Raw genomic sequence first — 72,089 nt, forward strand, 5'->3', positions numbered from 1 at the left:
CTTTCTGTCTCTTGGGCCCGTAATTACCTTGTGTCCTTGGTGTTCTTCATTCTCCTTTGCTCCAGGTGGGTTGAGACCAGTTGATGCATCTTAGATGGCCACTAGCTAGAGTTTAAGACCCCAGGCGCTGCTCTCCAAAGTGGAATGCAGAATGTTTTCTTAATAGATTTTATTATGCCAATTGACTTAGATGTCCCCTGAAACCATGGTCTCCAAACCCCCACCCCTGCTACGCTGGCCTTCGAAGCATTCTTTGCTTTTGGTTTAGTCCAGTTGTGCTGATCTCGCCTGTATTGTGTATTGTCTTTCCTGTCACCTAAAGTAGTTCTCATCTACTATCTAATTAGTGCATACCCCTCCCCCTTCCTCCCTCCCTCCCCCTTCTCATAACCATCAAAGAATATTTTCTTCTCTGTTTAAACTATTTCTTGAGTTCTTATAATAGTGGTCTTATATAGTATTTGTCCTTTTGCAGCTGATTAGTTTCACTCAGCATAATGCCTTCCAGATTCCTCCATGTTATGAAATGTTTCGCAGATTCATCACTAAAACCAAATTCTTAATACGCTTGCTGTACCATAAGGCTTGGTCCAATCTTTTCATCAGGAATCTTCTCACGTACGGAAGGAATATTTTGACTTCCTACCTAGTGATGGAGACCCTGGTGGCGTAGTGGTTGTGTTATGGCTGCTAACCGAAAGCTTGGCAGTTCGAATCCACCAGGCGCTCCATGGAAACTCTATGGGTAGTTCTACCCTGTCCTGTAGGGTCACTATGAGTCAGAATCTACTCGACAGCAACGGGTTTTATGGGTCCATAGTGGTGGTTTGTACACTGTGATTCTCTGAGTTTGGGCTTCTCCAGAGGCGCCTTGGGGGTCTCACTCTAGCCAAAATAGTCCTGCTTTGACCTGTTTTATATACTAGGACTCCATATCAGATTTCAGCTTAAAAGTTAGTTCAGCTTTTAAAGATGGAAGTATGCAGCATCTTATCTAGACTATAGCCTCATGGAGATAAAGTGCTGTACATTGTACATTGCATATGGAACATGGTATTGAGTTCAAGACTTTTTTACATTGTTGTTGTTAGGTGCTGTCAAGTCAGTTCCAACTCATAGCAACCCAATGAACAACAGAATGAAATGCTGCCCAGTCCTCCGCCATCCTCATGATTGCTGTTGTGCTTAAGCCCATTGTTGCAGCCACAGTGTCGATCCATCTTGTTGAGGGTCTTCCTCTTTTTTGCTGACCCTCTACTTTATGAAGCATGATGCCCTTCTCCAGGGACTGGTCCCTCCTGATAACATGTCCAAAGTATATGGGATGAACTCTTACCATCTTTGCTTCTGAGGAACATTCTGACTGTATTTCTTCTAAGACAGATTTGTTCATTCTTCTGGTAGTCCATGGTATAGTCAATATTCTTCACCAACGCCATAACTCAAAGGCATCAATTCTTCTTTGAACTTCCTTATTTATTGTCCAGCTTTCACATGCTTATGAGGTGACTGAAAACACCATGGAGGTGTTTACACAGTAGACTCTTAAACATGGGCGAATTCTTTGATTCATTTGGGGAAAATGAAGACAATCTGAGTGTGAATGCCATGTATTTATAGTTTGTCAATAAGCTAAACAGACCTTAAGTACAGACTTTGTTTCTATAAAGGAAGAGTGTGGTTTAAAGATGGTTGCAAACCTTTTGCTACTCTTTACATTGAAAAGTGGAGTCTAATTCCCTTCCTTTGGAATCCAGGTTGGCCTTAGTGACTTGCTTAATCTATAGATAATGGCAGCAGTGATGTTCTGGCCCTTCCAAGGCTAGATCCTGAGAAACCTTGTAGTTTGCACTTGGGCCTTTTTTAATGCTTACCCCGGAGGAAGCCAGAACTCATGTAAGAAGTCTAAGTTCTCTGAGACCACTATGCTGTGAGGAAGCCTGAGCTAGCCACATAGAGAGGCCAGAAGAAGAGAGGTCTGGTCAACTCCTAACTCTCCCAGTCATTCCGACCCAGTAACCAGTCCTGTGAGTGAAGAAGCCTTCAGATGGCTCTAGACCTAATCACCATCTGACCTCAACGACTTAAGAGATGCTGAGCGAGAACTGTCCAAGCAATCCATAGAGCTGTGACGGATAATATATGGTTGCTTGCAGACACTCAGTTTTGGAGGTGGTTTGTTATACAATGATATATAAATCAGAACTTGGAGGTAGTGCCTTTATTACATCTAGAAGAAGACCATCTCTAAAAGTAAGGACATCTCTCTCCTTCAAACCAGTTTGAGAACTAAAGAGCTTAGAATAGGCTAGGAGCTAGGTTATCACATAACACACAAGAAATTGGAGGGCAGGAGATAGTTATCCATTTGGAAACACCTCCTTTGGGAGAAGCCAAGAAGCGACTCACCTTGGGGAACCATCCTCAGGGGCTCCCCAGAGTGTTCCTCTGGCCCCAATGCAGTGTTCAGTGGTGAGTTTTTGACCTGTGCTGGGTCCTCCCACCTCTGATGAGCCTGTAGGTTTGGCAATGAACTTGCGCCGCATTCCTACTAATACCACATAAAAGACTACTTGCCAATAATGTCACCCTGTAATTACATTTGCTGAACTAGCTCTGCCAGTGTGTATGCTCTTTTTTCATTATGTAGCTTCAACCTTTATAATGTTACCAATTGACACCATAATTAGTATAGTTTACTGCAGCACTGATTATGAGGGCCTCCTTGTCAATCAGCCTCTGTTTGTTTCTGTTTGAGGAGTCATTATTCCTTTACCTCTAAACCTTGGCTAATTTGCAGGGCACACGGGCACAGGGCTATGTGTATGTATGAGAAATGGTGCCACCAGTCCATACCGGTGCTTGACCGCCCAGCTTTTAAGTGGTCACTTGGCTTCCAGCCCTTCTACGTAACCCTCTGGCCATAGCTTTCCAAGCAGGGAAAGCCTCATAAACATGTATAAGGGGTCAGGCCACTGGGTGCCACTTCCAGCTTCTTCCCTGCAAGCCACATGGCCTTTGGCAAGTCGCCCAACCTCCCTGTGGCTAGGTTCCCCCACCCAGCTCCCCTTCCTGCCCTACCTGCCTCCAGGGGCTTCAAAGAGCTACCAGATGTGGAAGAGCTTTTGAAATAAGCGTGCCATATAAATTCAAGGTGTTTGGGAATGGTTTTCTCATAAACCTGCCAACACTATCTTTTTGGAAAAGACAGAAGTCACAAATTCACTCTCGTTTTAATTTACCTTGGTATTTCCTCAGCAGATGGCTAAAGAACTGCTTGTCGGGCATCCACTGTACTAGCACCTATGGGCCGGCACCTCCTCTGTAAGCCCCAGGGACCATGGCCACACTGGGGAACTGTGATTCCCCTAGAGGTCTTGTTAGGGTGTGGGAAGCACCTTTTCCTTTCCTCGAGTTTCTGGTGCTCAGTGTAGGGAAAATAGTGTCTGCCCTTTCCCCACTTGCCCTGCTTGCTCCCTCGCATTGAGCACAGAGGGACTACTCTGCAACCTGAGTTCTTTCTACCCCATGACCACGTGGCGAGCATGCCCCAGCACGGCCCAGCCTGCTTGGGAGCCCATCCCTGGCATTCTTGGGTCTGTGCTCAAGGCAAGCCCTCACTCCCTCCCCACTGGCTAGGTACATATTTGCCCTGAGCTGGGTACCCGGTTTCCCCACACACATTGGGCTTGGAGCTGGGGAAAAAGTTAGGAAGTCCAATTTTAGTTGGAGGTCAAGTGTTATGCTTCTGTCTAGCTTAAAAAAAAAAAAAATTTTTTTTTTTTTTTTTTTTTTAAGCAGCCATAAATACTCAGCATGCTTCTACCCCTCTCCATGGTCCAGTTCTCACCTTGTTCAGATCTCAGAGTGAGCTGAGCACACCGGAGAGCCCAAGATGGCTAAGCTGAAAATAACTTAGACCCTTGTTTTTGCCTACCTCCTATGTTGGAATTACACTTGTCACTTTCTTGGGGATGATTTTCCTGCCTCTTGGCAACCAGCTCTGGAGACAGGAAGCTCAGTCCTCCACAGGCAGCCTGTTCACTGCAGAGCCTCTTGCTTCTTAGAAAATGGCCTCATTTGAAGTGCAAACCAGTATTGCCCCATATATGTCTTCAGGCCCCAGTTTTGCCCTTGGACGCTGTGCAGAGCAGAGCTGTTCTTCCGTTGATTCAGAATCCTCTCTTTTTTCTCTTTAGCCCACCTATCCTGCCCCCAGGATACCTAGGGTACAAATTCCAAGGGTCAGCTTTCACACATTCATAGCATTGACTAATAATTCACCTAGAATTTCAGCCTGCCTCCCAGAAACACAAGACAGCGGCAACGCTTATTTTCCAGGTTCCAGTCCCACCTCGCTGTTCCTGTCATGGCCTAACACACACATTCTGAGGTGTTTCTTGGGTGTTCTACAAATGCCTACTGTGCGTCAGCTCCACTACAGAATGCAAAGATGTTTACAAGAGAACCCTGACTCTGCGGGGACTAGCTGAAAGAGACAGAACTTGTACCTAGAAAAGTAACGGGGTCAAGTTAGAGATTTCACAGGGAGTGTTGGAGTCCCTGCATGCTCAAGTGGTTAACGTACTCAGCTGCTAACCAAAAGGTTGGAAGTTCAAGTCCACTCAGAGGTGCCTCGAAAGAAAGGACTGGCAATCTACTTACAAAAAATCTGCCGTTGAAAACTCCGTGGAATGTGGTTCTAATCTGACACACATGAGGTCTCCATGAGTTAGGATATAAGCCTGGACTGGCTCTAGGAGCTGAGAGTGGGGTGTCAGGAGGACCAGTGGGGCGATAGCATGAAGAAAGTATCATGGTTCTCCTTGCCTGTGCGGAGGTGGGCACCCTGGGCTTGCCAACCGCACTTCTGTTCCCTTCCTTCCTAGTCACCTCATGTTTCCTTCCCAGTGTCTCCTGTTCCTATCCCTTGTGCTTGTAATAGTGGCTTCTCCATCTGAAGAGGCCAGACTCCTCCTTTCAACATCTCAGGCCTCATCGCCACTGCCTTTGACCTTGCTCTGTTTCTAAGGCACCTCAATGCTCAGTCTGAGAGCTTGGCATCTTCAAGATGCTGGGGTCTTAACAGGAAAGTCCACCTTCTTATAGAAATGGAAGAAGGCATTTTGTGAACATCGGAGCAGATTCAAATCCCAGTGGATACACGTGTAATGTGGCTTATGCTATATTACTGTTGCTTAAGTTCAAGTCTGTGATTTAGCATTCCTGTTTAGCTGCAGAATTCCATGGAGGATATTGCTGGATCCCAAATCTTTTGTCAGTGTAATTGAGCATAACATCTTTTCAGGTCTGTGCTTCCAAAGATGCATTATCTCCTCTCATCCATTTGTTCTGTTTGAGCTATTCAAAACTTTCAGCTGGCCCCATCCCTCCAAAGGAATTTGAGTTTTAGCCTGATAATTTATGTTTATGCTGAGAACGCAATTTCTTTCCTGTGCACAGAATGATTAATAGACTTCTCTCTGTAAATTAGTATGGGAGAGGATATAGGTAAATCGCTAACCAAACATGAGAATTTCACTTTGTTCAAAAGATTTCTCATGGCTCTTTCTTATTCATGTTCCTTAGACACACGGTTTCAACTGGGCCATGTGTCCTTTCACAGCATAAGAGAGTTGGGGGGGGGCGGTCTCATGCTTGACCCCTCAACTCCTGACAGGCATCCTTATGGAGCTAGGATAGCCACAGCACAGCCATGAGCCACGTCTGGCCTGCGTCCTATTGTGTATGGTCTATGAGCTAAGACAGAGGCCCTGTGTGGTGCAAATGGTTAAGCAGCCTATTAATCAAAAGGTTGGCGGTTTGAACCCACCCAGAGGTGCCTTAGAAGCAAGGCCTTGTGGTCTGCTTCTGTCTGAAACATCACAGCCTTGAAAACCCTGTGGAGCACAGCTCTACTCGGCAACATGTAGGGTCTCCATGAATTGGAATTGACTCGACAGCAACAGATCTGGCTTGCTTTTTTTTTTTTTTTTATATGAGCTAAAAATGGGTTTTTGATTTTTAAATGCTTGAAAAAATCAAAGAATAATACTTTGTGACATGTGAAAATTGCATGAAATTCAAATTTCAGTGTCCCTAAATAAAGTTTTGTTGGAACACAGCCACATTCATTCATTTACGTATTGTCTGTGGCTGCTTTGCACTATGGCAGCAGAGTTGAGTAGTTTCGACAGGGACCGTATGGCCTGCAAAGCCTAAAATATTTACTATCTGACTCTGTGCAGAAAGTTTGCCAACCCCTGCTTTAGAGAAAGAATGGAGTTGCTAGTGCCTTGAGTAGAAGGGGGTATCAAGCCTAGGTGGAAGTCGAAGCACACATGCTGAAGTTTTTAGATCGGAGCCCTGGTGGTGTAGTAGCTAAGAACTAGCACTGCTAACCAAAAGGTCAGCAGTTCAAATCCATCAGCTGCTCCTTGTAAATCCTATGAGGCAGTTCTACTCTGTTCTATAGGGTCACTATGAGTCAGAATTGACTGGATGGCAATGAGTTTTGGTTTGCTTTGGCCTTTCCTTTGGTAACCACATCTCAGTTTCGTCTGGGGAACTCCTCCTCCTCCACTCTCAGTCATTGTGGTTTGAAAGGATTTTATCCTTCCACCAGCCCGTCCCCACAAGAGATACTCACTATAGGCTGGAGCATCTCAGCACATTCCTCCAGTCAGAAGGATTGCTTCAGGATGGACTCTTGACTCAACTGGACCAAGGGGACTCTGTCAGCGCTTCTGATACAGAAGCAGGTTCCCCTCCTGTGAGGTATAAGCCAGAGTCTGTAGAGGTTGAAGTAATACAGACATCTGTTGACAATGAGAGACTGGCCAAGGGAGCCAGAAATGATAACTTTATATTAGCCCTGAATCAAGTCAGACATCATGTCCCTCCCTTTGTGTGTTTGGGTGAGCCCTTGGGTTTTTGCTTAAATCTGTGTCTCCTCATTATTACCCTGCCTGTATTTGTGTCCTATGTGTCCCTTACACTAAAGAGTTTGACCCATACAAGCCTCCTGACCCATGAAGACTGTCTGGGAATGTCTGCTCATGGCCCCAGGGCTGGCCTTGGGCATCCACTAGCACTGGACTGGTCACCACTTCCATTATATTGAAGACATGAGTTGATCTCAAAATCTCAGATGGACTGCTAGTGCCTTCCCAGAAGTGACAGGACAGAGGTCTGGCCACATTGGTCTGCTGCAGAGACAGTGGGGTGACTGGGCAGATGGGGCAGATAGGCCATAATCAGCACTACTTGGGCACCTACTTTCATCACTGCGGCTGTGTGAGGATGCACGGAGGAGACAGAATGGTGGAGTAGAAAGACCAGGGTTTCCTGGGTTTGCCGTTGATACTGCCGCTCACAGGCTACAGGGTCTACATCACATTGTTGAGCCTCCATGAAAACTTGAGTCCTCTTCAATGAAAGTAATAGTAACACCTGTTTTCCCTTGGGTGTTGTAAAGAATAATTAAGATAATCCAGGTGAAAACAGCGTGTAAACACTAAAGCCACCACACATCTGTCAGTTTGTCCTAATGTGGTGGCTTGCAAGTAGCTGTGATGCTGGAAGCTATGCCACTGGTACTTCAAACATCAGCAGGGTCACCCATGGCAGACAGGTTTCAGCAGAGCTTCCAGGCTAAGACAGACCAAGAAGAAGGACCTGGAAGCCTACTTCTGAAAAAATTGGCCAGTGAAAACCTTATTAATAGCAGTGGAACATTGTCTGGTATAGTGACTGAAGAAGAGCCCCTCAGGTTGGAAGGCACTCAGAATATGACTGTGGAAGAGCTGCCTCCTCAAAGTAGAGTTGACCTTAATGACGTGGATGGAGAAAAATTTTCAGGACCTTCGTTTGCTGATGTGGCAGTCCTCAAAATGAGAAGAAACAGCTGCAAACATTCATTAACAATTGGAACATGGAATGTACAAAGTATGAATCTGGGAAAATCGGAAGTTGTCAAAAATGAAATAGAACACAGAGAGATCAATATCCTAGGCATTAGTGAGCTGAAATGGACTGGTATGGGCTATTTTGAATTGGACAATCATACAGCCTGCTATGCTGGGAATGAGAAATAGAAGGGGAATGGTGTTGCACTCATCATCCAAAAGAACATTTCAAGATCTTTTCAGACGTACAACACTGTCAATGATTGAGTAATAGCCATACACCCACAAGGAAGATCAGTTAACAGGATTTTTATTCAAATTTACGCACCAACCACTAATGCCAAAAAAAAGATGAGGAAATTGAAGATTTTTTACCAACTTCTGCAGTCTGAAGTTAATCAAACACGCAATCAAGATGCATTGATAATTAATGGTGATTGGAAAGGGAAAGTTGGAAACAAAGAAAGATCTGTAGTTGGAAAATATGGCCTTGGTGACAGAAATTAGACAGAGGCTGCATGATAGAATATTGCAAGATCAACAACTTCTGTATTGCAAATACCTTATTTCAAAAACGTAAATGGTGAATATACACGTGGACCTTAGTGGAAGGAAAACACAGGAATTAAATTGGCTACATCTGTGGAAAGAGATAACAGAGAAGTTCTATATCGTCAGTCAGAACAAGACCAAGGGCTGACTGCAGAACAGACCATCAATTGCTCCTTTGCAAGTTCAAGCTGAAGCAAATTAAAACAATTCCATGAGAACCAAAATACAACCTTGAGCATATGCCACCTGTTTTTTGAGACCATTTCAAGAGTAGATTTGACACAGTGAACACAAATGACTGAAGATCAGATAAGTTGCAGGATGACATCAAGGACATCATACGTGAAGAGAGTAAAAGGTCATTAAAAAGACAGGAAAGAAAGAAAAAAACAAAATGATGTCAGAGGACACTCTGAAACTTGCTATCGAACACAGAGTAGTTAAAGCAAAAGGAAGAAATGATGAAGTGAAAGAGTGGACCAGAAGATTTCAAAGGGCAGCTCAAGAAGACAAAGTAAAGTATTATAATGACATGTGCAACAGACTTAGAGTTAAAAAACCGAAAGGGAAGGACAAGCTCCATATTTATGAAGCTGAAAGAACTGAAGAAAATTCAATCATTGAGTTGCAATTTTGAAGGATTCTGTGGGCAAGATATTGAATGACACAGGAAGCATCAAAAGAAGTTGGAAAGAATACACAGTCACTGTACCCAAAAAAACTGGTCAACTTTCAACCATTTCAGGAGGTAGCATATGATCAAGAGCCGATGGTATTGAAGGAAGAAGTCCAAGCTGCACTGAAAAAAAAAATTTTTTTTTTTCCACTGGTTAAAAACAAGGTGCCAGGAACTGACGGAATACCAGTTCAGTTGAGATGTTTCAACAAATGGATGCAGCACTGGAGGTGCTCACTCATCTATGCCAAGAAATTAGGAAGACAGTTACCTGGCCAATTGACTGGAAGAGATCCATATTTGTGCCCATTCCAAAGAAAGATGATCAAAGAGAATGTGGAAATTATTGAACAATATCATTAATATTACAGGCAGGTAAAATTTTGCTGAAGATCATTTAAAAGCATTTGCAACAGTACCTACTCAGGGAGCTGCCAGAAATTCAAGCCAGATTCAGAAGAGGACATGGAATGAGTGATATCACTGCTAATGTCAAATGGGTCTTTGCTGAAAGCAGAGAATACCAGAAAGATGTTTATCTGTGTTTTATTGACTATGCAAAGTCATTTGACTGTGTGGATCATAACAAATTATGGATAACATTGTGGAGAATGGGAATTCCAGAACACTCAATTGTGCTCATGTGGAACATGTACATAGATCAAAAGGCAGAACGAGGGGATACTATGTGGTTTAAAGTCAGGAAAGTTAGGTGTCAGGGTTGTATCTTTTTACCGTACTTATTCAATCTGTATGCTGAGCAAATAATCTGCAAAGCTGGACTATATGAAGAAGCGCGTGGCATCAGGATTGGTGGGAAATTTATTAACAACCTGTGATATGCAGATGACACAGTGTTGCTTTCTGAAAGCAAAGAGGACTTCAAGCGCTTACTGATGAAGATCAAAGACTATACAGCCTTCAGTATGGATTACACCTCAACATAAAGAAAACAAAAATCCTCACAACTGGACCAAGAAGCAACATCATGATAAACAGAGAAAATATTGAAGTTGTCAAGGGATTAATTTCACTTGAATCTAAATCAACACTCATGTAAGCAGCAGTCAAGAAATCAAATGACTTATTATTACATTGGGCAAATCTGAAAAAGGCCTCTTCAAAGTGTTGAAAAGCAAAGATGTCACTTTGTGGGCTAAGGTGAGCCTGACCCAAGCCATGGAATTTTCAATTGCCTAATATGCATGCTAAAGGAGATTGAAGAAGAATTGATGCCTTTGAATTATGGTGTTGGTGAAGAATATTGAATATACCATGGACTGCCAGATGACCGAAGAAGTCTGTCTTGGAAGAAGTAAAGCCAGAATGTTCCTTGGAAACATGGATGGGAAGACTTCATCTCATGTACTTTGGACATGTTAACAGGAGGAACCAGTCCCTGGAGAAGGACGTCATGCTTGGTAAGGTAGTAGCTTAGAAAAAAGAGAAAGATCCTTGACAAGATGGATTAACACAGTGGCTTCAACAATAGGCTCAAGCATAGCAGTGTTTTGTTTACTTGTACATAGGGTTGCCATGAGCTGGAACTGATTCGGGGGCACCCAACAACCACAACAATAAGCTTTTAAGTATAGGATGAATGTTGGTAATTGTTGCTATATTAAACAACTAGTCTACCTTGCTGGCCAGCAGATCTTAGGGAGGAAGGGAGCAGGGAGCCACCAGGCTTCCACCCTCACTGGCTTTCTCTTATTCCTTCCTTGCATTTTTACTCTGTGCTTTATATTCACAAATCCATTTCGTAATCCTTATCATTAGCCTTCCGTGAGGAAGGAAGTAGTTGAGATTTGGGACGCTGGTGGCTTGGCTAAGATCTCACAGCTGGGGCTGACATCAGGTCTTTGGACTTTCAATCCAGGCATTTATAGCAACACTGCCTTCAGAAAAAGTCTGGAAGAAGTATGAGCAGCCTGTGGTGGCCCTTCCTGTTCTGGACCAGTTGCCAGCAGGACACACATGTGGACAGGCAATGCTAACAGCATGTTCTGGCCACCCATGGTGCCAAGGGAGGTGGCTGTCTTGGGCAGGGTGTGGTCTGCCGCAGGGTTGGTGACGGAGTTCTTCTGGGTGCCTTCCACATTACAGACAACTCTGAGGTTTCACGGGCAATTAAACAGGCCCAGAAAACAACATGTGGATGCTTGGGGTTTAAAGGAATCAGTGCATATGGACCTAATTTCCTCTAGCACAAGTGTGTTAAAGTATAAAGGCAGAAGTGCTTGGGATGGACGCATTTAAAGCATCTGCAATCCCTAGCCCCAGGCTACCTCTCTCTGATGCCCCATTGCTTTTATAAGTGGTCCATTATGGGTTTTTCGTGGCCTCAGAGAAGGTCGTCCTGCATTATGTCATGACCTGACTCCTTTTCAGCAAGATGCCTCTCAAAAGCCTGGTTGTGAAAGTGACAGGCCATGATTCTCAGTATTATGTAATCATCCTTCATTTTTTGATCTGATGTAATTACCCTCTATTTTGTGATATAATCACTTCCATGATGTGATCTGATGTGACCAGCCCATCAGTTGTAAAGGGAGTTTTCCCAGGGGTGTGGCCTGCACCCATTATATGTGGACATTCTGGCAAAGCTCACTTGTGTGCTCCGGATCCTGTTCCTGGCTCATCATCATCTGACTTCTGGTTCTTGGGGCTTGAGCCAGCAGCTTGTCTGTCTGACCTGCTGACTTTGGGGTTCACCAGTTCTGCATCCCTGTGAGCCAGCAGTCTGCTATCTGACCTGCCTATTCTGCTATTCTGGGTTTGTCAACCCCTGCAACTAGGTAAGCTAGGAGAAGCCTCCAGTCGATGCCTGACCCACAGACTTTGGGACTAGCCAGCTTTCACAACCATTTGAGCCATTTCCTTGAGATAAATCTCTCTCTCTCTATGTATATACGTATATGTGTGTGTATGTATATATATATACATACACACACATACATACAATACATACATTACACACACACGTATATATATATATATATATGCTTCACTAGTTTTAGTTCTCTAGAGAACCCAGACTAAGACACGGGGTGAGCCACTCTTGCACCTCCCCTTTAATTCTTCAAAATGGGTTAATTTTGGATAACTCAAGGTGGTAGCCCCTACCCATATGGAAGACATTGAGACACAAGCTGTGAGTCTGAGATGCGCAGAGGTAGACATTTCAGCCAAGGCTAGGGAAGGGTTTCAAGGTGCCCGGATGGAGAGATGTAGATGTGGCAGCCTAGTAAGGTGTGAGTCTGGCTCAAGGCCCATCTAGAGAAAGCCCTACATATCAGCTCATGGGAGGTTAGACAAGGCAGAAAACTGAGAGGTGAGAAGTTGTGGCCAACTAGGAAGGACAACTCTGGCTGAGTCCCTGGAGGTAGGCAACTCCTTTCCTCAAGTATAACTTAGTCTCCACCCCTCTGCCAAGCACCAGAACATTTTGTGGAAGAATGAATTGGAAGGAAGAGGGGTCTTCATAAAGACCATCAATAGAGAGTATTCTTAGTCCTAAACAAGGAGCAGATTAATATCAGGGACCAGGCAAGAGGGTCACTAGGTCATGGAGAAAGACTTAAGACCCTGCTGCTGGAGTTAAGATGAGTAGCCTGAAGATGGGAAGACCCGAGAACTGGCATTTTCAGTCCTAAAATCAGGTGAATTCCGGTAGAGAGCTCTGAGTAAAGGAGTTGGGGGGCTGTGCAGCCTCAGAGCATCTCGAGGGTGGGCAGCTTCCCTGGTGGGCTCTACCTCTCATCCAGTTTTCTGGGAAGAGTAAGGAATCATAGCTAATGATCCATCAGGAGGAAAGGGGGAGTGGGGTGGCCCTTGTTTTCTGTTGATGACAGAAAGAAGGCACTGGACTTTGCCTCCATGTGACAACAGAGATTTTACTTGGGAGCTCGTTTTCCAGAGTCCCAGGCAGAAAAATTAAACCATCTATTTACTACAAAGGAACTGATATCTCCTACCCAAGGTGTACTCCCTCACTTAATTCTTGCTTTTTCTACTCTTAGGGAAAGGGCAGTAAGATGATATTTCTTTTTCTAGGCTTTCAAACTTGGAGGCAAGTTGTGGTAAAAGATGAGGCGAGGAAACCTCTTGAAGAAAGTTCCAGATTCCTGGAGCAATGCTGGGGCTGGGCGGGGGGGGGGGGGGGGCTGCTCTGGGGGTCAGTCCTAGAGTGGTAAACACAGTTCAGGGCTCAGAAATGGGAGTTTTATTGCTAGTTAGAATGGATGGCAATGGTAGTCTGTTCAAGATTGTTCTATTTCCTTTTTCCACAGTCACTCCAAGAGCATTATCTTCCCCAGAAATAATTCAGTAAGGCTGCCTTCTCCCTGGTACATGATCATCGTCTGCTTGGGACCTGGTGCTGTGATGGGTGCCTTAAAGCCTCAGGAGAAGAGAAGGCCAGGGCATTGCCCTCATGGATTGGCTTCTCAGGTAGAGGGCCTGGGCCAGGTAAGTGTACAAGAAATAAAGAAAAATATAAAGGCCCATGTTTTCTGAACAGTCCAGGAGGGGCTGCAGGGCAGAGCTTGAACAGGGAAGGTCCTTGGAGGAGGTGAGCCTCATGCAAGCTGAAGAATTTGGAGGCAAGAGAGGATGAGGAGGAATGCCCATCTGGAGGAGTAAGCCTTTCTCTCCAGCAGAGGCAGGGCAAGAGAAAGGACTCAGAAAGGGCCAAGAAAATGAAGACGCCAGCTGAGTGCTTCCATCTGTGGCTCTGATTGAATTATGGGGGAAAGAGGAGGTTTAGGAAAGCTGTTGTCAGATCCCAACCACATTGTGGCAAATGAGGCCTTTTGGCCTTTTGGAAAGCCCATGCTTTATATTTAAAGTAAATTAAAAGCGATTGAGTCTTTCTGTTTCCTTCCCTCCCCTCTGTCCTTGAGGCAGGCACACCGCTGCTCACCATTGTTTTACCTTCAGATAGCTTGCACTGGGGAAGGGTAAACCTGTAATTACCCTGCCTGCAGAAAATGATGGCTGTCACTTAAGAGAAAACCTGACTGCTTCCCTTTCACGAGGTCTCTAAATCATGCCAGAGCATCTGTCTGTAATCTCTGCAACTAGAGGTTTGTCTGAGCCAGCCCAGTGGCAGGGAAATGACAGGGTTGCTGGTGGCCAGATGAGGCAGTGGGTGGAGGCACAAGTTGGTTCCCAGGATAGTGGGTGCACCAACTCCAGACTCCCTGCCCACCCAAAGGAGGAATTTTCTGATGTGAAGCATAGACCCTGCCACCAGGGAGAGCTCACATACTAGATCTATCTATGTGCTTTTCTCAGAAGGACAGCAGAGGCTACTTTTGATAACTGGAGTAAATGTCCAGGAAAACATGTAATGACTTAGCATGGGGAGCCATAGAATCAGAGACATGCTCATCAGATACATGTGAGCTGCAAATGAGAAAATGTCATTGCAAGTGAGAGAAACCCTGGCTTGAACAATGAAGGGACTTTACTGGTTCACTTTTATTGGCTAACAAACGTCCAGAGATGGGGCTAAACTCAACAAAGCTTTGAACCTGAGGGTCAACCACAACACTAAGGTCTTCTACAGATTTGTCTTTACCCTAAGTTGGGTTCCCCTCATGTCCCAAGAAGACTTGACTGCCAACAGTTGCCAGGGAAGCTTTCCTTTTTAACTCCCTTATCGGACAAGCTAAGGTTGGTTCCAATCATTAAAAAGATCACACTGGTTAGGGCAGTGGGATGTTCTGGTTGTCTCAGCTGGAGTCATATATTCTATCCCTAGAGCTGGGCGTAAATGGAGAGAAGATTGAAGTTGTCAAGGATTTCATTTTACTTGGACCCACAATCAAGCAGCAGTCAAGAAATCAAAAGATGCATTGCATTGGGCAAATCTGCTGCAAAGTGTTGAAGAGCAAAGACGTCACCCTGAGGACTAAGGTGCGCCTGACTCAAGCCATGGTATTTTCAATCACATCATATGCATGTGAAAGCTGGACAATGAATAAGGAAGACTGAAGAAGTGTTGATGCCTTTGAATTGTGGTGTTGGCAAAGAATATTGAATATACCACGGACTGCCAAAAGAACGAACAAATCTGTCTTGGAAGAAGTGCGGCCAGAATGCTCCTTAGAGGCAAGGATGGCGAGAGCGCGTCTTACATACTTTGGACATGTTGTCAGGAGGGATGAGTCCCTGGAGAAGGACATCATGCTTGGCAGAGTACAGGGACAGTGGAAAAGAGGAAGACCCTCAACAAGGTGGATTGACACAGTGGCTGCAACAACGAGCTCAAGCATAACGATTGTAAGGATGGCACAGGATCAGGCAGTGTTTCATTCTGTTTGCATAGGGTTGCTATGAGTCTGAACCAACTCGACGGCACCTAACAACAACAACAGAGCTGGGCGTAGAGCCAGCTTTGCCATAACCACAAGGATCCCATTGGCAATTATGGGCTATTGGGTAAGAACATAGGGGATATTGATGCTAAGGAGGCTACCAATGAATGGCCACTACATACTCTGTAAGGTTCCATCATAACCCTCTCTTTTGGTTATTGATAGAGAAATGGGTGTTTTCTTACCCTGCTATCTTGGCCACCTGGGGCACAGTCATTCAAGAATAGTTGCGTCAGAAAGTGTGGGTCAGAATAACTGGGTCATAGAACATTCTGTCCTCTTTTATAGCCAATGTGGAACTCTCCAGCAAAGGACAATTTTCAGGTGTCACCAGACTTCTAGGGAATGGGAAGGCATTGCCCTCTGAAATGTCTTAATACACAGTTGAGCTGTTCCAAATTAAGGGTTTTTTTCTTACAAGTAAGAGAAATACCTTCTTGTAACTCCCACTCATAGGTTGATTCAGACTAATCCATGCCCTTCTGTCTCAACTTTGGGCATTCTTTTATGTGCATGGACCTTCATTCTATTTCCAAGAACTTGGTTTCTTTATATTTCATGTTGATATATATTCCTCCACCAAGACACTCTGTTCTACCTCAGAGTACAGTGTCCTATGCTCCAGAGAGTTTCTTCTACCTCTTCCCCTTCAAAACTTACTAGTCCTACGTACTATGAATGCAGAACTTTGCTGATCCAAGCTAAGATGTTGGAGGATAACCGTGACTCACTGTGTCATGACAGCTAGCACGAGCATGATGACAGAAGTCTTTGGAGCTGTAAATCAGTGCTTTAGATAAAATGGTCAGGCCTGGATTTGACCTGTGGAGGAAAGAGAATTGGAGGTAAGAAAGTGTGTCAGAAATTCTCCCTGCCGTATAGGCAATTGTCTACTTGGCCTTTGCAAGTTTCAGAGGAAAGATGATACTGCTACAAGAGACAATTTTCTGATTCAGTTTCTGTCTTTGATCCCATGGCCTTTGCAAAGAATTCTGCTTGCTGGATGTGCCCCTAACCTTCCAAGAGAAAAGAAGGATATCCTTGAGTTTAAAGGTGAGCATACTGTCTGTCTTTCTGCCTGTTTTACTGTCAGACAGACGAAACGTTGGCCAAGAAGTAATTACAGCAGAAATAGCTTCAAATACCCAGGGAAGAAAAAAAGCCAACATCCTGACATTGCAACAAGAAGGAACAAGCTTAGATATAAGGAAGAACTCTTCTTTAAGAGAGCTTTAACAGTTAAGGGTAACTCAAAGAAACAAGGGAAATCCCTTTTTCCAGAATTATTTAAACACAAACTAGATGCCTGAATTAGAATCAGCTTATTCCTGTCGGAGGCTGAGATCACATAATCTTTAGAGGCTACTCTCAGCTGTTGAGTCTTATTGTCTAAAGTAAAAAGACAAAAGCCCAGTTTCCGAGGACCCCTGGAACATATTAGAGTCATTGGAATATGAAAAACTAATCAATCCTTTGTTCTTTCCTGAATGGGTTTTTTTTTTTTTAATTTTTTATTGTACTTTAGATAAAGGTGTGTAGAACAACCTAGTTTCTCATTAAACAGTACACATATTATGACAGTGGTTAACAACCTCATGACATATCAACACTCTCCCTTCTCAACCTTGGGTTCCCTATTACCAGCTTTGGTGTTCCCACCTGCTTTCCAGTCCTTGCCCCTGAGCTGGTGTGCTCCCTTAGTCTCGTTTTGTTTTATGGGCCTGTCCAAACTTTGGCTGAGGGGTGAAGCTCAGGAGTGACTTCATTACTGAGCTGAAAGGCTGTCCAGTGACCATACTCTCAGGGTTTCTCCAGTCTCTATCAGGCCAGCAAGTCTGGTCTTTTTTTTTTATTATTATTTAGAATTTCGTTCTACATTTTTTTCCAGCTCTGTCTAGGACCCTCTATTGTGATCCCTGTCAGATAGCCAGGCACGGTCTAGTTGTACTGGACTTAGTCTAGTGGAGGCTGGGGTAGATGTGGTCCATTAGTCCTTTGGCCTAATCTTTCCCTTGTATCTTTAGTTTTCTTCATTATTCCTTGCTCTTGAAGGGGTGAGACCAGTGGAGTATCCTAGATGGCTTCTCTTAAGACCCCAGACGCTACTCACCAAAGTAGAACGTAGAACCTATACTTTATAAACTGTGTTATGCCAGTTGAGCTAGATGTTCCCCGAGACCATGGTCCCTACAGCCCTCAGCCCAGCGATTCAGTCCCTCAGGGAGATTGGGTATGTCTATGGAGCTTCCATGACCTTGCCTTGTATGAGCTGTGCTGGCTTCCACAGTATTGTGTACTGTCTTACCCCTCACTAAAGTTACCACTTATCTATTGTCTATTTAGTGTTTTTCCATCCTCATCCATCCCCTCTCTTATAACCATCAAAGGTTTTTTCTTTTTGTGTGTAAAACTTTTCATGAGTTTTTATAGTAATGGTCTCATACAATATTTGTCCTTTTGTGATTAATTTATTTCACTCAGCATGATGTCCTCCAGATTCATGTTATGAGATGATTCACAGATTCATTGTTGTTCTTTATCATTGCATAATATTCCATTGTTTGCATGTACCACAATTTGATTATCTATTCATCTGTTGATGGGCATCTAGGTCGTTTCCATCTTTTTGCTCTTGTGAAAAATGCTACAATGAACATAGGTATGCATATGTCTATTTGTGTAGCAACTTTCATTTCTCTAGGATGTATTCCTAGGAGTGAGATTGCTGGATCATATGGTTTTTCTATTTCTAGCTTTCTAAGGAAGTGCCATATCGTTTTCCAAAATGGTTGTTTCATTTTGCATTCCCACCAGCAGTACATAAGACTGTCAATCTCCCTGCAGCTTCTCCAACAGTTGTTATTTCCTGTTTTTTTGATTTGTGCCAGAATGCCCAGGTGAGATGGTATCTCATTGTGGTTTGGATTTGCATTTTTCTAATGGCTAGTGATTACGAGCATTTTCTCATGTGTCTGTTGGCCTCTTTAACATTTTCTTTGGTGAAGTGTCTGTTCATTTCCTTTGCCCATTTTTTTAATTGGATTATTTGTCTTTTTGTCATAGAGAGAATGTGGTATATTTTGAGAAACTGCTCTGCATCCAGAACTCCATGGAGAGAGATAAGTCAAAAAATAGCAATATCCCTGCCCTCCAGGAATCGGATAACAAATACTTACTGAGATCCTAGGAAGGACCAAGCATCAGGTTATATGCTGGAGATGTGGTAGCAAACGAGAAAGATGGAGTACTAGAAACCATGAAGTATACAATCTAGAGGGGAAGAAGACTATTAAATGATCATAAATGTCATTGTTGTTGTTAGGTGCTATCAACTTGGTTTCAACTCATAATGACCCTATGTATAACAGAAAAAAACACTGCTAGGTCCTGCACCATCCCCACAATCATTGCTATGCTTAAGCCCATTGTTGCAGCCACTGTGTCAATTCATCTTGTTGAGGGTCTTCCTCTTTTTTGCTGACCCTCTACTTTATGAAGCGTGATGTCCTTCTCCAGGGACTAGTCCTTACTGATAACATGTCCAAAATACTTGAGATGGAGTTTCACCATCCTCGCTTCTAAGGAACATTCTGGCTGTACTTCTCCCAAGACAGATTTGTTTGTTCTTCTGACAGCCCATGGTACATTCAATATTCTTCACCAACATCATAACTCAAAGGCATCAATTCTTCTTTAGTCTTCCTTATTCATTGCCCAGCTTTCCCATGCATATGGGGTGATTGAAAATGCCATAGCTTGGGTCAGATGCACCTCAGTCCTCAAAGCGACGTCTTTGCTTTTCAGCAGTTTAAAGAGGTCTTTTTTCAGCAGATTTGCCCAATGCAATATGTCATTTGATTTCTTCCATGAGTGTTGATTGTGGATACAAGTAAAATCAAATCTTTGAAAACTTCAATATTTTCTCAGTTTATCATGATGTTGCTTATTGGTCCAGTTGTGAGGATTTTTGTTTTCTTTATGTTAAGATGTAATCCATATTGAAGGCTGTAGTCTTTGATCTTCACCAGTAAGTGCTTCAAGTCCTCTTAGTTTTCAGCAAGGAGTGATGTGTCGTCTGCATGTCACAGGTTGTTAATAAGTCCTTCATCAATACTGATGCCAAGTGCTTCTTCATATAGTCCAGTTTCGTGGACTATTTGCTCAGCATACAGATTGAATAAGTATAGTAAAAGGATACAACCCGGACACACACCTTTCCTGATTTTAAACCACACAGTATCCTCTTGTTCTGTTTGAACGACTGGCTCTTGGTCTATATACAGGTTCCTCATGAGCACAAATTAAGTGTTCTGGAGTTCCCATTCTCCCCAATGTTATCCATAATTATTATTGAATGTTTTTGCAGAGTCAATAAAATGCAGGTAAACATCTTTCTGGTATCTGACATCAGTGGTGGTATCACTCATTCCATGTCCTCGTCTGAATCTGTCTTAAATTTCTTGAGTTCCCTGTTGATGTACTACTGCAACCCACTTTTGAATTATCTTCAGTGAAATTTTACTTGTGTGTGATATTAATGATATTGTTTGAAAATTTCTGAATTCTGTTGGATCACCTTTCTTTGGAATGGGCACAAACATGGATCTCTTCCAGTCAGTAGGCCAGGTAGCTATCTTCTAAATTTCTTGACATAGATAAGTGATCACCTCCAACACTGCATCTGTTTGTTGCACATCTCAGTTGGTACTTCATCAATTCCTGAAACCTTGTTTTTCACCGGTGCCTCAGTGTAGCTTGGACTTCTTCTTCCTTCAATACTGTCTGCTCTTGATCTTATGCTATCTCCTGAAATGGTTGAAAGTCAACCATTATTTTTTGGTATAGTGACTGTGGATTCTTTCCAGTCCAAAAAATGCCAGAAAAGACCTATACTTCAAGAGAGAAAAAAAATGTACAAAGGCATAACGTATCTAAAACCAAAAAAAAAAAAAAAAAAACCCAAACTTGTTGCTGTCAACTCAATAGCTGATGCTAGAGAAGAACTGTATGTGCCTGTTCCAACTTACCTACAAATCGGACATAAAGACAGACTTAGGAATGGATCTTGTCCATTACCAGGGTACTGCCTGTACATAGAAAATACCAAAGAAACCACAAGAAAGCTACTAGAACTTATAAAGGAATTCAGCAAATTTGCAAGACACAAGGTTAACATATAAAAGTCAGTTGGGTTTCTATACAATAGCATTGAAAAATCTGAAAAGGAAATTAAGAAAACAATTCAATTTACAATAGTATCTAAAAGAATAAAATACCTAGGAATAAATTTAACTAGGTATGTGAAAGATTTATACAACAAAAATGGTAAAAATTGTTGAAAGAGATTGAAGAAGACTTAAATAAATGGAAAGACACTTGTGTTCATGGATTGGAAGACATAAGTTAAGATGTCAATACTCCCCAAAGCAATCTATAGATTCAACATCATTCTGATCAAAATTCCAACAGTCTTCTTTACAGAAATGGAAAAACCAATCTTCAGTTTTATATGGAATAGTAAGAGGCCCTGAATAACCAAGGCTGTTTTGAAGAAGAAGAACGTAGTAGGAAGTCTCACACTTCCTGATTTCAAAATATAGTGTACAGCTACAGTAATCAAAAAGTCTGTCACTAGTATAATAATAGACACAGAAACCAATGGAATTGAATTGAGAGTTCGGAAATAAACCCATGCATTTGTGGTCAACAGATTTTCAACTAGAGTGGTAAGTCCATTCAATGGGGAGGAAGAGTCTGTTCAATAAATGGTGGTGGGAAAATTGGATTTCCAAATGCAGAATAAATCAAGATCCATGCCTCACACTATACACAAAAAACAATTCAAAATGGATTTAGGACCTAAATGTGAAAACTATGACCATAAAATTCTTAGACGAAAACATAGGGATGTGGCAGCAGGGCCTAGTTTTTAAAGATAGATTATCAGGTATGAAAACAAAAGCACAAGCAGCAAAATACAAAATAGATAAATGGTATCTCATAAAAATTAAATACTTTGTTCATCAAAGGACTTTATTGAGAACGTGAAAAGACAATCTAGAAAATTCTGGGGAAGCATATGTTCAATAAGGGCCTAATATCTAAAATATGTATAAAACTTATACAAATAAACAACAAAAATAAACAATCCAATTAAAAAAATGGGCAAAGGACTTGAACAATCATTTTACCAGAGGATATTCAAATAAAAAAAAATTTTTTTTTTTTATTCAAATAGCCAACAAGAACACGACAAGATATTCAGCACCGTTAGCCAATAAACAAACAAACAAAGAAACCGTTGCCATCGGGTCGATTCTGACTCATAGTGACCTTATAGGACAGAGTTGAACTGCCTCACAGGATTTTCAGGGAGAACCTGGTGGACTCGGGCTGCTGCCCTTTTGGTTAGCAGGCATAGCTCTTAACCACTGCATCACCAAGGCTCCCATTTGAGAGATGAAAATCAAACCACAATGAGATACCACTTGACTCCCACTAGGATGACTATGATAAAAAAACAATAACAACAACAAAAACAAAAAATCAGAAAATAACAAATGTTGGCGAGGATGTGGAGATATTGGCACCTTATCCATTTCTGGTGGGAATGTAAAATGGTACAGATGCTGTGTAAAACAGATTGGGAGTTCCTCAAAAAATTAAACATTGAACTACGAAATGACCTAGAAATTTCACTCCTAGGCATATACTCAAGAGGCTTGAAAGCAGTGATGCAAACAGATACATGTACACCAACATTCATTGCAGCACTATTCATAATATCCAAAAGGTGGAAACAACCTACATGTCCATCAGTGAATGAATGGATAAACAAAATAAGGTCCATACATGTAATGGGATACTGCTCTTCCATCCTGATATGTGCTACAATTCAGATAAACCTTGAAATCATTATGCTAGGTGAACTAAATCAATCACAAAAGGACCAATACTGTATGATTTCAACTTCTATGAAATCACAAGAATAGACAAATGCACAGAGACCAAAGTTTATTAGTAGTTACCAGAGACGGGAAGGAGGAGGAATGAGGGAGCCATTATTGGGACAGCAGTGAATTTCTGTTTATGGTGTAACAATTATGGGTATGGTTGCATAACATGATTAATGCAACTAATATCACAAAATTGTACAGCTAAAAAATGTTGAATTGGAAAACTTTGATATATATATATATATATATTATGTAGCACTGATGGCCCAATGATTAAGACCTCAGCTGCTAAATGAAATGTTGGAGGTTGTAACCTACTAGCCGCTCCGTGGGAGAAAAGACTTGAAAACCTGTTACAGTAAAGATCTCAGCCCAGAAAACCCTATGGAGCAGTTCTACTTTGTTCCATAGTGTCTCTGTGGGTCGGACTTGACCTGACTGCATGCAACAACAACAATGTATTTATGTATGTATTTGATTTTTAAAAATTAAAAAAAAAAAAAAAACTGTGAAGCACAGTTCTGACATGTATGAGGTCCTCATGAATTGGGTTACCCGGTTATCCAGATAAAAACGCGTTCCCGTCGAGTGGATTCTGACTCATGGTGACCCTGTAGGACAGAGTAGAGCTGCCCCATAGGGTTTCCAAGGAGGGACTAGGGGATTCGAACTGCCGGCCATTTGATTAGCAGCTGAGTTCTTAACCACTGCACCACCAAGGCTCCATCCACAGGTTAGGAGGCTTTAATCTAACTTTAAGGCTGTGTACAAACAGAAGTTGTGATCTGGGTAGACCTCAGGTCTATAGTGATGTCCTGTTTTCCCAATATTAGTTATTTATGTCTTCTTACTTTTCCTCTTGGTCAGTGTGGCTAGAGGTTTATTAGTTTTATTTTATTTTTTTCAAAGGATCAAATTTTGGTTTTATTGATTTAGTTTCATTTCTTTCTGGGTTTGTTTGTTTTGTCACTCTGATCTTTGTTATTTTCTTCCTTCTGCTTGCTTTTGGCTTTATTTGCTCTTCTTTTTTATGTTTTTTAATGCAGAAGCCTAGATTACTGATTTGAGACTTTTGTTCTTTTCCGATATAAGCATCTGTTGAAGTGGTTTCTAAATGGTGATTCTTCCCCACCAATGCAGGCCAGTTTAGACTGATTAAAGAAGACTCTGATAAAGTGGTATATCAGCGGAGACCTGAATGAAGTGAGGAAGGAAGCCTGTGGTTATCTGTGGGAAGAGTTTCTCTCCCAGAGGAACAGCAAATGCAAAGGCTCTGAATTGGGAGTGTGCTTGGTAAGATGGAGGACTGCAGGGTGGCTAATGCGATGGAAGTCTAGAGAGCAAAGAAAAAATTATAGAAGAAGAGGTTGGGCAGTGTCATGGGACGGATGATGGTGTACTTTGCAGGCCGTGGGAAGAATTTTGGATTTTATTTTAAATGTGATGGTGTGATGCTAGAAGAGCAGGGTGGGCAAATCCCACCTTCATTGCTAACTGCGTGGCAAGGATCAACATGAATCCAGTTCCCACCTGGAAATGGATCCAGGTTTTACCTTCCCACATTTCCATGATCCCTCCATAGCACTTCCTCTCTTTGACCCTAACCACCCAGAAGTAAGTCAGACTTCATCCCTGGCCACCCTGAACCAGGTTAAAATATCCGTGGTAACCCAGGATCAGGTTCTCAGATACCAGCTATAGGCCCAAGAGTCCATGCACTTCTGCACTTTCGACCAGCCAGCCCTGCTATCTTGCTCTAGCCACCTGAAGCTAGGACACAAGCTCGAAGGCTTGACTACCTTGACTACCTGGGGAGCCTTTCTCTGTCACCAAGCAGCCACCCAGAGCTGGGTCTTCACAAATCAACTGCCCTCATATCCTTTCTTTGCATTAGCCAACCCGAGCTAAGTGAGAGCCTCATTGCTCCTTGTGGGTTTATTAATTCTCTAGAACAGCTCACAAAATTCATGAAGATATACTAACAGTGACCCATTCATTATAACCAGAAGGATACAAGTGAAGACATACACCGAGCAAGGTCTGGGAGAGGTTTCAGCAGGCTTCTGCTGTCCCCAGGAACTTGTTCACCTGCTGTGCATGAGTGTTCTTGCCAATCCAGGAAGCCTCAAAACAAAGGGCCAAGGCCTAGGGTCCATTATCATAATCACTGGGGTCTCAATGCCTATGCATGACTGAAGCTTCAGTGGATATGCATGATCAAGCTCGTCAATGAATATGAATGACTGAATGCATCTTACCTCCTCCCCTTCTTGAAGTTATTTGCCAGGTGTGGTCTTTGGGGTCCCACTACATTTGCACATGTTTAAGTATTGCATGGCTGCTTTAGAAAAACAAAGATACCTTGATTGCTGGCAAATCCCAAGAGTTATTTTTAAGAAGCAGAGACAAAAGATCAAAAGCAGTTCACTGTAACACATAAATGGAGAGTGAGTGAACATTTTAAGCAGGAGACGCCATGAGAAATCACTGTGACAGCTGGTTTGGGAATAGAATAACTGAGCAAGACTAGAAGCATGGAGACCAACTGGAGTTTACTCCAGTCACCCAGGTGAGAGATTCTGGTGGTTTGGCCTAGAACAATTCCAGATAAATTTTGAAAGCAGGGGCCACAAGATTTACTAATGGGCTAACCAAACCAAAAACAAAACCCATTGCCTTGGAGTCAATTCTGACTCATAGCAACAGCCATAGCACTTAACCACTGGGCCAGCAGGGCTCCACTAATGGATTGGATATGATATATCTGGAAAAAAAGAAAGAAGGGGCAAAGATGATTCTAGTAGCAACTGGACGGGTGGAGTTGCCAATTACTGAGATTGGGATCACTGAAGAAAGAGGCTTGGTTAAGAAAATGAAAATTTGTGTTGGGACCATACTAAGCTTGACATGTTTACTGTACATACAAGTGGAGTTGGCAAGAGACAGTGGGTTATAAAAGTTTGGAGTCCAAGGGAAAACTCAGGACTATACATGCAAATTTAGGAATTTCTACACAAAATCTATTAATATAATTTGCTACTGTAAAAGAGTAATGTAGTGTTAAAACAAAAATGATATTAAGCCAATAATAGAAAATGACTAAAGTTTATTTAATATGCAATTTACAAATTGGGGTAACATTTCTACTAGAGAGTCAAAAATGTTCCGAAGTTGAGAGAATCTCGAAACAATCTTATACCAAATCTTATCTGCATTGTTATGGAAAAAAGGGTTGGAATAGAATTGATAAAATTTGTGGTCAGGGAGGATTTTCATTCGGCGTTATCTTGAAGAACAATTAAAATAACTGCCGATTTACCCTAAACGTAGCTCCCAGTCTGAACCTTGGAGTCTTTTTTCTGAAACTGACTGAGTTCTTCAAAAAAAGCACAATACCCAAAGCAAAGATTCTTACTAGTTTATTTAGAGCCCCGTTTGACTCAAAGGCGACCCCCAGAAGCCAGTTTCTCTAAGGCTCAAAGTTCAAAAGGACACCCAAGGGCAAAAGGCCTGGGTGGGTCACCCCAACTTCATGGACCCAGAAATCTGAATTCCAGGAGAATTAAAATGATTTCTCAGTAGTAAAACCATTTATTTTAACAGCTGTAAAAAAAAAAGCATTAAAAAAAAAAAATCCAGCACCATATCATGATGAAAAACAGTAAACTAGAAATAGAAGGAAATATCAAAACAGTGCAGGAACTATTCAAAGTATTGATTAAGCATAAGCACTTCCATTAAAATTAGAAAATATATACAATTCATGCTATTTTCAACATTTTACTGGATGTTGTGATGTAATGGATTACTTTTTGTGTGGTCTTTCTAGCCATGGTCTTATAACTTCCAACCAGGTGATTGGGCAGGACTGTGTGATAGGGTACTTGTGGCTCACCAAAGGGATTGGTCATTTTTGCCATCACACTGGGCTTGAAATGAGCTGCTCCAGAGGCAGGAAATTGAAGGGCCCACTACCACCAAGAAAGGAGAGACCAGCAGGAGACAGTGCAGTGGGTTTCCCAGCCCACGGAGCAAGAATACTGAGTGCCTTTGGGTAGACTGAAGGCTAGGGGGAAGAGTACCCCTGACCCATATATTTGGAACTTGTCAGCCTCCACAACCATGTGAGCCATTTCCTTTATACAATTAGTGAGCTCTGCGAGACAATGCAGGGAATTAGGCAACCCAAAGATGGGAAGGAGAGTACTGAGAAGAGAGGGAATAGTTGATGATAAAGATGATGGAGTGGCAAAGCAGCTTGGAAAAGTTGGACATTTGAGATGTCTTTAACTTCTGCCTCATAAGAACCAGCTTTGCTCTCTGATCCTTATAAAAGAAATTATTGGTTTAGACGTCTTAGCTAATTAGCAAAGGAAAAAAGGAGGAAAGAAAATTGTCTTCACTTGCAGATGATACGATTACCAGCTTAAAAATCCAAAAGGATCTATAGACAATCAGATAATAAATTAACAATCTGTTAATACTGATATAAGATTTTCAAGGAGTATCTGGAGACAAGATTATCACGCAAAAGTCAAAGACACTCCTGTACACAAGCAGTTACCAAGTACCTTGCTCAAAATAACAACAACAACAAAGTGATAAGTTATTGTAGCTGGGAATAAAAAATAAGCCTGTTGATAAATATGCTAGGTATTTATGGAAAAATATAAAATTTAATAAATTAAGGTATGAATGAATAAATGGAAAATTACTTCATATTCATAGATAGGAAGATCTATTTCAAAGATGTTGATACTGCCCAAAATTATCTAATTTAATGAAACTACAATTAAAAACCCAATGAGATTTTCATGGAAATTAACAAGCAGGTTCTTAACTTAAAATGGAAGATAAATGCTCATAAACAACCGTGACAATTTTGAAAAAGGTGATAAGAAGCGGGCTTTCCTCATCTGATATCAAATATAAGAAGCTCTAATCATTGAAGTGACATCTTTGCACTTTTACTAGCAAAGGTGTCAGTTTAAGGACTGAGGTGCTCCTGACAGAAGCCATGGTGTTTTCAATTACCTCATATGCATGCGAAAGCTGGACAACGAATAAGGAAGACTGAAGAAAACTTGATGCCTTTGAATTGTCGTGTTGGCGAAGAGTATTGAATATTCCATGGACTGCCAGAAGAATGAACAAATCTGTCTTGGAAGAAGTACAGCCAGAATGCTCCTTAGAAGTGAGGATAGCTAGACTTCTTCTCACATACTTTAGACATGTTATCAGGAGGGACCAGTCCCTGAAGAAGGATATCATGCTTGGTAAAGTAGAGGGTCACCAAAAAAGAGGAAAACCTTCAACGAGATGGGCTGACACAGTAGCTGCAACAATGGGAGTAAGTATAACAAGGATCATGAGGATGGTGCAGGATCGTGCAGTGTTTTGTTCTGTTGTATACAGGGTTGCTGTAAGTCGGAACCGACTCAACAGCACCTAACAACAACAAATCATTAAAGAAATGAGGTGTTGCAGAAGAATATACAACTAGATAGATGGAATCAACCAAATATTCCAAAGATAAACCCTTGTTTCAAAATTCACAAAACGAATTTAAGATATATTAAAGACCTAACCGTACACAGAAAAGAGAATGAAATTTTAAAGAGTGTCAAAAATAACTATAGAATTTATTTTAATAATCATAAAAAGGAAAAGATGGATAAATTTGCATCATATATATCATAAGATAATGCCGAAAATTCATATGAATTTCTATAAGTCAACAAGAAGATTCAGGCAGTCCAAGTTAAAAAAAAAAAAAAAAAAAAGATACATACAAAGAGTTTAAAGCGAGTCAACCGAATTGGAAGGCAAAGAGTGGACTTTGCCCATTATTGCACTTCTCAGGATTTACAATAGAGAAACATTGGCAAATCAGCACAAGGAAACATAAACAACCTATATTCATTGAAACATTGTAAACAGGGGGAAAAAAAACCAATCAGATGAACACTATAGGGAAAGAAATAGTTAAATGAACCATATCATTTATGCCCACTGCAAATTCTTCATACAGGGGAATCAGTCTCCCATTTACGTTGATATTCTGATAACTATCAAGTTGGCACTTCAAGTTGATTGGAGTCTGGAAGAAATTCACTATGACAATCTGTTGTTTTTAAGAAATGTTGAGGATTGTGCCTTCCACTTATACCAGATCACTAGTTGATATGCCCAGCTTAGATTTGCCCACTCTACACCAATAACCAAACCTATTGCCATCAAGTCAATTCCAACACTACAATCTTCTCTAAATTCCCATCAGTGTGAATCTCTTTTTCCTCTTGCATTGCTTGATGTATTTCTTGTGCCTGTAATAAAACACTTGGCATGTTGTATTTAATTAGTTCTGTGTTTCTGCCCACTAAACTGTAAGCTTCTAGAGGGAAGAGATTGCATATGATTTAGTTATGATCTCACTGGTGTATTTCAGAGCCTAAAACCTGAGCATATGATCAGGAACCAATGGTACTGAAGGAAGAAGTCCAAGCTGCACTGAAGGCATTGGCAAAAAACAAGGCTCCAGTAATTGATGGCATGTCAATTAAGATGTTTCAACAAACAGATGCAGTGCCGGAAGGACTCACTTGCCTCTGCCAAGAAATTTGGAAGACGGCTACCAGGCTAACCAACTGGAAGAGATCCATATTTATGACATTCCCAATAAAGGTGATCTGACTGAATGTGGAAATTATCAAATGATACCATTAATACCACACGCAAGCAAAATTTGGCTGAAGATAATTCAAAAGCGGCTGCAGCAGTATATCGACAGGGAACTGTCAGAAATTCAGGCCGGATTCAGAAGAGGACGACGTGGAACCTGGGATATCATTGCTGATGTCAGATGGATCTGGGCTGAAAACAGAGAATACCAGAAGGATGTTTACCCGTGTTTTATTGACTATGCAAAGGCATTCGACTGTGTGGATCATAACAGATTATGGATAACACTGCGAAAAATGGGAATTCCAGAACACTTAATTGTGCTCATGAGGAAACTGTGCATAGACCAAGAGGCAGTTGTTCAGACAGAACAAGGGGATACTGCATGGTTTAAAGTCAGGAAAGGTGAGGGTCAGCATTGTATCCTTTCACCATACCTATTCGCTCTGTAAGCTGAGCAAATAATCTGAGAAGCTGGACTATATGAAGAAGAACAGGGCATCAGGTTGGAGGGAGACTCATCAACAACCTGCGTGTTATGCAGATGACACAACCTTGCTTGCTGAAAGTGAAAAGGACTTGAAGCACTTACTGATGAAGACCAAAGACCACAACCTTCAGTTTAGATTGTACCTCAACGTAAAGAAAATAAAAATTCTCACAACTGGACCGATAAGCAACAGAACAAATCTGTCTTGGAAGTGGTATAACCAGAATGCTCCTTAGAAGCAAGGATGGTGAGACTGCGTCTTACATACTTTGGACATGTTGTCAGGAGGGATCAGTTCCTGGAGAAGGACATCGTGCTTGGTATATTACAGGGTCAGTGGAAAAGAGGAAGACCCTCAATGGGATGCATTGACACAGTGGCTACAACAATGGGCTGAACCATACAATGATTGCCAGCACGGCGCAGGACAGGGCAGTGTTTCGTTCTGTGGTACACAGGGTAGCTATGGGTCCGAACTGACTCCAAGGCTTCTAACAACAACAACAATACCTGAGCACAGTAGGATTTTGAAGACTGATTTTTTTTTTTTTTTGACTCTCAGCCTTGGCTCTCTCAGAAGGGCTAAGGAAATCAGATTTCTTGGGGATGAGTGTGAAATGAGATTGAACTTTTTTTAACATTCCATAGTCAGGAAACGGAACACTTCATATTAGCATATACATTTAATAAATGACAAATAACATCAAACACAACATATTACATGTGCAATGTAGCATGTGCGAAGCTGAAAATGATTTTCCCGAGTGCTGGGCTCTAATCAAGTTCTCTAATGTTGCATTAACATAGGTCCTTTAGTTTAATAGATCCTCTTGATATTTCTTAGACATTTAAGAAATGAAATAGACTCAGCCATATCCTAGCATAGAATGCACGCAACTAATTTCTCCCTGAAACTCAAAGACACCTTCCAAAGCACAATATGGATTCTTGGATTCACACTGACAAAAAATAGCTCTTTTGAAGGTGAGCAAGACGTGTTTTCCCTATGGAATATCAACTGTCCCAATTTCCAAGTGGATATCTTCTTTCTAACTCATTTCTGAAAAACAGCCCTGTTTTTTTTTTTAAGGTCCCTGGCATTTTGTGTCCTGTCTGATAGTAGCATTTTTTATTCATGAAACTGCCAGAGACCAGGGCAGTTGAACAGTTAGTTGGGTACACCTTTCTTTGCTAAGGTTGGCAAAACATCAGTGCACAAGGGAAGTGCATAGGGAATATTGTGTGGACAGTGTGTTTAGCTCAAAGCTTAGAGAAAAATGACGGATTTACTGGATTACTCTGAGTAGCCTCAGGCTCTCTGAGATTAGTTTCAGATTCATAGACTGTGGCCAGGCATTGACCATGCGATTCTGGCCTCTACACATCCAGCAAAATGTCTTTTCTCCAGGCAGGGTTTCGTTCCATCACATTATCCCCAAAGTATTAGATAAAGAAAACAACTTTAGACAAATGCAATCCAAGGCAGCTGCAGAAGGTGGTACTGTAGCCTGTGACCGCAACTTTCACCTCTTAGTTTTAGATGTGTGGCCAGGTGTGCATGTGATGAGAAGAGTCTTGGGAATTTGAAATCTATCTTCTGCATCCAAAAACTGAGTCTGGACACTCATTCCACATTATTATCTCTGAAGATGATTGATCTGTATTAGTCATTCTCAAGTTTTTGTGTTTTGAGGCAATAAAGGAACAAGCCCCATCCTTGGTGTCCTGAGACCTGGATTCCACCGTTAGCTCCGATATACCCTTGCTCTCTGACCTTCAACCAGCCACTCTTGTCTCCAGGACTGAAAATGAGGCTAATAATACCCAACTCATTAATGATTCTATAAGCAAATAAGATAAATGGATGAATGCAATTTGAAAAAAAAAAATACACTCTTAATATCATCATCCACATTAGACTTCCCTACTGCTACAGAAATCATTTAAATACTCAGTTATTTCTTATACATGGAATAGTTTTCACAATACTTTCATGATTTTTACCTGATTTCTTGTTTGAGTGTTACCTGAAGTTCTCTCTACTTGGAACCAGGAGGGAAGATAGCAGAGGAGGGACAGACAAGTGACAGACAAGATATGTCCTAAAAGCATGTGCATATTAGTGGGGGTGATAGAACAAGCTATGTGTAACCATTTACAACATTGATGTCTTATTTAGACTGATAAGGTTTACCTGGGTCAGGAATGGACATATGCCTCTTTTTTGGGTGAACAGGTGGAGGCTGACTCAACCACCTCACTCTTGAATCATAAGCTTATTTATCTGTACTCTCAGTCCATGACAACCAACTCAAACCCATTGCCATTGAGTTGATGTTGACAACATAGAGACCCTATAGCACAGAGTAGACAGAGGCCCCATAGGGTTTCCAATGCTGTAATCTTTATGAAAGCAGACTGCCACATCTTTCTCCCTTGGAGCAACAGGGGGGTCCAAACCACTGACCTTTTGGTTAGCAGCTGAGTGCTTACCCACTGTGCTGCCAGGGCTCCTCACTAACCCAAATGCCCTCTCATAACTACTAGGTTCTTCTACTAAGTTTCTTGAATTAACCTGCTTTCCTGCTCTTAAAAGCTTATTTCAAAATATACCTGCTTCTTTCAAATGTTTTACTTATCCACCCTTCCTCTTCCTTTACATAGAAGACATCACACAGGGCATAAGTGTCCTGGTGCCAGCCTGGTGTATACCTACACTGATCCTCCCCCATCTCCCACTTCTACTTTTGCACATGAGATGAACCTCTCTAAGGTGAATTGTCTCTCCCACCAACACCCAAGCTTCAGATCCCACACACTCCTACCTTTTCAGGAACTTAACACTATCAATTGATTCCCTTCTCTTTATTATCTATACAACTCTTTCCCAGGACCCTTCCCAATGACTTGTGAATGCACTCATGTTCCCATCTTAAAACAAACAAACAATAAGTAAGCAAACAAATTCATCTTTCCAGGTTCAACATCTACTTCTAGCTGCTACCCTCTGGCTCTTCATTCTGTCAAACTGGTGGGAAGAATGGCCTCTACTTCTGTAAAGAATGGTACCTACTCCTTTTTCCCGTTTCTTCACCTCCTTTTCACAATAAAGTTTGTGTCATTGACTTCTGCCCACATCATTCCACCAACACAGCATCACTGTGTCAACAACCTCCTTGCCCCTAAACCCAATGACTATTTTAAATTCCTCCATTTATTTTTATGGGGGTTTGACAACCCCAAACCGATTGTAGGCTCCATGAATTATTCTTTACTTTTTGGTCACTTTTATATTTATTCCACACCCTATTTACTCTATATATTGGTACCTCCAGTCAAATCACAAACCTTCCTAAGAGACAGCTACTAGAGTTTTATCCCATTTTATGGATTTGGGGGAAAGATCGGATGAGCCAATGAATGTGTAAATGCCTGTAAACTGTAAAGTACTAAGTAGATGCACAGGACTATTGGCCCCTTGACGGTGCTTCCCACTCTATGAACCAAGGCAATGAGAAGAGCCAGTCCTCCTCAGATCTTGACAGCTAATTGTCAGTCCCCGTCTCCGAGACCTTTCCCTTCCTCTCACCCTTGTTTGTGAAGTCTGTTGTCCAGGGATATTAGGAATTCTGTCTTCAAACTCACTTGCCACATTTCTCCTTTCAGGCTAAACTTTGGTTGGTGTTTTTCGCTTTGATGTTTTGTTTTCTTGTAGAGCCCTGGAAGCCACTATTGCCTGCGCTTTGCTATGGAAGGTTTTATTGTATCGCATTGTTTACGCCTTGCCTGTGAGAGGTACTAGCAGCAGTTACTACCCTGTGATTCTCCAGCAGTGAAAATAATAGAGGAATTTCATACAGGTAAAGTAATTAGTGGCTTAGACAAATAAATAAATACAGTTTGTCACAAAGAGTATTAGCCTTTTCTTTCTTTTTTTTTTTTTTAGTGTGTGTCAGATTCTGGGGTTAGAAAGACAGGTTACACAGAATTTTATCCTTGAAACTATGAATTAGTGTTTCCCCAATTGCTCCCTGGCAACTCGATGATCCAGGCTTTTTAGGGGGTTGTGGTGTCCAGACACAATGGGTCAGTGCTACTGCCAATGAACTGGGTGCTTTTTAACAAATCTTGTCATCCTTGGTGTTGTCTGTATTAGTAGCCCCTTCCTTCCCTATGTTGGCTGCCTCCAGCCTTTCCCACAAGCTGCAGCCCTGATCCAAGTAATCCTCACCTCTTGTGTGTGTCCAGCCTCCTTCAAGACACTGAGAAGTCACCCTTGGGGGTGAAAATATAAAACAGAGAATGTCTGAACTGAAAGAGACCTCGGAAATGTTGTCAGCCTAGGGTTGCCAGATTTAGGAAAAGAAGATAAAAGAATGCTCAATTAAAATTAAACAATGAATAAAGTTTTAGCCTATGTATGTCCCAAGAAATATTTGGGGCATACATATACTAAAGAAGTTGTTGTTTATCTGAAATTCAAATTTAACTGGGCATTCTGTGTTTTTTTGGTAACCCTGGTCCAGTCTCTTCATTTTTAAAAGGTGATGTATTAATTTTTTAAGGCAGCTGTAATAAATTACCACAACTGAGTGGTTTAAAACAACAGCCGCTTACTTTCTCACAGTTCTGGAGGCTAGAAGTCCAAAATCAAGCTGTAGGCAGAGCTACACTCTCTCTGAGTCTCTAGAAGGAGAATCTGTTCTATGTCTTTTTCTTAGCCTCTGGTGTTGCCAGCAATCCTTGGCATCTCTTGGCTTATAAAGGCATCATTCCAATCTTTGCCTCCATTGCCACATGGAGTTCTCTCTGAGTGTCTCTTCTTATCTTACAAAACAAAAACTCGCTGCTGTCAAGTCGATTCTGACTCATAGAGACCCTGTGGGAGCAGCTGGTGGATTCAAACTGCCAACCTTTTGGTTCGCTCTTGACCCCTGTGCCACCAGGGCTCCATCTTATAAGGACATAGTCATATTGGGTTAGAACCCACCCTAATGACTTTGATTACATCTGGAAAACCCGTATTACAGATATTGGATGTTAGAATTTTAGTATGTCTTTTTGGACGATACATCCAACCCATCATAGGTGGGAACAAAGTTTGGGGGTATATCCAAGTTACCACAAATACACCTTGGATGATTTTGTGGTTTTCCACTTCTTTTCTTCTTTCTACACTCTTGCAGTATGCTTTCATTACAACTGAGATGCTTGGCTGGGAGTAGGAGAGGGAGTGGAGAACTGGGTGGCAGGTTGTTCCTGTACCTATGTTTCAAAATCTCTTTTGTTGAGGAGTGAGACAGTGCTCTGCAGTTGGAACCTTGCCAAGATTCTGATAACTGTTCTGCCCACCCACAGCCTCTCCCATGGCTGGCCCATTATCCCACAATGCCCTCATCTGTGTTCTCTGCCCCAATCATTAACTGGCCGTCTCCTTCCCTCCTTCCTTTTTCTCCTCATTTAGCATTTAGCACATGCCCTCAGCTGGATCTTCATACTTTTGGAATCAGAAATAGCAATGCTTTGCCTCCACTGTCTCCTTGAAGTGATTGGGTCCTACATGCAAGCGGGTAGAGAGCAGGGTTGGCGCCTTCAGGGTAGGATGGTTCTTTAAGGAGAGGGGCACTGGTGGGAATTATGCCATGACAGCAGGCATCACTGGGGGTCTTCTCAATGAAGTGGGACACGTGGCTGTCAGATTTGGGGTCTTGTCCTCCTCTTGCACCTCAATAGCAGAAACCTCAGGGAGGGACTAGACTAGAAAAACCTCACCATCTGTGCTCATTTCTCTACACCCATCCTGTTAACCGTGCTCAGAAACCCGACCATGCAGTGCTGCGTCACCAAGGCGGAGGGGGGCGGGGGACGGGGTGCGGGGTGGAAACCTTAGTTGAGAAATGTTTCAGAAGGTGGAGGAGGGCGGATATGTGTCTTGTATCCTGTTTAAAAGAGAAAAGAAAAAGCTCTGCTTTTCACCAGTCTATTTCCCCATAATAAATAACTTGAGGTCTTCAGAGAAACTGTACTCACTATGGAGCAAACTTGACAGAAAGCATCCACAGTGACACACCAAAGCACAGAAGGCCAGGTAGTGTTTGTTTGAAAGACTAGCCAAGAGTGACCCCAGAGGCACAATTAGGAGCTGAAGATTTATGAAGTGGAAAAGTGGGCATTTAGGTTCTCTTTCCTGTGGGCCAGAAGGAGGAAGAAAAAGAAATTACATATATTTATATATATGAATTAAAACCAAATGTTTTCACAGCGTTGTAATAATGTGTTTTGTGTTTTTACCGTGGACTGCAATGGCTGCTCAAACAATAGGTGAGGATGAATTATGATGGCTCAAAGATGGCCAAGGACTTGGTCCCTGACTCCCTGTCCACTTCTATTTAACATTGCCTCAGAGTTCCTAGGCACCGTAATGAGAATATAAAACCAGATGAGCAGCATAAAGATAGGAAAGGCGGAAATACAACTATAGCCTTGGAATGTCATTGGGACTGGTTTGGTGTGGGAGGTCGCACAGGGCAGGTCACAAAGAAGAGAGGCCCAGCGATGGCAGGAGAGTGGATGGCAGGATTTGTCAGATAGTTTCTTGCTCTCTGTGGGAATGAGGAACAAGGATCTCGGTTGTGACTTGTGAGGTGTTTTTTTTATTTCAACAAGTGTTCTTTTGGCTCCAAAGACATCATGTAACCTAAGACTCTGGGAGAAAGGCTCTGGGGAGCTCATGGCTCAGCCCTGGCCTGGGTCCAGATGCCCAGGCCAGCCCCTCTCATTGTCCTCCCTGCTTCTCTCAGCAGGAGAGAACAGGCATTTGCAGGGTGCATTTTTGCTCTCCAACTTTCACACTGTGCTGTTTGAACGAGATGTGGAATCGATGAATGAACTCCTAGCTGGTGGTAGAATGAGAGAAACTGAACCTTCTTCTCTTCCCCTAAATCATATCTACCTGCCACCTGGGCCTGTTCCAGCAATGGTTAGTTACAGCAGTGCCATTGGACCCAGTCTGCGGAAGTGAGTGTGCATGAGGGTGCATGCAGGCGTGTACTCCATGCACGTGGATATGCGGTGTGTATGCATACATACATACACATAGAGTCACATATTTGCTCTACACATGTTCAAGCAGGAGAAGCTTGCAGAGTGTGCTGGCCATGAATTTTTGATCTGGCGCTCTATGCCATTACTCCATAATGAATATTGGTGAATATCACTTTAACTTAGGGATCATCCTGGGGTAAAAATGCTGTCCATCAGAATTTTGGAGAGGAAAGTTCCCGTGGCAATCCATTCACAGGGATGCAGATGTATGTGCATAAGCAGTGGAAATTGAAAAACTGTGTTAAGTGGTTGGAAAGCCTCCAGCAGGAGATGGAGACCAGCCGCATGGACAGCGCTGTCAGGTGCATGGTGCTGGGAGAATAAAAGCCTCGTTCCGCAGCCATGGGGAGGGGGCCCTGACAACACAGACAAGCAACTGCATCTTCCTTTGGACTATCCAGGTCAGTGTCCTCAGGCTCCTACCTTGATGAAGTAAAAACCTCGGGAAGGACAGCCATGGGGTGGAGGCAGCTTTTGGGGCCAGCTCTTCTTCTCCCCTGTGAACTAAGGCAGCCCTCAAGAGGGCTTGGTCGAAAGAGTGGACACAACACCCAGGCTCCAGCGTCCAACAGATGTATGGGGGGTGAGAGGGTGATGGTGCCACACTGTTGAGGCAGTGAGAGGCACACGGGCAGGCCCATAGGAGGAAGAGTTGATCTACCCAATATGCCAAGAGCACCGCAGTTGGGAGACCCAGGTGACTGCAAGGAGTTGAATGTTATCGGTGGGTGAGTAGGAACAGCAGGTGCACAGCAGACCACAGGTATACTCAGGCCTGAGGAGTGGCACCTTTCTGCTAGAAAGCCCTTCGCATGCTGCATCCCAGTCATAGAGGGAGGTACAGAAGTAGGAGATGGGGAAACGTGGGGTCCTTTCAGTAGGACTCTTTTTGGATAGGTGACAGAAACCTAGAATAAAAGGAATTCATCAGCATTCATATCTAAAATGCCAGAAGTGGTGTTGCCTCCTGGTCTACTGCCTTAGAGTTGGGACAGTGTTCTCACATCAGCCCCTATCTCTCTTTCAGCCTGTTAACAAAAGAGTTGCAGCAGCTCCAGCCCTCAAATACAGACTTGAAGAGAATGTGAACCTATAACCCAGCATTCCCAGAAATAATTGTTTAGCATCTCCTTGGCTCTGAATGGGTCACATATCTAATTCTAAACTAATAACTGTGGACAGAGAACTGTGAAATGCTGATTGGCTTAAATATAGTTCACATGACCCACTTCTGTGCCAGGTATGGAAAAGCCTAAAGAAAAGTGCCAAGTGCTGGAAAAGGGAGTAGCCTAGAGCCAAACTAGAAAACCTGGGTAGTATTGCCAATGAAAGGGTGAATATGTAAAAGGCAGCAAAAAAAAAAAAAAAGAAAAGAAAGATGCCTCCTGCAATGAAATTCAAAGGAAGGAGAGCAGGGAATGGGAGTCCAGGGACCTGGCTGCGGTCCCAGCTCCATCACAGAATATCTGCATGAACCTTGGTTACCCTCTGGGCCTATTTCCCATCCTAGGACCAGCGACTGCTGAAGTCCCTGTCAGACCCAAGGTGAAAATTCGCAAGAACCTTAGATTTAGCAAAGGTGGCTACTTTACACTTCAAAGGCCTCTTAGAAAGTCTTTCTTAAAATAAAACTTAAAAAAGAAAATACAAAGGCTATGGATCACTCCCAAACTCTGGGAAGCATGGTCCTTTGTCCTTTGGGGGGAAAAAAATGCTGATAGATTATTGATGAATTGTGGGGGGTAATTTTGATGGCGCTTTGTTTAGCACCAAAAGTCAGCAAGGACTTTGGGTAAAACTTTGGAAATTTTGTAATTTCCAACCCTGTGGAGAGAAAAAGCACTGTACAATCAGGGCAGGAACATAATGAACGCTATTTTAACATTAGCTTTCTTGGACGTGTCTTTATTCTGAAGATTGTCATCTCAGGGAGTTCATCCATTGGGCTCCTGGTGGCCCGAGGGGACCTGCATTCTCTGGCTTTCCTCTGCGGGCACTCTGCTGCCTGCTGGAAACACCACAAAGGGCCCTGCACTTTTGCAGGTTATGTTCTATCACACATCAGTCAGTAATCTCCCCCAAACATTGTGATGGGTTGAATAATTGGTGGTCTTCTTGTATTAAGGGGCGACCTAATTTAGACTGAAGGGTCAGGGAAATTCACTATGAGGAAGCAGCATTTAACAGGATAAAGGTGAAAAGGGGTTGGCCAGGGCAAAAGGGGTGAGAAAAGCCTTCTGGAATGTAAAGGGCATAGGGTTTGAAGGAACTTGGGGATTTTGAAGCCAAGTCAGTGTGGCTGGGACTGGTGACAATGTAGGGAGTGAGGGGAAGGAAAGTGGAGAAGTAGGCAGAAGCCAAACCATTTAGGTCTTTTCCGGTCAGGGGAAGGATCCTGGACTTCATCCCAATAGCCAGAGGACTTTTATTTTTGTGCATCTATTTTTTTTTTTTTTTTTAAGCAGGAGAGTGTCTTGATCTGGGTAGCATTTTAAAATACCATACTGCAGGAGGGAATTTAACCTTATTTATATTTTAAGAGATTGCTCTGGCTACTGAGTAGTAGGGGAGCAAGAACAGAAGGCAGGTGACCAATGGGAGGCTATTTCAATAACCGAGATGAAAGCTGAATGGAAGATGGTATTTGTAAATCACATATCTGATAAAGGGCTTGTATCCAAAATATATAAAGAACTCTTACAACTCAATTAAAAAAAAAAAAAAGATTGTTTTTATTTTTGTTGTTAGCTGCTGTCAAGTCAGCCCCTGACTCATGGTGACCCCATGGACGACAGAATAAAACACTCTCTGGTTCTGTGCCATACCCATGATCAGTTTCAGATTGGACCATTGTGATCCACAGGGTTTTCGTTGGCTAATTTTTGGAGGAAATTTCTAGGTCTTTCTTCCTAGTCCATCCTAGCCGGGAAGTTCCACTGAAGCCTGTTCAGCATTATAACAACACACAAGCCTCCATTGACAGAGACGTGCACTGGTGAGGAATTGAACCTGGATCTCCCACATGGAAGGTGAGATTTAGATAAATAATCCAATTTAAAAAGTGGGCAAAGGATCTGAATAGAGCTCTCTCCAAAGGAAACACACAAATGGTCAAGAAACACAGGCAAAGATGCTCAACATTATTAGTCACTAAAAAAGAAACCCAAAACCAAATCCACTGTTGTCGAGTTGATTCCAACTCATAGCTACCCCATAGGAGAGAGTAGAATTGCCCCACAGGGTTTCCAAGGAACATCTGGTGGATTCAAACTGCCAATGTTTTGGTTAGCAGCCGTAGCTCTTAACCACTAAGCCGCCAGGGTTTCCATTACTCACTGAGAAAATTCAAATCAAAACTAAAATGGGCTATCACTTCACACTGACTAGGATGGCTAAAATAAAAAAGACAGATAATAACAAGTGTTGACATGGATGTGGAGGAATTGAAATTCTCATCATTGCTGATGGGATTGTAAAATGGTGCAGCCACTTTGGGAAACAGTTTGGCAGTTCCTTAAAAATATTGAACACAGAGTTACCATACGACCCAGTAATTTCACTCCTGAGTATATACTCAAGAGAAATAAACATATTTCCACACAAAAACTTGTACGTGAATGTTCATAGGATCATTATTTATAATAAAACCAACCCCCCCCCAAATGGAGACAACTCAAATGTTCAACTGATGAATGAATAAATAAAATGTGGTATATCCATACAATGGAATGTTATCCAGCAATAAAAAGGAATAAAGTACTGATAAATAGTACAACATAGATGAAGCTTGAAAACATAATTCTAAGTGAAAGAAGCCAGTTACAAAAGACAACATATTGTATGATTTGTATGAAATGTCCCTTATAGGAAATTTTATAGAGACAGAAAATAGATTAGTAGTTTCCTGGGACTAGCATGAGGGGTATGGAGGAAATAAGAGTGACTGCTAACACATATGGGATTTTTTCTTGAGGTGATTAAATGTTCTAAATTAGATTATGGTGATAGTAGTACAACCCTGTGAATATACTAAAAACAATTGAATTGTACACTTCAGTGGTGTGAATTTCATGGTATGTGATTTATTTCTAAATAAAGTTAAAATTAAAAAAAGCTAGATGTTCACATGCTGAACATTTAGAAAAAATAAAGAGCCAGGGCTGATGGGTAAAATGAGGAGCCCTGGTAGTGCAGTGGTTATTTACTCAGCTGCTAACTGAAAGGTTGGTGGTTTGAACCCACCAGCTACTCCATGGGAGAGAGATGTGGCAGTATGCTTCAGTAAAGATATAGAGCCTTGGAGATCCTATGGGGCAGTTCTACTCCATCCTTCAGGGTTGTTATGAATCGAAATTGACTTGATGGCATTGGGCGGGTTTTAAGGGGTAAAACATGAACTCACATGAGCCAATGATCATGAAGATGGTGCAGGACTGGGCAACGTTTCTTTATGTTGTACATGGGATTGCCATGAATCAGAACTGATTTGATGGCAACAACAAAGGGTAAAATGCCTTGTGTCCTGTGGTAGGGGTAGAGTAGTTGCAAAGGGAAGGAGCTGAGGGTCCTCTGACTTTTAATGAACATTTCCTGGAGTTGCTTAGTCTAAGACAGAGCAGTAGGGTTTCTGGGATCTCGGTGGTGGATACACGAGGAGTTCTGGACTCCTCGAGCTGAAGGGCCTGGTGTCCTTCCCTTAGCATCTGTCTCCTGATAAACCCTGGATGAATTATCAGCTCTTGTGCTGAACATGCAGAACCTACTGTTTCTCATTGGAGGGTTGAGGATGAGTGTGCACAATTCAAAGTTCAGTGAGGGAAAACAGTGCCATCTGGTTCTCACCACATCCTTCTCACTGGTGTCCTTACCCCACCCATTTCCCAACTAAACTAGGTTAGTTTTCCAAAGCCACAAACTGACTGCATGCATAACCCTGCCTAAAATCCCACAGTGACTCCAGGTACCTGGAGAATAGATTCCCTAAAATATCTCATGCTACTTGCACACACCTGCCTTTACAGTTCCATCTTCTGGCCCTACCCCATAACACCATTGCATCAGTTCTTTAGAGTCCTCAGATCTCTTCACTCCCTTCCCCCTCTAGACTGGCTTTGCATGTCCATTGTGGAGACCCAGCCCAGGTGTTCCCTCATCTAAGCACCTTCTTCTGGCTTTGACTTGGATGTTTCTCCTGTATGCAGCCCAGCACCTGTCATCAGCCTATTGTGCTCTGGATTGTATCATTGTTGCCATTTCTTTTCTGTTTTCCACTCCTTGAGGGCAGTGTCTGGTCCTGGAGCTGTTCCTCATAGAGGGTCAGTGATGATGGCTGAGTCTATAAACCACAGAACTGCCTGCACCTCTTTGGCACAGTCCTCCCCACCTCCAGTGTCCTCCCAGTGGGCAGTGAAGTGTCTCAGGTGTGGCCAGAAGTGGGGTTGCCTTAAGTGTTGGCAGGATAATTCCTGGATGTCAGAAGGAAAACCATGGATAGCACGACCAGGGTTAGACTCTTTAGAGATAGAGGAACCTAGAGCTGAGGCACAACCAAAGGAACAAAAGCCACTGTACAAAGGAGGGTGACATTGAGGCTTTGGGATTGTCTGCCCTGGGAAAGAGGAAGGAAGCTCGATGCCTGGGAACCATTTAATGGCCATTTCCATGTCCACATAGCGTTATTACAGGGTAGGTCATTCTGTTTTCTTTGAGGGCTGCATGACAAATAACCAGAAAACTAAGCTCTTCATTAGGGTTTACTGCCACATTTCCTAACCCTAACTGCCCACACATCAAGTGTTTCATATGCACTTCTCTTCTCGTCCTCCAAAGCTTAGCTGTCCTGCAACCTCCTTCAGGAAACCTCCCCAGTATTCCGCAGCTGAAGAGTAGTGGATCTGTACTTCCATTGCTTTTGGTGTCTCTCTTTTGGTCTTGAGTTATAGTTCATCGCTTCATGCCAGGCTCCCAGCTAGCTTGTGAGCCCCTGAGTGCAGTGGTGATACTTCCTCCCACTGTGGCCATGCCCCACACTGGCACAGCAGGCACTCAGCCAATGTCCACCCATCTAACAACACCCCTTGTGCCTTGGTGTTCCATGTCAGCACTGCAAGACAGAAGATGACAGTCTTACAGAGGGGGATTGAGGCCACACAGCTGTGTTGGGCAGAGCAGGATCTGTCCTCTGGGCCTCTGCCTTGGCTTCCCCAACAAACACAGCACCTTTTACAGACTTAATGTTTGGTGATGAGAAAACACCTCACTAGAAAGTTGCCTTTACAGTGTGCTCCTATGGGCTACGGTGGAAGCTGTAGCCGTTGCTCAGGTGAGAGACAGCTGGCATGGAGATCCCATCCGAATCCTGAATGGTGAAGATGGTGCTTCTGAGGGTCAAGTGAGGGAAGTGAGTGAAACCCGAGAACAGTCTTCTTCCCCCGTTGTAGAAGAGTCAACACACACACACACACACACCCCTTGCCCTTTTCTGGAACTGCTCAGCTCTGACTGTCGTCTGGAGCTGTTCTGACCCCCTGTCAAGGCCTTTCTACTCGTAGCTTGTCAATCAAACCATCAGCTGCAATGAACTGAGGACAGGCAGGACAGAATCGTAGACATGTCAGTGGGAAACCATCACCAGAAACCATTCTGTTCACTCCCCTTCCTGCATGTCATAGAGTTAACCGTCGTACTTTACAGAACTTTACAGAAACCAACACTCGAAAACTTCAGGTTGAGAACCCTGCTCAATTAGAGATTTCTTGTTCACATTTAAAGACTAGGAACACACTTTACAAAGACATTCACTGTGCGATTGCTTTAGATAATGGATTCCTTTCATTATTCCCTTTATAATAATTTTTTATCATTTCTTTGCTAATTTATAAATTAAAAAAAAAGTTAACTTCAAATTTCTGAAGTTTTTCCTGTACATTTTAGGAAAATTTGGATATACTAGTAATGGTGAAAATGAAGATCACCTGTTGCCTGTAATATCACCAACTAAAGAAAATCACTCAACGTTTTTTCGTATAATCTTTCAGGCTTTCCTTTATAAATATAGACACATGGTTCAAATCTGAAAGACATCTATACAAGTTAGGTTATACAGTGTATTCGTTTATTTGAGTTTAAATACAGTCCGATTTGCACCCAACTCTTCAAGGCACAGGCATGTAATTTCGAAGCACTTTCTCCTCTCTAACTGTCCCAAGAGAAATCTTTTGTCTCCCTGACCTTGTGTCCTATTTGTCCATTGTCCCATCACCTCTGTACCATGACACTTCCTGATACACTGTCGAACACACTTGTGCTTTTTTCCTGGTAAGATGAAAATGGGTAAAGGAGTCACTGATGCACATAATTAAGAAAATAAGTTTCGTTTAATGATTTTAATGATTGACATGTAAAAAAAAAATGTAGTCCAGGGAAAATGCTCTTGTATGATTTTTTTTTTCTTTTAATTGTTGGCTAACAATTCATATACTTTCCCATTACTTTCCAGTCGATTCAAATTTATAGCGACCCTATAGGACACAGTAGAACTGCATCATAGCGTTTCCAAGGCTATAGTCTTTATGGAAGCAGACGACCACAGAGTGGCTGGTGGGTTCGAACTGCTGACCTTTCAGTTAGCAGCTCAGCACTTTAGCCACTGCACTACCAGGGCTCATTTCATATACTTTAGGGGATGCCAAAAAAAAAAAAATCTAATTTAACTTCTCTTGATTTTTTTTAAGTCTTTGGTCTAAATGCCCTGTCAATGAGAACAATGAAAAGTCTATACCTGCCTTTCAGAGACCTTACTTTGCAAAGCCGTGGACCAATGGCCTCTTGAATCTTTAATATGAGATAGATTTTGAAACTAATATTTGAACTTGGGTACAGAAACATTTCCCATCGTCCATCCAAACAAAATGAAATCAGCTTTGACTGTGCAAAACATCGATGAATTCTTCAGAGTAAATCAGCCTTGTCAGGGTGATGCAGAACCGTCAGCTCTTTGTGACATAATATAATATGAAATGATATTGAACAACATGCTTTTGCCACTAAATTGTTAGCGGGTTTTAGCTTTGACAGCGGCAAGTTTATTGCTTTAATCCCAAGGTCTTTTAACCCTCTTTGACATAAATTGAGGTTGGCTTTTGTGGGAAAAAAAAACCAAAAAACAAAAAAAAACTCCACTTCACTCTCTCTTGCTTTACCTAAAACTGCTTTTAACAATTTATGCTAGCACATTAGACACTTATTTTGAGTGACAAAAAGAAAAGAAAAGAAAGATCTATTAGAATAGAAGGGAAAGAAGGCCAGCTTAGGCTTAGCAGTCTGTGTCTCTTTAGGCGCACATGCCGCAGTTTTCTTCAGGTGGATATGCACTTTTCCATTTTTGTGGCTTCCACAAATCAGGTAACACTGGGTAGAAGGCTCAGGCAAGGTGGAGGACAGCCACTGCCAGGAACAAAGGCTTATAATCGGAAACAGAAGCCACTTTTGTATTTTGTTCCAATTGAATGTATTTCCATTTATGGGCCCATTCCACCCTTTTCTACCCTCTACCTCTCTCCATTGTCAGAGATCAAAGATGATTTTTCTTTTATATAAACAGTTTTGAAACACTGATTTAATAAGTATGGCATATAAATGGATTCCTCAAATTCTGTATCATAATTAAAGCACCAGACGACTGGATGGGCTGCTAGGCTGTCCACAGAACTAGAGAAGCGGTGAGGGCTGTGGGTCCTCTCCCTCAGCTCCCTCCCGTCCTTCAGCCAGGGAACCCCCCAGGCTCTGCTTGAATTCTTTTGGAGATGGGGCACTTACTACCTCACATGTGGGATGGTTAGAAAGTTCTTTCTCCTCCACATTGTTGTCCTCACTCAGCCCGTCAGCCCTTGTTGCGCCTGGTGGATGACCCCAGAGGGAGTCGGATCTTACAGCCGCCTGATCAGCCTGCACCTCTCTGAACACAGCGACCATGTCTTCTCTTTCCTAGATTGAATATTTCTGACTTTCTTCATCCCAGTGAGTATACTTTCGGGAATTCATGCTGAAGAAGTAGTCAGAAAAAATGCAATAGATGTGTGTAGACAGTAAAAAAAGACAGTAGATTGAGGTAATTCTGAGTTTTGGCTACAGCATCAGACAGACTTGCGTTTAAATTCCAGCTCTGTTCCTTGCCCAGAATGTCACAACTAGTTACTTACATTCCCTAAGTTCTTATTTTCACATCAATAAAATAGGGAAATTAACAGTATCTCCCTCCTAGGTTATGTGGATTAAAGGAGATAAAAGCATAGAAAATGCTTCCTTAGTACAAGTCCCACCAAAACAAAACAGAACAAAACAAAACAAAAACCAAACCCATTGCTGTTGAGTTGATTCCCACTCATACTGACCTGATAGGACAGAGTAGAACTGCCCTCTGGGGTTTCCAAGGAGTAGACGGTAGATTTGAACTACAGACTGTTTGGTTGGCAGCCAAGCTCGTAACCACTGTGCCACCAGGGCTCCCAAGTCCCAGTAATTATTATTGTACCAGCATCATTACAGTATTGTTTACAGTCATGAGAATCAGGATCAACCTGCCCTTGTTAGTAAACGACAGCGCAGGAATGCCATCCGGCCCCTGAAAGGAACCTTGTATATGTGCTTTATTGACATGTTGTACACGCGTATTTGCAACATAGATTGCTCTATAAAATCGTGCTCACATGTATTGCTGATTGAAAGAAAAGCAGACCCCGAAACCATATGATCTCAATTTTACAAACCATTTATAATATAATGCGGTGTATTAAAGTTTAAAAAGGGCACGAATCTCTGGTTGTTGAAATTGTCTGTGATTTCTGTTATCTGTTTTATTTTTTATCTTTTGTTGATCTGTATTTTCCAGATTTTGTTAATATATGTATTTAAAATCCTTGCACAACAAAAAAAGTTTAAAATCAAGAGAAAAAAGCATGCTTCTCAACTGATCTCCCTAGGACGTTGTTGAAATTCCTTCTCCACCTTTCATATTAACTATTGGATCCCTTAGTTTATCAATGCCCCTCTTATCATATGGGTCCAGATGTGCACGTGGTACCCCAGGGGCTGACTCATCAGGGTGCACAGCCAAGTGGAGCCAACGTCTCCTTTCCCAGTACCAGTGGTGCCAATCTATTTGTACCTAACCGAAAACCACCTCCAGACCATCTTCACCAGATCTTTAGATTCTAGGTCATTGTCAAGATGGTCTATGTTACGGATGATAGACCTTCCTTGCTTTCCCATCTCTGCAAACTCTCGGATTGTGTCTCATTTTGGCAGTGACCATCTTCCTCCACCATTTCAGCTTCCTTCCCTCTGTAGCATGTCCCAGTTGGGGTGGCATGGGGATGCTCTGAAGTCATTGCCAAAGACAGTGACCAGTAACGCTTTACATATGTGTGTCTTATGACATAGGCTGTCAGCTTCCTTACTGCCATTTCTATTTCTAGAGGTTGAGATCTTGCTAATACATTTCTTTCCAGTTTGAATCTGTTATGCAAAACTAGGCTCAAGCTTCAATTATTTTACAAGTGGTTCAATAGTTCAGTAAATTATTCAGGGTTACAGTTCACATGCTTTAACCAAATAAACGGATCTGGATATGTGAGATGACGGTAATCAGACCATGGGTGGGCACATTACTCTCCCTTTGCAGTTTTTTCTATTAAAAAAAAATGCCAACAATTCATACATTAATTACAGCTGAGGAAGGAGGAAAACACCTCTCTACTAAGACTCATGACGAATGGCTCTAAAAGCCACTAGAAGGAGACAAGAAGCATGGAGGCACCTCTAAGGACCTATCAACAGGAACATTCTTAGGCCACCTTTGGAGATGTCACTTTCCTTCATTTGGAGCTAAAAGACCCCAGCTTCTTTCAGGCTGTGTCTGGGTAGGTTGAGAGGATGGGGTGGGGAAGATAGTGTGTAGGCGGAAGCAGTGTTCAGAGCAGAAAGAGCTATTTCCAAGGGAAGCCATCAGGACATCAGGATTGTCCCTTCTGCTCTGCTGATTGACAAACATATTACCTTCTTTAGTGCCTGAGAACACCCTGAGGAGGTCCTGAAGGCCTTTATATCTACCCGATAGCCACCTGCTGTCAAGACTGGCTGTGTGGGAAGCTGCGTCTGAGGTGCAGGGAAAGAACAAATGCCTTTCCTGTAGCTGTCCAAGGCTTTCTTTATGACCACGAGATGATACCCCACTCGGCATCTTTGGAGGGGCCCTCCAGCTCTGGGAAGTGAGTAGATCAGGAACAGTCAGTGTGGTTTGATGATTGAGTATGGAGAACTCAGAAGGTTCTGGAATACCGTTAGCTGTGAATCTGCACTTACTTTCCCCTGGGCCTGATGTCCCTTGGAATCTTGGCAGGGAATGACCTCCTTATCAACCACTGTGAAGTTGCTTGTGGTGTGTGCTCTGATCTTTGGGGAATCACAGCTTATCGACTTCCTGGCTAAACACGCCTCTCAGTCCTCCAGGCTGCTGAGGTCATGTTGACCTTTAAAATGACCTTCTGTTAAGGGTGATGGAAAAAATTGGGAATGGATAAGGGTAATAGTTGAACAACATGATGAACATAGTTACTGTCACTTCACTGTACATGTGAAGAGTGTTGAAGTGGCCATTGTTCTGTTACACATATATTTACCACAAAGAAAGAATTACGAGCCATTTGGAGAACTCAGTACTTTAGAGCTAGAGGGAAAAAAAAAAAAAAAAATTTCTTGGCAGTAGGAACCAAAGTGTGAACCCTAATGTAAACCTACAAACTTTAGTTTGTAATAATGTATCAACAGAAGTTCATCAGTTATAACAAATGCACCACAAGAACGCGAAATGCTAATAAGAAGAGGAACAGTGTGTAGGAGCAGATGGGAGCACGTACACAGGAGCTATCTGTAATTCTGCACGAGTTTTCTGTAAAACTGCTTTAAAAAATAGAGTCTATTAAAAATACATATCTATTATAAAATGTAAATAAAAATGTCTCGAACCCAGTCCCACCTACTGTGGGAAGCCCAGAAACCTTCCCAACATCTCTGAAGATTCCCGTGTGACTTGTGTTTCTCTCATTTCCTTCACATACACAATTCCTGACCCTTCTGGAGTCTTCACTCTTGGGGCTGGGCCTTCTCTACTGACCACATCAACACTGGCGTGGAACACTGCACTTTCTCCTGATCCGCATACTCCCCTTACAAATCGTAGCTGGGTGTGGTAAATTTCCCTGCAGATGGGGAGATGGATAGTTTTTTTTTTTTTCCTTTTGGAATAATTCTTAAAAAAAAAAAAAAATATTGGGCTTTAGGTGAAATTTCACAGCTCAGGTTAATTCCTTATTCAAAAATTTATACACATATTGTTTTGTGATGTTGGTTGCAATCCCCGCAATGTGACAGCATGCTCCCCTTTTCCTCCCCTGGTTCCCTGTGCCCACTCCTCCAGTTCCTGTCCCTTCCTGCCTTCTCGTTTTTATTTGCAGCAGCGCACAGCACAGCACACACAGGCCTCTGAACCCCACATTCTGCTGCCTTTTCTAAGCAGCAAAGATCTACCCTCTCCTTACGGACTATGTCTGGAGATTGGGCTGGGGAGGCTCTCAGTCCAGACCTACTAACAGGGCTTTGCGAGAAAACATCCCAGCCCAGAGAGAAATGATGCACCTCCCCCAGCAAGCAGATGTGGCTGCGGTCATTTGTGGTTTTAAATAAGAGTTATTTTTTTTTTTCTTTCCCCTAGACATAGTTCATGGAGCCCTGGTGGCATGGTGGTCAAAGCGCTCGGCTACTAACCGAAAGATCAGCAATGTGAACCCACCAGCCGCTCTGAGGGAGAAAGATTTGACTGTTCGCTTCCATAGAGATTTACAGCCTTGCAAACCATTGGAGCAGTTCTTCTCTGTCCTATAGGGTTACTATGAGTCAGAACTGACTTGATGGCAGTGGGTTTGGCTTTTTTTTTTTTTAAACATAGGTAAAAATTGGTATCGATGGTGACATCTTAGGACTGTGGTTGCAAACTCGCTGCCTTGGACAGTGTCTGGCTCACAGATGTGATTTGTTTGGCTTACAATGAATTTTTTTTTTAAACATCAAGCCAACATGTAAAAATCAGTAGATTTCACACATACACACACACACAATTAAATTTATATCTTCTCTTTAAACATCAGGTTACCTGTCAACACTGAGATCACATACCAGCTTGGGCGTGATTGGCCAGGGGTAGTGCTGCCCCAAGAGCATCCTTGCCATGGCGCCCACTGGGCACAAGGCAGCCCTACCACGTCACCTGGCTTGGGTAGGCAGCCCTACCACGTCACCTGGCTTTGGTAGGCAGCCCTACCACGTCACCTGGCCTTGGTAGGCATATGTTAGCCTCTCCAGTCCCAGAGCCCCAGGGAGTATTGGAGCAGCCCCAACTCTTGAGTTTGGCAATGATGTGTAGTGAACAGAAACTAGGAGTCAGAAGACATTTAGCAGTTCATTCTTTTTTTTTTTTTTCCTCTGTAAAATAAGGATGTCTGCCTATTGTAAAATTTTGCATGAAAAATGTTCATGAAAAATGCTTTGAACTCTTCAGAGGTGGCTGATAAAGTAAAAGTGATGGTTTTAGACTCTTGGTACTTCAAACTTCACGAAACATCTGCATCGTACGTTCTTTTATACTTGAAATTGGATACTCTTTTAAGAAAGAAATTTCAGTATCATAGAAGTGACAAGTTGAAAGAGTTGGCAGTTCTCTCTGATTTGATGCCCAGACACATGTTGACTTGAACACTTTGAGAGTCAAAGCGAAGCCTTGGGTGTAAGCCTGGCATTTTGGGGTGTCACCATTTCTTTCAGGCCACTTGGACTACGTCTTCATGTAATTATCACATTTGCACGTGGGGTGTGTTTGATATTCAGGAATGCTGAGTTATATGCAACGCTCAGAGAGAAGTGATGATGAGAATGTCCTAGGATAGGCGGCCACATCTTCTGGCCCCGAGGGAAAACATTGGATTATCAACAATGCCGCAAACCAGACCCCACGTCTCAACTTCAGGCAGTTGTTGCAAATGCTTGCATGTGAGAGCAAGTTTACAAGACTCATTTCATTCATTCGTCTTGGAACATGGCGCCTCAGCCATGTCAAGCCTCCACTGCAGTACTGTGATGGTCACCCAGTGGCATTTCATGGACCATAGAAGCCCTTCTGGGGAACAGGCAGGATCAGAGGCCCCTGGTAGACACTTAACCTCTCCTCATCCCAGGAACACCCTGGCCCAGGGGCCCCAGGAAAACCAGGCAGAATTTCTCTTAGCCTCTTTGAAAACTTGGTAACTGCTACTCGAGGGTGACAGTTGTGGGCCTGGGACATCTAAAATAGATGTTCCTTCCATTCAGTGCTTGTGAGTGGGTTTGGGATTTGGGTTGCTTTCCAAGCTTTTGCATGAATCTTCATCTAAATTCTTACGGAGGGTTATATTCAGAGAAGCCAAGGATTTCAGCCCCCACCAAACTGGTGATTCGTTCCTGAGCTTGTCTCCTGGCACACACTGTTCTTGTGTCAGAGCCCCCGCGCTGCCAGCAGAAGTGAGCAGGAACCCCCACCTGGCAGGCCCACTCGCCCATCTCATTCTAGGAGGCCTGAAATTGGGAACAACCACTGTTGATTTTCACCTCCGAGTCATTGCCCAAGGATAACATCTAATCACTTAGCTTCAGCCACCAAACTTGCTCACCTGTCTGCGCGTGCGCTCACCTTGATTCACCTGGGACTGGCCTGGGAATAAGTGGGCGTTATGATGTTGATTACCCATGCTTTCCAGTGTGTTTGTTGTTGTTTTCAGCTCCTACTCATGGTGAGTCCATGCACAACAGAAGGAAATGTTGCCCTGTCTTGTGCTGTCTTCACTGTTGTTTGTATGCTTAAGTTCATTGCTGCAACTACTGTGTATTTTGAGTGCCTTCCAACCTCAGAGATTCATCTTCCAGCACTATATCAGACAGTGTTCTGTTGTGATTCATAAAGTTTTCATCCGCTAGTCTTTGGATGTAGATCACCAGACTTTTCTTCCTGGTCTGTCTTAGTCTGGAAGCTCTGCTGAATCCTGTCCACCATGGGTGACCCAGCTGTTATCTGAAATACTGGTGGCATAGCTTCCAGCATCATAATAATGAGAAAACCACCACAGTACGACAGACAGGTGGGTGGTAGTACATTGTGTTTAAACAGGTCTTATTCTAAGGTGGCGCAAATAGTTTGCACTCAGCTGCTACCATAAAGATTGAAGGAACAAACCCATCCAGCAGTATCATGGAAGAAAAAGTCTGCCCATCTGCTTCTGTGAAGATCACAGCCAAGGAAACCCTGTGGGGCAGTTCTACTCTGTAACACATGGGGTCGCCATGGGTTGGAATCAGCAATGAACAGTAACAACAACATTCTGAATTTGGGATCCCAAGCCCAGTAGGTAGAATGTACTCAAGCCCACTGTCTGCAGTGGCTACATTTTCACCAAATTTATTTTTCTTCCTGGTTATCGCTTAACAACTTGTCCAGAGACAGGTGGGAGAATCTCTCCAACCCTAAGTGTACCATGAGACCAGCCTGGCTAACTTTTCAGTGAACATTTATAATATGTAACAATCCATAGTGGAAAAGAATAAATTCAGGAAGTATGGCCCATACATAATTCCTAACAGTCTTCCTGTCATACTTTGAGTTTTCTTGACAGACTTTAATAAAAATGCTGCTTCCATCAAAGCCTGGCTCCTGCTGCCCCCAGATTTCTGGAAGAATGCAGTCGACACCAAGGGTGCAACCTCAATTCTACTGAATTGTCAAATGATAGCGCCAAGAAAAGCTACGTAGGGAAAGGTTGGTATGTTGGTTGCTTGACTAATGGGCTTCTAAAACCAATGATTTATTTTCTATATGTCATAACTGTGTAAGGAATACAGGGTTGGACTCTCCACTCCTCAGGTCTGCTCCTTCTGTGTCCCTACACACCACGTGAGCAGCAGAGGTCTTGGAGTCTGGACAGATTTGTAGACAAGACTGCCATTCTCTGATTCTCCACCTCCTTGTGCACAGGCTGGCATGAGGAAGGCAGAGGCCTGGTGGGCAGCGAAAAGATTGAGATTATTCCCTTCCTCCTCCCCTCCTGCTTGGTTGCCACTCTTTACTTTCTGTACAAAGTAAGGAGACAAAAAGGCTCATCTTTCTTCCTAATCTTGCCATTCCTCGGAGTTCACTATATCCCATAGCGAAGGGTGGTTGGCGTTGCTTCTTGTGGTTACCTTTGAGATGGTAAACATCTTTGGGATGGTGCTTTGGCTGAGCTAGATGCCCCCATGACCCTCCTGAGACACCAGCTTTGCTCCTACTACCTTTTCTCTCTAGAAGCCTTTGGCATTATTTTTATCTTCTTTTTCTTCTTTTTTTTAAAAAAATTCAGGTTTGAAGTTCATTGCATCCTTTCATCATGGAGCGTTGCCATCATCGCTCTGTGTGAGGGCCTGCTCTTGTTTTATTTATTCCTTCACTTTATCTCCATCCTCTCCCCCCGTAGGCAACCATTTTGATGTGTTTAATGTGTACTTGCTGTTTTTCTTCATATGTGTTCTTGTAAGATGTATACTCTTGATTTATACGTATGCAGCTTAATTTTATATACATAGCTTGTGTGATACATCTTTTTTTTTAAACTTCCCTCACTCAGCACTATGTTTTCAAGACCCATCCACGTTGATATGTGTGCATTGAGACTGTTGCTTCCAATTGCTACTAGGTGTTCCCTTATTTGCTGCCGCCATATTTTATCTCCACTCTCCCAGTGACAGACAACCCGGGGCTCAACACATCTCACACAATGCCACCATGAACATCCTGTACATGTCCATGTGTGGACACGTGTGGGAATTTTGGGAGATACATGCCAAATTGACTAAGAACTGCCTGATTTCTCCCCAGAATTGCTGTACCAGTCACATTCTTTCAGGCAGCCAATGACATTCTTATATATGCCCTCCAACACTTGGCATTATTCTGCTTTTTAATTCAGCCAGTCTAATATGTATAAAGTGATATCTTATTATTGTTTTAATTTGCATTTCTCTGATTATTAATTATTTTAAGTATCTCTTCAATGTGCTTGTTAGCTTTAGAGTTTTCTCATCTATAAATTACTATTCATATCCTTTGACCATTTTTCAATTCAGTTGACATTTTCTCCTTGTTCCTATGCAAAATTTCCTCATATATTCTAGAAACAGCAATTCCTTGTTATTTTTGATAGTGTAAATACATATTTCTTGTTCTATCATTTAGTAACTGTTCATGGTTTCTTTGAACAGAAATCATTTATTTCAACATAATAAAGTTAATCCACTTTTTTGTTGATTTACAGTATTTATTTTTGAAATTTTGTCTAAGAGGTCTTGGCTGAGGTTATGAGGGAACAAAAAGAAATCAAAGTTGTAAGAATTGGAAGGGAAGAGATAAAACCGACATTATCTGCAATTGATATGCTCATCTACCCAGAATAATCAAAGGAATCAACACACACACACACAATTAGAACTAAGAATAGAGTTCAGCCAGATTGCTGGATTCAAGATCAACATACAAAAATCAATAGCACTTCTCTACCCCAGCAATAACCAACTCAAAAATAAAACATAAAAATGAGTGGTGATTTTCTACCTGAGCATGTATTTCATAAACTTTTTGTGCTTTATTTTGGTTCTTTGGTGTGAAACATTAATGGACACACAGTGAAAACTACTATAGAGAGTAAAGAACAGGGCGGGAAGCCAGAGAGAGAGTGATCCACTAGACTAGAATGTGCTAGTGGTCGAAGGTACCAGAAGGTACTGGAGATAAAGGAACTTGAAGGTATTTTAGGATCTGTAGATTCAGTGTTTTGTTGTAAGTTTCTTTAGGTGAGGAACCCATGTCTGTCTTTCTCACCTTTCTACCCCTAGCACCTGGTGTCTGCCACCTAGTAGCTCATCCATATTTATTGACGAATGGTATACCATATTTACCAAGGTTTTCATGACCATTCATATATAGCTTTCAATGAAGTCCCTGGAGAAAGCTTTCTAAGGGTAGAATTTATTTTGACAGATGAGCAGGGAAACAAGTACAATATTCCCACCTTAGGGAATAGGGTACAGAAGTATTCTTGAGGGTAAAGATTTTCTACCCGCCTACCCAGGATTAGCTGGGTCCCCCATTCGAGGTCCCATGTGAGCATCATGCGGGCCAGATAAGTCATGGAGATGCAAAGTTAAATGTAATAACTGGCTGCTACTCCTTAGTTTCTTGTCGTTTTGGGGAGAAGTTATATATCTGAGCTAAGAATTTCAGTACAGTCTGACGAGTTGTACAACAGAGGTATGTAATGACCCCCACAGAATGGAGCCACTTTCTCCCTCTGCCTAGCTCAGAGGTTATAATTAAAACTGGGTCTTCTTGAAGGATGAGCCGCTCATCAGCCAGAGTGTGGGCATCTTGGTGCTTTTGGCAGAGGGAATAATATATACACAAGGATGACCAAGGGTAAAACTGGTTGCCATTCAGTCGATTCCAATTCACGGCAATCCCATGTGTGTCAGAGTAGAATCGTGATCCACAGGGTATTCAGTGGCTGATTTTGGACTTGAACTGCCAACCTTTGAATTAGCAGCCGAGTTGGTTAATTGTTTCTACCTCCCAGGTACTCCACGAGGAAGCCTGAGACTGTTGAGTGGCCCCATGTGGCTAAAGCATGAGCTGCATGTTGCAGGGAATAAGAATGGTTGAAAAATAGGTCAGGAACAACATTTGAAAAGTTCTGTCTTAAAACTATAGGGAATAACTTACGAGCAGACAAATGATGTCAGTTTTCGAAAGATATGGGCCATACCGCAGAGGGTTGACAAGGAGAGGTGGAAAGGTTAGTTCAGTGGCAAGTTGAAGTGATTTGAGCAAGGGTTGTTGGAGGCTTATGCCAAGACAGTGATACCAGAATAGAAAGAAAAGCCAAATCGAAGGCATGTTAGGTGGTAGAATTGGTGGAACTTACATATTTACCCACCTTCCTATATAAAATAATACGTTCATATGATTTTACAAATACAAGCATGAAAAGCACTCGATGAGAATACTCCCTCCTGTCCAAACGTCCATCTACCCAGCATGCCCCCCAGCCTCAAAAGTACTACCGTTATCAATATCTTCTGTATCCTTCTGGAATTTATTTATGTATATGCAAGCTAACACAAATACATATTCTTATTTTCCTCTTTTTATACCAAAGGCAGCCTAATATACATAGTTTGCAAGTCTGTTTTTTTTTTTTTTTTAATGATCTACCTTAGCAATCTTTCTATATTCATATATAAAAACTGTCCTCATTATGATTTTATAGCTTCGTGGTACTATATTGTATGGATGTACCATAATTTATATAACCAGTTCCCTCTAGATGGACGTTTAGTATGTTTACCATTTTTGCTTTACAGGCAATGCTAATGAATCACGTTGCACAGACTTTTCACACATGTACAAATGTGACTGGAGGATAAATTCCCAAATGTACAATTGATGGGTCAAAGGGTATATACATATATAGTTTTGATAGATGGTGCTGATTTGCCCTCCACAGGGGTTATACCAATTCATATTCCTGCCAGCACTATGCAGTGCCTGCTTTTTTCCCACAGCCTTTCTAACATAGTCTCTTATCAAACTTTTGGATTTTTACCAATCCATAAGGTGAAAAATGGCATCTCAGGGTAGCTTTAATTGAAAGATCTCACATTAGAGTGAAGTTGAGTTCCTTTTCTTATGTTCGAACCACTTATATTTCCTTTTCTATGAATTCTGTTAGTCCCCACTTTCGACAAGGTCAATTTTTTCGTATTAATTTCTAGGAAATTTTTTGCATATTAATCAGGCATTGTTGAATTTTAACAATTATTTTTGCTTAGTCTCTATGAGATGATCATACGATTTTTCTCTTTAGTAATTGAATGACTTATTTAGCAAATTTCCTGGTTTTTACCATTTTTTTGAATTCTCAGAATAAAACCCACTTTGTCGTAGTGTATTAGTTTTTAGTATTCTAATGGGTGCTGTTTGCTAGTATCTCATATCTAGTTTTTGCATCAATATGCATAAATAAGGTGAAGCTAGAGTTGTTTTTATTGTTGTCTTTTGTCCAATCTTTAGCAGGTTTGGGCATAATGTTATAGTTGCTGTAATAAAATATTTTGAGATTTTTCCTTTTTAAAAAATGCTCTGGAACAGTTTAAACAGTATTGCAGCATCTTATTTTTAAAGACCTGATAAAATTTCCCCAGACTGGCTTCTTTTGGGGCCTTTATATCAAAAGCTTCTTGACGTATTTCTGTAATTTTTTTTTTGGAAAGGAAATTGGTCTGTGTACATTTTCCTTCCATTTTCTTGTACTTTCTTCTTTCTTTTTCTTCGCTAGGTTAGTTAGTAGCATATCTATGTGATTTTTTTCTTCCCCACTCCACCCCACCCCACCCCACCAAAGAAACAGCTTTTGGATTTATTCTTTATTTCTGTAAGTTTCCAGTTTTCTAGCATCCATTTCTGCTTTTATCTTTATTAATTCTTTTCTTTTCAACTCTGTTGTATTTCTAACTTTTTGAGTAAGTGGCTGATTCATTTGTCTTTATTCTTTATATTTTTATTTATATATGCTTTTGATTTTTTGACTTTTTCTACGAGTTCTTTTTAACTATGCCTTTTTTTTTTTTTTTTTTTTTTTATAGGTTATAGGTTTAGATACATAGTGTTTTCTTTACCGTCGTTTAGAAATTCTCAGGTTTGGGATTGTGTTTCCTCTTTAACCTAAGAATATGTCTGAGCGATTTTGTTTGTTTTAAATTTTCATGTGGAAATGACTGTTTTGGTTTTGCTTTTGTTATTTGCTTCCCTTTTTTTTGTGATCAGAGAATACCGTCTGTACTGCTCCTACTCCTGGGGAATTTTTTGTGGCCTAGAATGTGATCAACTCTTTTATGAATGTTTCATGGGCATTTGCAAAGAAAATCAATGGCTTATTTTCAAGGTATGCACTCTGTATGACTCAGTACAGTCTGTCTTATGAATTATGTTATCTAGGGATGCCACACTCTTGTTTTTTGTCCACTTGTTCTGTCGTGGACTGAGCTGTGACTTGTCTCCTGCTATTAGTGTCGCTGCTGTTTCTCCTTGAGCCTCCTGTAATTTCTGCTTGCTAAGTTGCCGCTGCTGTGTAATCTGATCCACAGGAGTTCAGAACCATTATATCATGACTGTGGATTTCTGCCTTTAACATTTTAAAGTACCATTCTGTGTGTCATTTTATGCTTTTATCTTGAATTCAGGAGCCCTCGTCACACAGTGGCTAAGTGCTCGGCTGCTAACCAAAAGGCCGGTGGTTTGAACCCACCAGCTGCTCTGCTGGAGAAAAATGAGGCCGTCTGATTCTGTAAAGCCTTGGAAATCCTATGGGGCAGTTCTGCTTTGTCCTGTAGGGTTGCTATGAGTCGGAATCGACTCGACTGCATTGGGTTCTTGGTTTTGGATCCTGAATTCTGCCTTTTCACGTGTTAAGAGTATGGCCTCTGCTTCTTTTTGTTTATATCTGTCTGGTGCGTCTTTGAATATCCTTTCGTTTTCATCTTTTTTAGCTGACTTGGTCTTACAAAGTCCCCTGAATACAGCATAGAGTTGGCTTTGCTTTGTAGGACATCCTGAAAATCTTTCTGATAAATCAGTTGAGCCCAGCTGGCATGACACATGTATTTGGTTTTAATTCTAGAATAGCATTGTATATTAATTTACTTTATTTTTTAAAAGTTCCCTCCTATGCAATCTCTTTGCTTTGTTTATTGTGTATACCAAAAACCAAAACCATTGCGGTCAAGTCAATTACAACTCATTGCAAACCTGTAGGACAGGGTAGAACTTCCCCACACAGTTTCCAAGGAGTGAGAGGTGGATTCAAACCATGGACCTTTTGGTTAGCAGCTGAGCTCTTAACCACTGTGCCACCAGGGCTCCTTATTGTGTATGGTTCTCCTCATATTTAAGAAAGTTTGTGTTTTGTTCTAAACATAACTCCAATAATTATAACTTTATGTGACACCTTTAATTCTGGTGTCTGTAAGCAATATCTTTTTTGTTCCCTACCATGACTAATGACACTCAGAACTTAAACATTGGTGGGCACAGCCTGGACCATCCCCACCAACTAATGGCCTTACCACTGTTGGTGATGACATAAGGGTGTGGTGTAATTTCCTGCACTGGGTTGTCAATAATACTGATTCTTTTTGGGTGACATGGACATAGCCCTCAGGCCTATAGTTAATGTAGCTAATAGCCACACATAACTCTGCACCCACATGAATGCTGGCAACCACAGGCTTGTGCCAAACACGCACCAAAACAGAGATATGGGGTTCTGGATTACAGTTTTTACTCTCCAGTTTATTAAAAAAAAAAAAAAAAATTAACTACTTTGAGTTAGACCTAACAGGAAATGGTAAATGTTAAAAAGAGACCTGTCCAATTAAGATGGCATTTGTGTTTGAAATACAGTGTCCCTCTGATGTTCCCAGTGATACCAGGAGGAATGGATAGCAATGGGCGTTATAGAAAAGGCAGAGACACACTGATTTTCAGGAACTGTGCTCTTTCACAGTGTATGTGTGTGCTTGAAATAAATTGGTCACTAATATTTTACAAATATTAATATTAAAAACTAATATTTTTAAAATATTTTTTAACGTGGAATCACCCCGATGTGTGAGAAATGTTAAAACAGTTAATTTTGTGCTCTGCCTATTCATTATGCCTTTTGATATTTTCATTTCCAAATGAAAGAGGGTACTGCCATTGCAGTGGCTAATACGTGCCATGCTTTGGGATAAGTGAAGTCCCTTAGGTAATGTGATTAAACATGTTAAGAAATGAAAAACGCTGAGAACAGCGTCTGAAACACAGCACTATAAAAGTATGTGTTATTTTTATTATTGTTAGTTGCCGTCAAGTCAGCAACTGTCCCTCCCACGGCACTCTCTACTTCTCTGCTGGGTTTGATAATTCATTGCAATGGCCACACAAAACTTAGAGACAATACTCATGATTATGGGGCTTATTGGGGGAAATAACAGGTTACAATTCAGGTTCAGGAATGTGCAGGATACAGTTCTTCCATCAGCATAGCCTCTTCTCAGTCATGGCCACAGGTACACCTCTCTAGGACCTCTCGGCCTTTTGGTCCCTTGGCGCAGCCTTTGCCGTGTTCCGGCAAGTATTACAAAGCTCTTTTGGCTCTGCCAATAAGTGCCTGGAGGTACCTCACTCTACCAGTAAGGCTGTGCCCGAAGGCACTCAGCTTTCTTGCTCCATGAGCCAGGAGCCAGCATCACAGCTGTTTCTTACTGTGGTCTCTCACCATCTTCCGTGTTACAGCTCCCTCTGTCTCCTGGACCCAGGAGGCTCTCTGTGAAGGGGTCCCGAGTCCTGTGGACATCCTTCACTCCTGGCTCTTCCTTCTTAGTGGTGTTGAGATGTTCCACTGCTCTGGAATTGAGTGTTCTTTTAAGCCTCGAAGGATGGCAAAACTAATCAATCTCCTTCTAAGGCTTCCATACACATTATTTGGGTGGTCCCATCCCCACAAGGGTGCCATTTCCCTTATTTACATTATTAGCAAGCTATCCAATACCCTTAGTGGGCCACAAGCACCTCATTTGCATAATTCCCACCCATTCATTTGGTGGGAGTTTAAAAAAAACTATGACTAGAAGGGCCATAGTAAGTAATTCACCACACGGCACAAGAGGCTACTTCCAAAAGAAACAGAAAGAGTGCACCTGAGTCTTCAGCCACCAAAGCGTTGTAACCACTGCATAGATCTCTCTGCTGTCATTTTGATTTGGGGAATGCTAAGAGGCCCATCGCAAGTCGGAATAGACTTGATGGCAACAGGTTTTTTTTTTTTTTTTGGTAAGAGGCCCATTGTCAAGTGAGAATTACCACCTCCCGTAGCTCCTTCTCTTTGTCTTCTTTGGACAGGAAAATAACAACCAATACATACAGAGATGTTACATTTAAGGGTTATTACCTATAGACTCTTTATACATTCAGGTGTAAACTTCCTTCCCGTCTCCATTTGTTACATCCTTAGGCAAGAGAATGAATTCTCTACATGGAGATGGCAACAGCTTCTGCTTCCGTTAATGTAAATGCCGCAATTACGAGCAGGAGTAGCTGGAATGAAGATTCTTGAACTGAAGTTAAATAGGGTCAGTTAATCCACATTTTCAGCTCCTTGCAGAAGTCTGAAACTAGTGGATAGAATTAGGGATGTGTCTGCCAAGAGGCTTTTGATAGAAAATAACATACTGGCATAAACAATAAAGAAACTTTATTGACACATGTAAATGAAAAGTTCAAAGGTACTTAAGCATCAGGTGAAGGTAGATTCAGCAACTTAATGGCTTTTGTCTTAGTATTGGCTCCTGTTTTAGTTATATATTGCTATGTAACACCTTCCCCAAAAGTTTGGTGGCTCACAACAACAAGAACTTCCAGTTACTGTGGGCTAGGAATTCAGAAGCAGCGTAGCTGGGTGGTTCTGGCTCGGCTTTCTCAGGTGGTTGCATTGAAGACGTCAGTTGGTACTGTCATTACCTGAAGGCAGGCTTGACTGGGCCTGGGCACCTGCTTCCATGGTGGCTGACTCACATGGCTAGCAACTTGGTGTTGGTTGTTGGTGGGAGGCCTCGGTTTTTCCCCACATGGGCTTCCTTACAACATGGCAGCTGGCTTCCCCCAGAGTAAAAACTCCAAGAGTTATGGATAGCCATGTGGTTGATATCCTTTTTTTTACGACCTAGCCTTGGGAGTTACATAGCATGGCTTTCACCACATACTATCCATGAGAACCAGGTCACTAAGTCTAGCCTATTCCAGGGGAAGGGAATTAGGTGGCACCCTTTGAAAGAAGGCAAGTCACAAATTGAGTGGACTTATCTGAAAACCACTGGTGCTCAGCTCTGATCTCAACAGCTCCACTCACAGCTTCTTATGAGTGTAGCCATGGCTCCAGCATCTCTCAGGCCTCAGGCTTCTCATTCCAGCTAGCAGAGAAGTGTGTGTCCCCAGAGCTTCAGTCTGATTGGACCAACTGAGGTCAGTGCTTACTCTTGAAAAGGATCCTTGTGGTCAGGTGGGTGAGATAATTCTGATTTGTTTAGGCCAGAGCCACATGCCCCACAATAAGCTCTGGGAAAGCATCAAAGTCTCTTGAAGCTCATGGGCTCCATGGGGAAAGAGAGGAAGCACAAACATAGCCCTGGTTATTGTCCCAAGAGGAGGGAGAGTGGATCCATGTCAAAATGACATTTGTGTGCAGGCACCTGTGCACGTGCCACTATACTTGTGTATGCAGTGGGGTCTCGGTGGGGGTGGGGAAAGATCATCCAGAAATTGTTTAAAAGTGAGTTCTGTTGAGCAATCTGTTATGCAGTCCATTTTACCCAGTTTCAAATTAGTTGGTTAGAAAGAACAAAGAAAAATATCCACAAAGGTGGTTTATGATGATGGAGAACAGACAGAGCCATCAGCTTACTTGCACCATTTCTTACTTATTGACTCCTTTTCATTTTAGGAAATGGCCTATTCTAATAGGGTTGCTTGGTTGGTGAAGCTTACCTCAGTGCCCAGCTTCAGATATCCAAGAAAAAAGCTTCAATTTCTTTTCCTATCTCTCAATTAAATGTCTAATACAAGCCCTCATGTTGTTAGGTTGAGAAAAATAATCTTAGCCGAGTTGGGGCCTTTCCAGGTTTCCCTGGAGTATTATGTAGTGATGAGGTGTTGGTGACAGAATTGGTTGTGATACCCAGTTGGTATTTCTCTGTTCTGTGCTTGGCCGTCTCTGTGTCATGGCTCATTCTTGTCCAAGGTCACTGTGGGTGCTTATATCATCCTGTTGGGACTCAACCCTAGGGATGGCAGCGACCAAGCCCTTCTTGGGGACCTACCAGTGACTAAGCTCTTTTTTCCCTTCTCTTCTTCTCCCCTCTCCAACCTCTGGACCATTTATTTAGTCTCTGGGGCAGGAAGCCAATTTATCTTATATTCTTTGTAATCTATTGTTCATGCCTGGAGTTTGTTCTTGTTCCCTTCTCTGCATTTAGATTTCGAGACTAGAAAATCCTAAAAGAATTATGTTTCTTTATTTTTGGTTAGCTCATCTTTTCCCCTGAAGCTATGTGGCTTGAATAGGAGTGGAGGAGATCAAGTGGTAGGAAATAAAGGAGGACAAAACTTTGGTTATTGTGTTAAAAATGACGTCATTGGGAAATACAACTATAAGGCAGGCAGTGAGGAACTTGGAGGATGAGGGTCACTAGGCCTCAGGCCCTTTGGGAAAGTTCCTGGAGAAGGGACAGAGTGAAACTGGAAGGGCAAATAGGAGCATCTGGAGAAAGGGCAGGGAGAAGAGAATGGGTGGATATGTGGACGTGTGTGTGTGTGTGTGTGGTGGAACTAGGGTAAGGATAGGGGTGGGTGGGGCTGTGATTAGGATTCAGAGTAAGGAAATTGTGGGAGATAGCACTGAAAAGGTATTACTTCATTTTTAGAGAAAGGAGTGATGGAGAAGTAGCTTTTTGTCAGACAAGGCCCTGCCATTTAGACAGTTGGTCCCGGCATGAAGAGGGCCAGACAATGGACCATTACCCAGTTTGCTAAATTAGAAGAGGCCACCAGTCATGATAGGCCATGACCACTGTACAGCCCCCACCCTCCCCGTGCAGAGCAGGGGCTGCAGCAGCCCCTGCTGACCGACCCAATCCCCAGTATCAGCCTCCCTTAACTCCCAGTGAAGTAGTGTTCTTGTGAACCTCCAAGACGTGTGTGTGTGTGTGTGTGTGTGTGTGTGTTCAGGCTTCTTCAGAACATGTTTTCCCACTCATCATTGCTGTTAGTTGAAGTCAAGTCAGCTGTGACTCATGGCAATCCCATGTACAACAGAACAAAACATTGCCTGGTCCTGCATCATTTTCAAGATTGCTGATATGCTCGAGCCCACTGTTGCAGCCACTGTGTATTTTGAGTTCCTCCCAACCTAGACAGCCCATCTTCTAGCACTATTAAAAAAAGGCAATAATTTTCTGTCATGATACGTAAGATTTTCACTGGCTAATTTTTGGAAGTAGATCCATAGACCTTTCTTCCTAGTCTTAGACTGCAAACTCTGCTGAAATCTGTCCACCATGGGTGACCCTGCTAGTATTTGAAATACCAGTAGCATAGCTTCCAGCACCATAGCATCACAAAAGCCATCAGAGTATGACAAACTGACAGATGCTGTAGGTGAGACTGATTAACACTCAGCAATACCGTCACTTTTCTCCTCTATGTGTCTAGTGAGCCAATAGTACTTTTGCTAAAATATCAGGATATAAGTTCTTTGTTCCTTCTGCGTAGGACTCAAACCAAAAAGGATCAGAGCATGATTTTTACTACAGGATCCCTGTAAGGCTTATCTGTTTATTGCCCTCAATAGAGGGAAAACACGGGTGAAATATTCCTTTGTATTAAGACAGGCCGACCATAAAATGATTACCAATGATAGGTTTACAAAGCAGATGGAGGCTTAGGGAGCCAGCCTATTGATCAGAGCAGGATGGTGGGGAAGGGTGTCTCATGGAGACTCACCTGTCAGATGCAAAAAACAGGGGCACCCCTCCCTCCGAGGATGTGGCTAGAAACCGGCCAAGGTGAACCAACAAGAAGCTGGATGAAATCCAACGGCATCTTGAACATTTCTAATGAAACTGGATTTCCTTATCTTCTCTTCCATAGAGAGTTTCTGATTAGTAGTTTAGAGCTTGATGGAATTAACCATATATCACTTTAAATGTTTATTTTATGTCCAGCTTATTCTAACATTTTTATTCATCTTAATGAGAAGTAATTGGGCTTCCTATCGCAGTGTTTCATTTTTTAAAAAAGGGAATATTAATACGGAATGATAGGGTGCTAAAATCCATAACTATCCTCCAGGCTTTTACCATGCTTCTATCTATCCCAGAAGTCACAAATTTAGATTGAAAAGAGTATTCAGTACATCTGAACCACATCCTTCCTGGAGCTGGCAATGCCGTTATTGTATGTCATTATGTCTTCTGGGAATCCTGACATTAAAACATATCCTTGGTTCTCACTTAAGCCAATTTTATAGGGCAGGGAAAGAAAAGACAACATTTTGCAATGAAAGCACCTTCTCCCATCTGGCAAAATGGCTTTCTGGACTCTATTGTGGCTCATTGTCTAAAAATAGGATGAAGACAAATTGTTATCATTTGCGAAAGCCCATGACAATAATGATAAATGAACAAATTTTTTTGCCCTCTGAAGTCATTGCTTAAGGCTTTCTCTGGGATCAACAATGTTAAACTGGTAAACTTGCCTCATTTGCATCCACAGAAGGTTTACAAATGGCTTTGTAAACAATTTTAGCCAGAGCGTTAATCTCCCCTGCAGAACTAGGGCTGCGAGATAGATGATTGATTTGCAATTTAAAATGACACTGAAACCTCTGGAACAGATATGAAAGAAACTTTCAGTGAGTAATGTTTTAGTTGACAAGGAAAGATAAGGCACATCTTTCATCTGATAGGGGGCTGTTTTTGATAAATATTGTTCATAATAGAGAATTTTGGAATCATTAATGTGGGGCTAGAACATTACTACTTTTTGACTGGGACTTCAGAAACCAGTTTCTTTGGGCAGGGGTTTTATCATACAGAAATAAAACGAAATTGGGGAGATGCTTAAAACGCACCCACAAAATGACTCTATGATGTGGTCTGAATCCAAACTGACAAATGATGAGGGCGACCCTGCAGAATGGGCTCCCCCTTGTCATCCCCGTCGCTGTCTCAGTCAGCATCAGCTTCCCACCGTGTCCGAACGTGGGGTTAGGATGATGATGCTTTTGAATTCCCCCTTGGTAGCATGGTGGATGAAATAAAAAGGGGGAGGAGTGCCCTGAGCTAGTAGATCAAATAAAAAGGGGGAGGAGTGCCCTGAGTTGGATATTTTGTCCCTCTGGTTGTCACTCCTTTATTCTGGCGGCATTATGGGTGCTCAGACTGGAGACGTGTTCCCAGCACAGTCCCTGTGGTGCCTGGGACAAGGCTCGGACCTTGAGGCTTTTGATTCCCAGTGTCCCCTGAGGAGCTGTGCTGACTGCCACAGATGGGTCACCAAATGTCAGACCCTTGAGAGGGTTTGCCTGTCCTGTGGGGTCATCCAGCCCCATCCAGTACTGGATATCCTATTCCCAGATCCCTCTTCTCTCCTTTCTCCCCATTACCTCTTCCCCTTCCTGCCCTTTAACACTTATAAAACTGGCATGTCAGAGGCATCCCCTCGTCTAAGCTCACAAGAGGGAAGGAGAATCATTATCACCATCAACAGTTCAAGGCTGATTCCTATGAAGTGGAGGTCACACAAACCTCCTCTCTCTAACCTTTTTACCAATTTCAACACCAGCTATCCCTCACATGGCACTCTCTACTTCTCTGCTGGGTTCACTAATTCATTGCGATGGCCACACAGAACTCAAAGACAATTCTCATGATTATGGAGATTATTAGGGAAGTAATTTTTTTTTTTTAAGTAACAGGTTACAATTCAGGACCAAGAATGACTTAGGATACAGCTCTTCAGTCAGTACAGCCTCTTCTCAGCTGAAGGCCTTAAGCAAGTGTTGCAAAGATTTTTAGCTCCACTGATAAGTGCCCAGAGGCACCCCACTCTGCCAGCAAACCTCCTGCATGAAGGCGCTCATCTCTCTTGCTCCGTAGGTCAGCAAACCTAGCTCTGCTGACAAGTGCTCAGACGCAACCCACTCCTCCAGCAAACCTCCTGCCTGGAGGCACTCAGCTTTCTCTTTCTGTGGGCCAGGAAGCGCACTGAGCCATCTTCGACTGGTCTCCTGGTTCTGCTCCCTCTGCTGCTACTGTTTCCCTGCCACTTCTTCTCACCGTCTCACACCATCTCTAGTGTTACAGCTTTCTCTGTCTTCTGGGTTTAGGAGGTTCTCAGTACAGGGTCCCAGATCCAGAGGATACTCTCCACTCCTAGTTCTTCTTTCTTGAGGGTAGTGAGGTCCCCTCTGTCTACCTCTAGGAAGGCTCGTTTTAAGCCTAATCGGATGGCAAAACTGACCAATCCCCTCGTTAGGGTTCCACATACTTTATTTGTACGGTCCCACCCGTACAAGCATTCCACGCACCTTATTTACATTAGCAGCAATCTGTCCAATCCCCTTGATGGACCATGAGCACCTTATTTGCATAGTCCTATCCAATCATTGTGTGGGAGTCACACAGACTATGGCTAGAATGGCCATATTAAGTAATTCACTGTACCGCAACAGCAATACTACCTTGTTGTTGTTAGCTGACTTTGTGTCAGCCCTCCACACATGGTGACTCCACATGCGATGGAACAGAATGCTGCCCGGACCTGTACCATCCCTATGATCAGTCATGGGTAGGATCATTTTGATCCATAGGGTTTTTATTGGTTGGTTTTCAGACATAGATCACCAGGCTTTCTTCCTAGCCTATTTTAGTCTGGAAGCTCCACTGAAGCTTGTTCAGCATCATAGCAACATGCAAGTCGCCACTGACAGATGGGTGGTGTCTGTGCACGAGGTGCATTGGCCAAGAATCAAACTAGGTTCTCCTGCATAGAAGGTGAGACTTCTACCATTGAACCGCCAATGCCCCCTGATACTACCTTAAGAATTCTACCACTGAACCACCAATCTCCAGCCTACCAGTACCACCTTTAAGAGTATGATTTATAGAACATTGGAATATCCCATATCAGTAGAACATTAAAATACCCTAGATTAGGCAGGGCCAGTGCAACCGTCCCAAAGAACACTTCAGGAGAAGATGGCAGTGGCCCTCACATTCTCATGGCCTGCTTGCTCAGCCAGTGCCCAGCCTCACTCCACTCTGTCTGAGAGACGCCCCCCTGATCACTCCATGTCAGCTGAACAGACATCACTCAGTCCTCCTCCATCATGATTTACAGATGGAACCATCCTTTTCCAGCAGGGCTTGGGCTTTGTCTCATAAAGCACTTCACATATCAGGGTGCTCTGAAATATGATACGAGTAGAATAATAACAATTATGGCCCACAGAGTACCAGATAGCAACCCAAGCTACTCATTCCTGGACTCTTCTGCCTGTCGGTGATGTTGGGATTCAAAGCACTCAGTGTGGGTCAGCTGGACATGCTTAGTGATGCTGAAACCGTTTGTACTTAGTTTTGTTTATTGTCACATTGGTGGTCAGTCATTCATGAAGACCTACTATGTGCCAGGCACAGTTGTAGGTGCTGGGGACACAGCAGCAAACCAAACAGACCAGATCCCATCCTCACAGAGTTGGCTTTGTACCAGTAACAGCCTTGCTGAGGATGGAACACAGGCACCATGTTCTAGTGTACTCATTAAAAACCTTGAAACATCCGTGCTCTGCATGACATTTTTCTTCTGCTCTAAAACTTTTCATGGCTTCCCTGGCCTTGCAAGAGAAATTTAAAACATCGTAGTTAGATTTTCAAAGTTCTCTCTCACTTAACTCCTGTCTATGCTACTCATCTCTAATCCAATATACAGAATATATTGGTGTCTTTGGATCCCGTCATGCCCCAAACTGACCTCCAGGTATATCTGCCAAAGTCTGGCTGCCAAAGTGTGGCATTATTAGCACCTGGTTTTCTGCTCATTGCCTCACCTTCCTTTTACCTACATGCCTGTGCCAGGGATTCAGCCTTCCTCCTCCTGAAGATGTCCATTGGGCCCTCAGTCCACCAAAGAGCCCGTGGCCTGGCCACAGTCTGACATTGCTCCCCACCACCTAACAAAGTGCAAATCCTTGAGGGAGACAACCCTTGTATGTCTTATGGGCCCTGGGCAGTTCAGCCTTTGATTCTTCCACAGCTGTACATGCCTCAGCAGGACACAGTCCCTCACCCACCTTGGGCTCACCAAGGAGAGCACGGTCAGTGTGTGAGCTCTGGGGTGAGACCCCATAATGCTGGCTCAGAACCCCTGCTTATTCCCGCTGCTGTGGATGCTCTGTGTGTGGGGGGGGGCGGCGGGTGAGAGCAGAGGGGAAGGTGGAGGCTGTTCCTTCTCTCCTTTGCTAGTCTGGAAAGCTGGTTAGTGGTGTCTGGCCCCACCTGGGAAGGGGACACTGCACAGAATGGCCAGGAGCCCACAGACGGCGCATGTCCCAGAGGATGTAACTTGGGCCTTACAGGGCAAGGAGGTGCCGGTGCTTGTGGGTGAACTCCCTGTGACCTACAAGGAAACTTGAGTAACAGCACTGAGTATGCGGGGTTAACCCTTTAGAAAGGCACCCCAAATCTTCTCGGAGGCTGTGCTTCACCAGGCCAGCCTGCAGTCACCAGTGGAGGTAACCCGGTCTGGAGATATGCAAGGGTTTTACTAGGCTCTGTTGACATGACTTCGACTGTCTGATGGGCAAAACTGCTCCTGGGACCAGCTTAGATGAGGGCTCTCATCTCTGGAACAGTGAGAAGGGGCATGTGTTGTGATAAAAGCCTAGCTCCTCCTTATAATTCTTTACGTAGTAAGCAGCAGCTCCACCAAGCCCACTTTAACGCGGGTGCACAATGTATCAGTGGCTTTGATAACCATATTCCTCCCCTGCCTTATGTTTTGAAGTATTTCAACTTGCTTTCGTTTTATTAATACATTTCTTTTATCTTCCATCTGAAAAGTGTTCTCTATGTAAAGTGACCAAATGTGATTAATGATGAATAGATTAAGATAGGACAGGGTGTTTGAAAAATTACTTAAGGACTGCATGTAAGTCACTGGCTAGCATCCCAAAATGCAAATTCTGGTTAAGTTAATGACTGGAAAATCATGATGGTCCTACCGTATGAGCTCTTGAATTATTTAAAATTGTTTTATAAACAATAAATAATTAGCATTTTATGTTAGAGTTAGTTAATTATTTCTTAATTGTTTCTATAGGCATTACTGTTCTGGAGTCAAAAGTTTCCACGTAACTGACAAATAGGCGGCGTTATGATGCCTGGCCATCCAGCATCAGTAAGTTACCGCTTCACGTTGCAAATGGCACAGGAGTGTTCATGTCCCATTATGGGCCGGCACTTTATTAAAACGTCCGGAATAATCTAGTTTACAGGAAGCTTCTTCCCCTAAGAAGAGCCTGTGCTTTCTCCTGGATGGGGTTTTAGGAAGGAAAATTGTTTTTATGCCTGTGCCCGCCTTCCGCTGACAAACGAGCCTTATCATCTGGGCGGCTCTAAGCTCTCACTCACCCTCTCAGGAGCTGGGAGCTTTATGAAAAATAAATTAATAATGCATACTAAATTACATCTGCAAGAGACATTTAGGTGTATATTGCAGTCTTCAAAGATGATTAGATTTATGTTTTGTTAAAGAGAACTTGTCGCCCATCTTCCAGGCATGTCTTGAACCACAGGTCTGCCAGCATGGCCCGTACGTTGCTGGCTGCCCCACATGGGGCCATCACGGTTCCAGGACCCCAGACAGGGGCTGCAAGGGGCATTGTTCAGGCCAGCAGCCTAGGGAGCCCGAGGTTTAAGAGGACCTGCCTAGAGCATCCAAGCAGAGGGCTAGAAGCATCTGCAGGAAGAAGGCTGTCAGTGTGGTCTGAAAAGGGACCCCTTGTCGCTCAGCCTGCACTGTGTGGTACAGAATTACAAGGCATCACCACCTCCGGTACTTAACATTGAGGGAAAAAGCCACCCTTCAAAGTTGCATTTTGTTTTGCTTCTTTTTTCTTGTTCAACCGCAAAGAAGAGAGAAATATAGTAGCATCGATTGTTAAATCCTCGCGCCTGCTCCTCGGTGTCCATGTACAGAACATGCTGCTTTTGTAGCCGGAGAAGAGTCGGTATTTATCAGGGTTCAGAGCCAGTTCAGCCACACACTTGACAAATTATTTGTGGAATTGTTGTATTCATAGTCACTTAAATAAGAATCTGTCAACACGAAGGCTGAGCTTTGTTGCAGCCGGTCCCCTGGTTTTTCCTGCACACCCAGAGAATGATGGATTGGAAGGAATGCAAATTCACTACCATTTTATATGCTGGTGCCTTCCTCCGAGACAGGGAACATAGCTCAGGATCATCTTGTAAAAGGCCGTAACTGTAAAGGCCAGGTTCTCTGTTGGAAGGCTTGCCTTTTCTCCTTTTTTTTTTTTTTATCCCCTTCTTTTTTTCTAACGGGAGTTTAGAACAGGAAAATGGAATTCAAATATTTTTCTCACGTCTAATTTTGGAAAGCGCTCCACACAGCAGGTGCACGTGCTGGCTTTTTAGGCTAACTCATGCATATGCTTAACCGCGCTCTGTAATTAAAACAAATTGATAAATATAATTATTTGGTTTTATGGCAACTTAAAAGTTAATACCCCTTAGCAGGCTGTTAAGTCTTAACTCTTAAAGAGAGAGCGGAAAAAAACTGCGGTCAGAGAGGCCATTGGCAGTGATGTGCGGCCGGCGTTCTAGTCAGTTGCCTGTATCCTCTGGGTTCCTTATGCTTGTGGTTCTGGAATATTTTCCCCCTCCTCTTTGAGGAGCCCAGAGCTGGGCTGTCACTGTCCCTCTGCAACACGAGGAGAACGGGCTTTCCAGGCCCACATTCCCATGACTCTAAATCTTGAAGGAACATTGCAAACTTGGAGTGCCCAGGTTTGGGGCACTGTTTCATATCTGGTTGGAGACTCCAGGGTTGGCTCAGGAAGCAGAGCCCGTGAGGTCTCCCTCTGTGGCCCGGAGGAGAGCTCTTCTCACACATGGCAGGAGCGCTCAGGATTGGTTTGCTCCACTGAGCCCTATTCAGAATGAGGTCTCCTCAGAAAGGACACAGGAGCCTTCTGGCTTCTGCTGTCTTCGGACTGAACAAAGTATCTGGGAGTCAGGAAGCCTGGGTTCTGGCCTTGGCTCTGGTATGAATTCTTTGTGAGCTTGTGTGTGTCCCCAACCTCTATCAAAAAAAAAAAAAAACCCGAGCCTGTTACCATCGAGTCGATACCAGCACATAGTGACCCTATAAACCCAGTGCCGTTGAGTCGATTCCGACTCATAGCGACCCTATAGAACAGAGTAGAACTGCCCCATAGAGTTACAGTGACCCTATAGGACAGAGTAAAACTGCCCCATATGGTTTCTAAGGAGCAGCTG

This window comes from Loxodonta africana, chromosome 21 (assembly GCF_030014295.1).
Source record: "Loxodonta africana isolate mLoxAfr1 chromosome 21, mLoxAfr1.hap2, whole genome shotgun sequence".
Lineage (NCBI taxonomy): Eukaryota > Metazoa > Chordata > Mammalia > Proboscidea > Elephantidae > Loxodonta > Loxodonta africana.